Below are 70,245 nucleotides of genomic sequence, written 5' to 3' on the forward strand. Positions count from 1 at the left end.
ATGAAAGCACTAGAAGACTGAAATGACCCCTGAGCGGAGGCAGCATGGAGGCACATGGAAGCCACATGGGCTGGCTGGATGCTGGGGCTCAGGTCACCTGTTTCTCCAGCCCGGCTTCTTCCAGTATCCTTCTGCACAGTCCATGTGTCTGTGTGGTGGCCTACCCTCAGGCCATGGCTGCCACCAGGATGCTTCCGGGGTATTCCCTGGGCTGGGGATGGGCAGACACCCCCCCCCCCCCAACAGGATTCTCAGGGAAGGAGACGGAACTGCTGCTCCTAACACATCCTTGTTTGACAGACTCAAGTCTCCTAGTGCACACACTCATCCCTATGGCTTCTTAAAATGGGATTATTGCTTTGAAAACTTCCAGCATCGTTCTCTCTGGAAAGCCCTGCCACACCTTCTCCTCTCCACTCTTCCAGGGAAAGACACATCAGTGCGTCCTCTCGACCTGGCCCAAACACACCTCCTACACCAGCTCCACGAAGTCTTTCCTGTTGCAGCCCAGGTCCCCTCTCTGCATCTCAGTAGGGTTGAGGCACCAGAGTGAGGTAGACAACACAGCGGAGAGTCACATCCATGGCTGTCTCCCAGAGCCAGCTGCTGTTTTACAAGACCTCAGAAAAAGCCCTCCAGCTTGTTAAGCATGAAGAGGAAGCCGCAGGGCTGGGGAGCTGATGTTACAGCTGCTGGCTTCATCTCTACCATGACCTACTTTTCTCACAGTCTCCCAGGAGTCTTCTTTGGTTGACACCTGCTGAACCTGGCTGCAAAGGAGTCTGGGAATTGTAGTTTTCCTCTTTCTAACCTATTCACCGGGCTGCATAGCCCTAGGCAGATGAGTGCCCACTCCCAATGCTGACACTGCAGTAGAGAAGGCAAATCTATCAGTGTTGGACACTTCACTACAGAGTTCCCCCAGAGTAACATGTGACGCTGAGAGCTCTGGGACATGGCCAGATATGGTTTAGACATGGAAGGATTTTTTTTTAAAGATTTATTTATTTACTTGAAAGTCAGAGTTACACAGAGAGAGAAGGAGAAGCAAAGAGAAAGAGAGAGGTCTTCCATCCATTGGTTCACTCCCCTATTGGCCACATTGGCTGGAGCTGGCCAATCCGAAGCCAGGAGCCAGGAGCTTCTTCCGGGTCTCCCATGTGGGTGCAGGGACCTAAGGACTCTGGCCATCTTCTACTGCTTTCCCAGGCCATAGCAGAGAGCTGGATCAGAAGTGGAGCAGCCTGGACTTGAACCAGCACCCATATGGGATGCTGGCACTGCAGGTAGCGGCTTTACCTGCTATGCCACAGTGCCGGCGCCTATGGAAGGATTTTATCCAAGTCACCCATCCCTTCAGCTTCAGGCAATCTTGGTTCTTAACAAGGCAGCAACTTGGTCACGCAGGAATTCTCTCTCCTTTCCACTTGCTCAGTGGGCTAAACTATTGGAAGAGCTTAGCAGGAGTCATGGTGGGACCGCCTATCCTGGGTAATAAATAGCCCATGACCATTCATGCTGCCTGTCCCATGTAGATTGGTGAGGGGTTTTAGAGTGGCCAGGGACTCAGGCTGCCCAAGGCCCCACTTCCAATGGGCTCCTCTGTGCACACCGGGCTAGGTGCACACACGTTTCTGCACCATGTGCTGCTTTCCCTCCTATTTGTCCAGCCAGTCAGCCACACAGGCCTGGCCCGGGGGGCAGGACTGAGACATGGGGCACGGCACTCCCACCCTCGTGCTTCCCACTGTCCAGCTGGTGTAGCTGACCATCCTCCCGTACCATGTTGCTTTTCCTCTGGGCATGTCAAAGATACTGATAGAATTTGCACTTTTTGAAAATGCCCTGTGGAAAACTAGCATGGGCCCTAGAGGAAGAATTCTAAGCGTGCCTTTCCTCAGATACCTCAGTGGCTCCCAAGTCTGTCATGGCCTGATGGGTCATGAATGCTGTGTGCTCAGTTTTCTCTAAAACTTTGGCCAATCTTCCTTGCATTAGGGAGGGAAGAAGGTAGAGGTAGTGGCTGGAAGCCCTCAGGTACCCACCCTGACCCTAGGCTCTCCCTGACCCCATCTTCCCAGTCTGAAGCCATTTCTGATGCGCCTACATCAACTCCACCCCTGCTTTACGTTCCCTCGTGGCGTTCCCAAGGTTTGCACAAGTGCTCATTTTCTTGCCTAGCCTGAGAGCTCTCTGGTCTTCATGCAGTCCCTCTGCATGGCTCATGCAGTGGGCCTCAGTATTCCGAGAGCATTTTCCATAGGAAGTACTCTATGTGCTTTGAGTGAAGAGAGGATGGATGGATGAGTGGATGGAGGGGTAGATGGATGATGGATGGAAAAATGAAAGAACAAAGGGTTGGCCATGTGTGGAGGCCAAGAGGGAGGACAAAGAACCCTGTGCTCCTCCACAGGTGGCTCTGCTAATTCTGATGAGCTCTGGGAACACAGGGGACCAGACGGGTGTGGAGATGGCTCAGGGCCACCTCTCACCACTTCACAAACTGAGCCCTGTGTCCTGCGTGGCCAGCAGTGCCAGGTGCACATGCCTTGACTACCCTTTGGTCTTGGATCAGCTCTTTAGGGCCATGGCTAGCCTAACAGGGTTGGTAGTACAAGGTGCTGCTGTTTTTTCTTTGGTGGTCTCCAGGCTTGGCTGATTAGAGTGGGAGAGAGAGTGACAGGACAGGTGCTGCAGGTTCTTTCTGTGGGATGGCCCTGCTGTCTCTGTATTCCATGTACAAGGGATTCTGGGCAGACACAGGAGATCTCCCCAGGCCTCTGAAGTCCGGAAGGGATCAGCAGGCTAAGGCAGCTGGAGACAGTGACCTGCACCTGTCCCCTCCCCCTCGGGAGGAACCTCAGGCATCATTCCCTTTTCAGTGCACCAGGGACCGCCATGCCTCACAGATCCCCCTGGACGCAGTCTGCAAGATGAGGGAGAGAGCAGGGAAATGCTTCAGGGCAGGGATGCAGTGCACAAGTCCGTGTGGTGCTGGGGACAGCGCACTCACAGACATCCACCTTCCTTTTCTCCTTCAGCTCAAAGAAAGGTGTGGAGCAGAGAAGTGGCCCCTCTGCTGGGCTTGGCACTCTGGGTTTTCTCCAGAGAAGTGTGAGCTCTTTGCCTCCATCTTCCTTTCCTTTCAGTTCACGTGAGAGGACTGTGTACTTCCAGAAGGAAGCCAGAAGCTTGGGGACCAACCACACTCGAGAGAGGCAGAGAGCAATGGCCCCACCAGCCCGGCCTGTGTGGCCACCAGGCCCAGGGAGGCCTCAGGCCAGTGGGTGCTCCTTGTGGACCACGGCCTCTGGGTATCCCCAGTGGTTCTTCCTTTGGTGGAGGTGCTGCCAGGAACCCCATGTTGGAATCCAGCTCCTCCCCCTCAGCTTCCCATGCAATGGTGCTCATGGCCAAGGCGGGTACCAAAGGATTAAGTGTGCTGTATTATCATGAGTAAGGACAATGCACTGCAGTAGTAAGCACGTCATCGATACATAGAATATTCTATCGTCAGAACACAGGTACAAAATAAGTTATCCTTGCGTTGTTTCCCATCACAGGAGGAGCACAGCATACAAAGTGAGTGGACAGAGCGGCCAGGGAGCAAGCCAGGGGAGAGGCCGTGGAGGGGGCTGTAGGGCACTGAGTGTGGCGGGGATTTGCCCAGGACAGGTCAGAGTCCTTGGGGACGCCACAGGGAAGGAGACCCCAGACCTCTCCAGTTAGCCTGCTGTGAGTGAGCACAAAGTCCCACCTGATCCAAGAGTGGTGGCTGTGTGGGAGCTGGGCTGATGCAGGCTGCTGAGGGGGAGGCTGGGCAGGGGCAGGCTCAAACAGCCTCCAGCAGGCTGCCCATGCTCCTGCTGCTGCTGCTGCTGGCCTTGGGTGATGGCAGGAACATGGGGAGCACAGCCTGAAGGCACGGTTTTTCTCCTGTGACGTGACAGATGGTCGGAATGATGGCCCACCCAATGCTGGCGAGGCCACCTCCCCTTGCCAGCCTGCTGGGAGGGGTCCTGCAGGCCGGACTGTGGACTGTGCTCTGTGGTTTGTCATGGGGTAGCAGTGCTGGGATCCTGCATACATCCCAGCACAGGGGAGAGTCTGGGGGTCTGAGGGCCTGGCTGTGTATCCCCTCTGCATCGCAGTGACTTCTGTGACCTGGGCTCTACACAGTCTTGTGAGAGGCTCTGCTGTGCACAGCGAGGGTAGGCGCGGATGCATACTGAGCTGTGACATCAGTGACAGCCACTCAGGGTCACGCACACAGTGCAGGCTGGGTCAGTGTGGGTCAAGGACAAGCATCTCAACACCACGGGCCAGGTGGGATGAAGAACGGCCCTGCATTGGTGCCCTGGGGTGATTTTGAAGGAAAGGCTGCAGGACAGCACCCTCACTCTTTCCTACCATTACTGTCTCTCCTCTCTTCCACTCTGGGATCTTCGAAGTGAAGTTCAAAGCCAAGTTTACTGAGGAAGACAGTCTCAGATGAGGAGAGAACACTGGGGGCCCCAGTGCCCTGGAGGAGCTGCCCTTCCTCCATTCTCCTTGCCACTGCCCCCTTCCCTCATACCTCCTAGCCCCTGAGAACATTTCTTAGTAGGAAGCCGAAGAGGGAAGAATAAATGCACAGAAAGAAGTGAGTTGCCTGTTATGTGAGAAGCTGTCTGCATCTGCTCAAAGCCCGTGTATGGAGGCACTGAGGGGGGCGGATCTGGGCTGGGTGAGCCATCTCTGGGCGAGTGATTTGCCTTGGGTCTTTAGGGAGTGAGAGATAGGAGGGCCAGAGGAACGGAGGCACAGGCTCGAGCCCTGGGACCTGGAGTGCTTCCTCTTTCTAGAACTCCAAGAACTTGGTTATGTCCCAAGCAGGGTCAGCCTGGAGATGTGGGAATGGATCTGCTTCCCATGTGTGTGCATGTGTGTGAGCATGTGTGCACGTGTGTGGTCACCACTCCCATCTCCAACACCTGCCTGTCGAAGCCCCTCCCGCCACACCTCATCCCGTCAGTCAGCGACTTTCCTCTTGGAGGGGGGCAGGAGGTGGGCGGGCAGCTCGTTGGGCAGCTCGTGCCCCTCCAGCTTGACTTTGATGAGGTGGTTGGCCAGGGCGAACTCCTCGTCATCCAGCATGCCGTCCTTGTCAATGTCTGCCAGCTTCCAGATCTTGCCCAGCACACTGTTGGGCAGCTTGGAGCGCACCATCTCCTTCTTCGCATTAGCGCCTGTGATCTTGCCGTCCACCGGGGACAGGGTGTAGAAGATCTCGTCGTACATGGGCTTGTCCCTGGCCACCACCCACTCTGCATCGTCGATGCCCTCCCCAGCCCCTTCCCCGTAGCCATGCCCGAAGGGGCCGTGCAGGGTGCCCTCGAACGCTCCTCCCTTCACCATCTGGACGGGCCGCTGGGTCTCCTCCTGGCGCACCAGCACCATGAGCTGGGCAATGTCGTGTGCCAGCATGTCATCCACCACCTCCAGCAGCTTGCTCTTCAGCGGCTGGAATTTGCTGAAGTCCTGGGCCTGGAGCTGGTCCTGGGGAGAGGGAGGGAGGGAGGGAGACAGTGAAGACACAGGAAGGGAGGCAGCAGCCGCGTGCTGGCGGTGCGCTTCCAATAATGCCGGGACGTCCACAGCCCAGCTCCTATCCCCAGGGCTAAGTGGGTCACCTCGGAGAATCGTGGAAGACAGGAGAGAGGAACAGGAGAAAAGGCACAGTGGGCCAGGATGGAGTCTATGAGCAGTAGAAAGGTGGCAGGGACAGGGGACTTTAACAAGTATGGGTTTGGTCTCTTGTGATTGAGAGTAAACCATCGCGCTTCTCTTTATGCCAGCTCGGCTGTGGAATGGATTCTTCTTTCTCAGGCATGCGTGGTTGCTTATGGGAATTGGCTCATAAGAATATAGGATACACGTGGGGGAAGGGTGACTTGGGACTGGAGTCCGGGGGTCTCTGCTTTAATGAAGCTTGAAGACGCTTCATTATGAGTACTTTCACTGCGTCCCCTCGGTCACTGCCCCAAGGGGTTGAGAAGTCACACTCCACCCCCAGTGAGTGAGAGAAGCCGAGAGCAACTGGAATCAAACCCTACTGGCAGCCAAAGCCATCCTCACAACCTACAGATGTCCAGGAGGATGCTCATGGGAATGACCCGGAGAGAGTTCTCAGAACACTGGTTTCTCCCCTGTGCGTTTCAGCGGAGGGAGGGGCAGGAGCAGACTTTCCACGCTCCCTTCCTTGCCTCTGTGTGACGACCCACCCTCCACTCTGTATGGTTCTGTCACGTTCAAAGGCCCTAGTCTACCACAGCCAGCTTCTCCTTGGCCTCTAGGGGGTGACAAGGGGAGCACTTTGTGTTCTTGCCCTGGCTCTGGCCATAGCAACCCCAGAACGCTGGGAGGAAGCCAGCACACAGGGACAGGCGTGTTGGGTTCACTGCAGAGAAATTCAGAAACACCCTCAGCTACATTTCAAGAGCGAGTGTGAACCTGGATGCTTCTCACCTCCCTCCTAGGGGCAAGGCTAGGAGGCAGTGGGGGCTGATCGTGGTCTGGGAACCCAGCAGACATGCCTCTCCCTGTGTGTTTAACCCTAGAGGCTCCCAAGTAGGGCTCCTATTGTCACCTGTGGGGGCATGGTGGGTGTGCCCATCACCCCCACCACACACACACACACACACACACACACACACATGACAGCCGTTCACCCTGTTGATTTAGTAGAATCTACAGAGCAGACAGGACACCAGACAGGCAAACAAATGAGGAAGTGCAAAGCACTGATGCTGCACAAGGCTTCTTCATATTAAAAAGCAGGTGTGCGACCCCTTTCAGAGGCCATCTTCCCAAAGATTTGTCTACAGATCATTAAAGTCTGAACCGAAAGACAAAGAGCAGAAGTGCTCCAACCAAGCAGTTTTGAGATCGGTGCCTGGCTCCCAGTAGGCGGTTCTAGGGATGAATGACCAGGGGTACATGCCTCCTTGGGATGTGTGTGCGTGGGTCCTCTTAATTTCACTAGATGGGAAATGGCAGATGTCTCTCAGTGCCTGTGATCAGCTGAGAACCTGCTTCCCAACCTAAAGATGCCAATAACCACAAGAACAAAGTCTGTTACTCGTGCTTCTGTGGCTGCTAGCTTTTGGTTTTCCAATATTCTGATGAAAAAAAAATTAAAAATTTATTTATTTTTATTTCATTTGAGAGAGAGACAGAGAAATAGAAAAGTCTTCCACCTGCTGGTTCACTCCCCAAATGCCCACAACAGCTGGTCTCGGGCCAAAGCCAGGAGCCCAGAACTCAATCTTGGTCTCCCACGTGGGTGGTGACGACCCAAGTACTAGAGCCACCGCCTGCTGCCTGCCTCCCATAGTGTACATTAGCAGGGAGATGGAGTAAGAAACAGAGGTGGACTCAAACCAGACCCTCCAATTTGGATGCAGGCTTCCCACATGGCATCTCAGCCTCTGCACCAAGTGCCTGCCCCTTTAAAATACTTTTTTCTGAGATAATTATCGAATCACAGAAGTTGCAGAAATTATACAGAGGGTAGGGCCTTGGTGCTCACCCTCCAGTGCCCTCACTGGTGACATCACACCTGATGATGGCTATAGTGACTGAAGGGCCCTGGCTGTGGTGTAGTGGGTTCAGTCACCACCTGAGACGCCGACATCAAATGTGGGTGCTGGTTCAAATCCCGGCTGCTCCGCTTCCAATCCAGCTCCCTGCTAATGCACCTGGGAAAGTAGCAGAGCGTGGCTCAAGTCCTTGAGCCCCTGTACCCACGTCGGAGACCGGAAGAAACTCCTGGCTTCGGATTAGCCCAGCTCCAGCCGTTGTGGCCAGTTGGGGAGTGAGCCAGTGGGTGTAAGATTCTCTCTTTCTCTCTCTTACCCTGACTTTCAAATAAATAAGCAAATCTTTTAAAAAATGAAATAAAAATGAAGGGCACGGTCTGGGTGGGGCTCGACTCCGACGGCCCGGAGCTCACACCTGTGCGGGCCGGCTTTGGCAACTGGCAACCTCATTTTACAGAGGAGGCGGGTGCTGAGAGAGCCTGCAGTGGGTACGGCGTAGCGGCTTCCGGCTTGCCAGCTCCCAAGCCACCGCCCCTCATCCTGGAGCCCCTGAGCCTGCTCACCTGCATCCGCTTGAGGTTTGGGAAGTCTCCAGGCGAGATCTGATGCTCCCGCTCAATGCGGCCGTAAATCTCAGCCAGGTTGTTCACCAGCTCCTTCTTCTTGTTGTCCTTCCCGAACACCGAGGGCATCTCCTTCTTCAGGGAGCTGATGATGTAGGCGTGCACCTGGCAACAGGGCCACGCAGAGAGCCTCCCTTTAGGACCGCACCCTCCCCCTTCCTGCACGAACCCTCGCCCCTTCCTCCTCCACCTCCTCCCCCTGAGCCTGTCCCTGAAGTCCTTTCCCTCCCCAGCCTCTTGCTGCACACTGCTTGCAGAGCTGGGCCGGGCGAGTGAAGGTCAAGGCAGTGGTGGGGGTGGCAGGGCAGCCAGCACTCGCCGAGCGCTTCTTAAGGTGCCAGGTGCTGTGGCTGGGGCTTAGATGTGCCCTATCTCATGTCACCTCCAAGCACCCTTTCATTTTACAGATGTGTAGAGAGGCCCAGAGAGACTAAAACCCTGGGGCTCACACAGGCAATGAACAGTGGAGTCCAGCTCCAATCTGGCCACCTGAGCCCAGAGCCATAAGCACTGGACTCTCCTGTGTGCTGGGTGCCAGAGCTGGCATGCCTGGCTGATGCCTGTGATGCCGTGGTTACAGGACCCTGTCATCCCAGCAGCCAAGAGCCCAATCCCCAGAGGCAGCCAGCCAGGGCTCTCGCAGCAGATAACCCAGACTAGGCTCTGTCTACCTGGCCGCCCCTCAACCCCAGGCACCAGTCTCACCTTGGCCAGCCTGGCTCTCTTGATGAGGTCATTGAGCTTGCGCAGCGCAGCATTTCGGGGCAGACTCTGGATGTCCCTGAACAGGTCCTGCTCCTCAGCCTCGAAGAGCTTGCGGTTGTCGGGGATGAGCAGCGGGTGGGACCAGAAGGAGCCGATGTAGACCCGGATCACCTCGGGTGTGTTCACGATCTTGCCCAGTGACCACATGAGGGCGCCGTAGACGCGCATCAGCTGCTGCGTCTCGATCTGGTCCGCCTTGTTCAGCACCACCCGCATCTTGTCCTCATGGTTCTTGAGGGCCTTGATGACCTCCGAGAACTCGTCGGAGATGTCCAGCTTGTGGGCGTCGAAGAGCAGGATGATGCGGTCCACACGCTCGGCAAACCACTCGAGGACAGCTGCGAAGTCGTAGCCTGCCGGCACAAGCATCATCAGCCAAGATGTGGAATCAACCCAGATGCCCACCAGCTGCTGACTGGATAAAGGAAATGTGCTATACACACACTGTGGAATGCTACGCAGCCAGAAAAAAGGATAAAATCCTGTCTTTCACAACAGAACGGATACAAGTGGAGGCCATATGCTTGGTGAAATGAGCCAGTCCCCAAAAGACAAACATCATCAGTTTCCCCTGATTTGTGGTAACTGATACACAGAGTACAGAAAAATGTACACGAGCGACATGGACATTTTGAGATTTGATGACTGTTTACAGCCCATGTCTCTACTCTTGAGGAACAGTGCTTTCTTTCTACTTACTACTTATTGAAATCTTTACTTAGTGGAGGGTTAAGCTTGTGATTATAAAATTCACAGAGTATGTCATTGTAAAGATTAAAGAATAAGGAAGGAGAGAAGGTAGAGTGGGAAGCATCGCCACATGCCTAAATTTGTGTGTATGAGATACAGGAAATTTGTTCAGCTTATATAAATGAAAGCTGTTAAATGTCGAGTTGGCTGGAGCCTATGTTCCCAGCCAAGTCTCTGACTTGGTCAGGCTGGGTTGGGCATTTCTAACCAGCGCCCAGGAGGTGCTGATGCTGCTGGGCCACCTTAGGCCCTACTGGTTCTTCATCATCATCATCATCATCACCACCATAGCTAACAGCTCGTACAGCACTCATGGGGCGCCCAGCACTTCTCTCGTGACTAGGACCCTCTGAGATACACTAACATTGGCCCCATTTTTCAGATGAGCAACCAAAGCACGAGGAGGCAAGCGGTGGGCTCGGCTTGACTCTGGAGGGGGACCCAGGCCGGCACTTCATCCACACCCCCGACTGGCTCCCACAGGCGGCCGTTTCAGAGCAGGCTTCTGCTGCGGCAGGGCTTGGCGGGCACAGGAAGACCTGCTGCTGTGCCAGCATCTGTGAGGAGATCCCAACCAACAAATGGAGGCAGGAGCCTGTGGTGACTGCCAGCGTCCACACGTCTCTGCCTTCCACCCCTCCGCCTCCAGGCAGCATGTCCCCACGGGGCTTTCTCCAGGATCGGTGAGCAGCTCAAACGACTCCGGAGTCTGCGCTCCCGGCTCCTGTCAGGTGGACCCAGGAGGCCAAGAGCAGCTGAAGGATCCATGGTCCGACTCCCCAGCTTACAAAGAGGGAAACTGAGGCAGGCGAGGGCTGCAGCAGGCCCAATATCAATCCAGCAGCGCAGGAGGAACGTTCCTGCTTGGTGTGGACGCAGAGCCCGGTGCAGACCAGACTCCACCTTCTCCGCCAGGAGGCGAAGCCCAGGGGAGCGCGACTCCAGCAGGAGGACACCGGGGCTCTGTGGGTCCTGTCTCAGAGGTGGTGGGCAACCCAGCCGAGACCACCCTGCTCGTAGGCAGTAGCCAGTGGGGCACCACGACTCTTGTAGCTCCCTAAATCCAAGTTCAGTGCTTGCTCCAGCTGGGGAGCGTTCACATCATGACCTCATTTCACTCTGGCCAGCTGAGGAGGTCACTCCTTTCCAGAGAGGAAGCTGAGGCTGAGGAGGAGGAGGGGAGGGGGCAGCAGGGCTGGGGGGTGCACTGACCTGCAAGCCACTCTTCATCAGGACTCAAGCCTGCACAGCTCCCTGCCCCCACCTCCCCGCCATGGCTCTGGCCTATTTTTATCCTCCCTGCAGTACAGCTGTGGCAGAGCTGCTCCCACCTGCCAAAGGGGGAGGGCAGAAGGGGCTGGAGGGCTGGGAAAATCAGAGCCAGTTCTCCCCCTCCCCGCCCCCCCTTCCCCGCTCCCCTGCTCCAACCCCTACCCTGAAAAATAGGCCATGGCTTAGCGGCTGCACAGGTGCCCTGAGCAGCAAGCCTTGCCCTCCTCAGCAGGTGGAAAGGGCAGCACGAGGCCCCTGCACGCTGCTGATTCCCATGGATTTCAGCTGCAGCGGCGCAGGCCATGGGGAGCGGAAGAGCGGGCGGCTGCTCCCCACTCCACCTGCCGGCAAAGCTGGTTGCACAGTGGCTGCCCTATGAGCGAATGGGTACTCATCCAGGTGAGAGGGGCCCAGCCCCAGCACTGTACCCCATTCCCTGGGTTGGAGGCTCCAGCCCGGAGGACTTCATGTAAGAGGAGGCTGGGTCTGCAAAGGGCTGGGTGTGTGAGTGCAGCTCCCAGCAACCTGAACACTCCCTGTTCTGGGGGTTGGGGGCAGGGGGATGTCAGCCACTTGTCTGGGCTGCCAGTGCCTGTCCCCACCGGCTGGTGATGGTGACGGTGCCCTGGCTGGTCTGTGCACACTCACGCATGCGCCAGTTCCTCTGTGCTCATCCTGCTGGCAGGTTGGGTAGCAGGCATACTTGTGGGTTTCTTCTGTGCCTGGTGTGGTGCCTGGCACAGTGCAGGTGCAGCATTTGCTGAACAGAACCCACAGGGGAGCCCTGTTCTGTACTTCACGAATGGGAGATGGCAAACAAAGCATGTTTGGGCCTCAGTTTCCCGGTCTGTAAATTGGACACCACAGCAACTTAGCCACAGGGTTGCTGTGAGGATCAAATCAGAGAATGAAGGAGAAACTGTGTGGCTGTGACCTTGGCTGTTGACATGGCTCGTCCCCTTTATACAGAGCTCCTGAGTGCTGGCTGCAATGAGAGGGGGCATGCTGGACAGGGGTGACCAGAGGAGGAGGGGCTGAGCCCACTTCTGTGTCGGCCCAGCTACGAACTGGCTGTGTGTCCTTGGGCAAACAGCGTCCCCTCTCTGGTCCTTGGTGTCTTTGTCAAGCTGTGAGGTTGGGCTGGGCAGTCTCGGAGCGTCCTTTCGCAGCTCACAATTCTGGCTCCTGAGACGAGGTATGAGGTTGGGGAGTGCGGCAGGATGGACGGTGACGAGATGCCGGGAAGCTTCCGCGGGCACAGGGGGACAAGAAGGCTGCAGGCTACTGTCTTCATTAAGACGCCTCGGGACGCGCATGTGATGTCCGCGCCTGCCTGGGGCAGACAGGTGGCTGCTCGGAACCCTCGCTGTGATTTTACAAGCACCCCTCACCCCCCCCTTTTGCAAACGCTGTACACTCCGGCAAGCTGCTTTCAAATGACAGCCGTAGCCATGCCGGGGCTTTCTGCCCGGGTGAGGCTGTGAGGCCGTGGGAATCAAGCCGTGTCTCCCTGGGGCCCTCTGAAGCACAGCCTCCTTGTTCCTGGCTAAGCCAGAGAGGGTGGGGCCTTCAGAATGGAGCTCTGCTGTTTCCCTGAGCTGGGCTGAAGTGCATATCCAGGAATGGGCACAGATTGGACCCAGGAAGGAAAAGCGCTGTCCCATTAATTTTTCTGGGCAAGCCTGAACCTCAGCTTTCCCAGCTATAAAATGGGGGCAGGAATGACTGTAGGACAGGTCCTTGGGGAGCCATGGCAACAGGATGGGGCAGCAGAGGGAGGGCTGCACTCAGCCTGCAGACTTTGCCCCCCATGCAAGGTGACCTGAGAGCCCAGGCCAGGGCCCCTGCTCTCCCTGGCTGCAAGAACAGACCTGAGACCCATGATGGTAGCTCAGGAGCACCTGCGGCAGCCCAGGACGCACGGACATGGACTGGGGGCAGAGTGCAGAGTGCAGAGGCTGCGCTTCCTGGAATTCCTTCCGGCAAGTTTGCTGGGCTGTGAGATCAGGGGACAGACGGGGACAGACGCCAGCCGGAGCCTGTGCAGCCTGCAGCTCCGGGGCACTGGAAAGAAAGCGTCTCTGAGTAGCGGCCAGCAGAGGAAGTCAATGAGACAAATGCAGTCAGCAAGGCGACTCCTCCAGCACCGGCCAGCTGCCTTGCTCTGTGTTTTCAGCTGTGTGACCACATGGGATCCGGGTCACTCGGCATGGGCCGGGGGGGTGGACAGGGCAAACACCTCATACAGAGCAAGGATAGGGCACACAGGTGAAGGGGCTTACCAAGATCACACAGCCAGGTGGAGGCCAACTCAGATCCTGGCCTCCCACCCTCTTCTTAGCTGAGAGCTGAATGCAAGCAGAGCTCAGGGGCCTGAGCCCTCAACCCGGGTACTCCCCTCGGTGGCTACCAAAGTGCCATCTCTCTCAAAAACTCTTTGTTGAGATTTAAGGACATCTTCGCCAGAGAGGGCAAGGCATCGCTTTCCAAAACGGGAGCTGACCATGGGAACAGATGCTACCCCAGATGCCTCCTCCTGGAAGCTACTGAGGCGTGATCGGGCAGACTGGTCCTTTCCAGGGGTGTTGGCCTCAGTGCCCATGCGGGTGTATATGGGCAGCTGCAGGCCCAGCTCCAGTGCAGGTGCCAGGGACAAGAGAGGGGTGGGGGGCTGTGAGCATTAGCACAGACCCTCCAAGGTCTGGGCCCTGGAGACCCCCAGGGGAAGCGTGTAGGTTTGCCTTCTTTCCTGCTGCCTGGGTTCTTCCTGAGCATTCCTTCCCGCTGCAGCTCTGGGCCCTGGGCAAGACTCCTGTCAGGAAGGAAGGGGTCCATGGGGAGGAGCCCCCAGTGGTGCACCTGGGCCGTGAGCACAGAGCCCTGGCTAGGGGGACTTTTCTAGGGGTGCCAATGGGGCTTTCAGGCTGAGAAGCAGCCAGGAAATGCAGTTCCCAGGCGTGAGGATGCGCGGCTTCCCGGAGCCCACCCACTTCTGCCGCATCCTTGCTTCTTCCCAGTAATGAGCCTGGCCTGGCACATCCTGCCGCTTCCAGAAACTGCCTCCTTCCTGCCTCTCCTGCCCACCCCGCGCACCTTCATCCAGAGACAAGGGCTGGTCTGGAACGGCCCACACTCTGCTCCTCAGGTGCCCCTGGCTTCACCCCACAAGACACTCCCAAATCCCAGGCCCCTGTAGAGGAGCCACACCCACACTCTCGGCTGGGCCCTGGCCTTGGGAGTAGCTCGTTCTCCCGGAGGGGAAGTCCAGGGTGGTTGTGGATGCCCCTGACACCAGTGCCCCCTTTTTCCTGGTGAGTCAGCTCCGGGCCAGGCAGGAGGCTGGGTGAGAACATGGCTGGGTTTCAGGCTTGCTCGCAGGCCCTCACGCTGGACACAGTCTGCAGCCCCATCCATGGGTGCCTGGCCTGCCCTGCTCTGGCTGGAGGGAAGGAAGAAGAGGGAAATTGGCTCTGTGGCCAAACCCAGGCATCCAAGAGCCTAGACTAGAAGCCACGACAGAGCGCGCTCCACTCTGCATGCATGCTTGCCTGTGCGTGTGTGCACGTGTGCGTGCAGGAGGGGCTATGTGGGAGCGTTTAACCTGACAGTCCAGGTCCTACAGTGGACTGAGAGGATGGAGAAGAGATTTGCTCAAAGGGAACTTGTCTGGTCTGGGGACTCCTGGTAACTGACGGGGTCTGATGTCTCCCACTGACTTTCCTGGCTCTCCAGGGTGCTGAGACCAGCACTGCCCCAAGCTGGTCATGCAGTGCGGGTGGCCCAGCCCTCAGCTTGTTTGTGTCACAGGCTGCTTTTGCCAACAGCAGCATTTATGAATAGTCTGGACTCGAGAGGGCAGAGGACACACTGGCCTGCACAGCGCTCACTGGGCTATCACTTCTCCCAGGGATGGGTGGGACCGGTACTTGGTCAGTGTGGGTAGCATACCAACCACCCAGTTTGTGTAGGGAAGTCACTACTGGGGTCCAAAGACAAAGGCAGGAGAGAAGGAGGAGGAATGGGAAAATGAACTGGCAGTGGAGCTGAGGAAGGCAGGAGTCACTGGAGTCAGGGCTGCCACATACAGGTGCACAGGCTGTGCACTGTGCAAGTGCAGAGTCCACTTGTATAGATTACTCTGGGGTTGGATAATGGGTGGCCACGGCTGGAATGTAAGTGGGGGAGGAGAGAGCTCCCCGCGACGCAGACCCAGAGCTGAGATCTGTGTTTGCGTTATGGTCTATAGACCTCCAAAGGGGGCTCCGTGGTGCCTCACCCCTGGCTGCACACGGGGACCCTGAGGCTCAGGGGGAATGTGATCTGTTGAGCCTCACGCAGGTTTTAAAGCCTAGAACTCCAAACCCCTGCTCAGGTTGCACGGCTTTGTGGGTGCGCAGGCACCACCCCCTGCTCCTGGCCCTCCAGGTAGTGTGGCCTGGGGGGTGTTGGCTCTTGCAAGCTTCTCTTGAGGGGACCATGCTGAGCCGTCCCAGGTGGGACAAGGCATCCCCTGTATGCCTCAGCTCAGGGGGAGCCAGAAGAACCACGTGAGGCTGGGGCTGGGGCTGCCTGGGACAAACGGACGAGACTGAGAACCACCCAGATGGTGTCCACAGGGGCAGGGCCCAAGTGCTTCCCAGGGACAGTGGGCAGGAGGGAGCATGGGACGCCCCTCTCCTCCCTGGCCCAGGCTTCTCTAGCTTTAGACCGGTTCCCTTCGCCTTCAGCACCCAGCCTAGTGCCAGGCTCCCTGGACCCTTGCAGGGGGACACTGTGACCTCCAGGGCACACGGCCAGCCAATCACAGGAGCTGTGAACAGTTTCCCTAGTGCTCTCCCGGCTCTGCTGCTTCCTCCCCAGGCTTTCCCTCCTTGGGGTGGGGGCAACAGGGCTTCCCTGCACAGATTCTCAGCCTTCTCACCCTGCACCTGCCCCAGGGCAGAGACTCCAGGCCGAGGGTCCCTTAAGAACTGGCTGGGGAAACCTGCCAGCGCAGGCTTTGTCCACCTGCGCATCACATGGGATACCCCCAAAGAGCCCCACCTGGGCCTGTCCCCCACCACCTGCCCTGGTAGGAAGAGAGCCCCTGGCCTCAGAGGGGAAGCCAGGGCTGCCCGCAGGAGCTCTGGCCTAATTCCAGCTTGGGCACCAGCAGCCGGCTCCCAGCCAGGGGCTCGTGCCACTCGGGGCTCCTGGTACACAGCTGAGAGGCACTTGCCTGTTGCCCTGGGAATCTCTCCCAAGGGAATGGGGCGGCGGGTGCTGGCTGGGGAGGCCAGGCCCATGGGGATGGGGTTTCTGGGCCCCTTGCTGTGACGCCACAGCCATAGGCAGCACAGACCTGCACTTGCCGGGGCAGGAGACACACAGCAGAGGGCTGAGGCCCACACTGCCGGGAAGCAGTCTCGGCCGTTTCCCAGAGAAGGCCGGCGGCCCCAGCCTCCCTTCCCGGAGGCCGACCTCCAGGGGCCAGACTGGCTTGGCTGGAGTCCCAGCTCCCGGCACCAACACTGGCGGGGGAGGGGTCTGGCTTCATCTGATTTTTTTTCTTTTTGCCAGAGCTACAATATGCAGGACAGAGAGGGTGGGGGGCTAGCCAGGGCTCACAGCAAATTGTGGCAGGAGAGAGGCTGGGGTTGGGGGTGTGGAGCAGGTGTCTGTAGCTTTTTACAGCATCAGTCTGGTCTTGTAGGGGCCAGGAAAACCAAGGGAGAGCAGGATGAGGATGATCTGAGATTCTTCATGATGGGACATCTACTACGTGCAGGACCACTGGCAGCTTTACTTATATGTTTTCTTTTAGCCCTCAAACACCCCGGTAAGATGGGTAACACCATCTCCCCACTCTACAGATAACTAGCTGACATACAGAGATACCTGCCCAGGCTCACTTGGCTCAGAAGCGACAAGTCTGGCCCCAGAGTTCTGTCCCTGCTGGGAGACCTTGCTGAGTGAGCAGTGACACTCCGTGTGTCTGCAGTGAGCGGGTTCAGGGTGCTCCCACATGCCCCATCCTCCTCCCCTAGGAACCGAGCATGAGGCCACCTCTGCACGTACCCACTCCCTTGGGTTGCACGGTCCCAGGACAGGGACTGCAGGGACTTGAGAAGGACGTCAGGGTCTGGCCCACGGCAGGCTCCCTTTAGAGAATGAGGAAACTCACTGAGGTCAGTGACATCTCCATTATACAGATGAGAAGACTGAGGTTGGCTGTCTGTCGAGCTACATGGTTCCTGAAATCACCGAGGGGCGCTTGCCTGGCAGCGCCCTGCATAGCATGCAAGGTGTGGCAGCTCATCGAGGGACAGCAGGGCCCAGGGGCTTCCCTTCTGGGATGCAAGTGTGAAGACACTGGAACCTCCCGTGGAGTTGGAGTCCAGGGCTGGCACGCCGCCTGGCTTACCTCGGCTGATCCTCTGCTTCTCCCCGGACAGGATCCCCGGCGTGTCGATGACGCTGATGCTCTCCAGCACGGGATTGGGCAGCTGGGCACACACGAACCTGCACAGGCCAGAGGAACGCTGCTGTGAGCCTGGGGTCCCGGGGAGCTGATGCTCCCTGTAGAGTGACTGTGCGCCCTGCATGTGGCCTCGTCTGTCGGTGGGGCAGCATCTGACACTCCCTGATGCCCATGGGCAGGAATCAGCAGCTGGGCAGCCGGGGACACGGACTCCCAGGTGTGCCAGAGCAGACTGAGAGCCCTGGCGGTGGCCTCGGCATCTGTGCTCCAAGGAAGCCCCTGGGGCGAGGCCGAGGCAGCTGTGGTTTGTGCCCTACTGTTGGGGACGGTGGGATAGCCAGACCTCAGTCCCTGCCCCCACAGAGCACAGCCTGCCCCGAGATGAGATGAGGGGCAATGGGACCTGCGCCCCAGGGGAAGTCAGTGAAGGGTGTGGAAGATCCAAGGCAGACAAATCGCTCCTGGGGAGGACTTCCTGGAGGAGGCAGCATTGGCAATGGTCTTGAAAAACAAGCCACACCAGGAGGGACGGTTATTCAGGCATCTCTGCAGCTCTGTGAATGCCAAGCACAGCTCTTGTGGTGGCAGTCAGCCTCATTCAGGAGTGGCGGGGGCAGGGCTCTGAAATGGGACCGCCCAGCAGCACGCAGACGGGAAGCCAGAAGCCCTGCGATGCCCTAGTGCAGGCTGCAGCGAAGCTGGTGGCTGATGGCAGAGGCCCCCTGCCCCCACCCCTGCAGTCCTCCTAGCGCACATGCCTGGCAGACTCCAGTCCAGCTAAACCTTCAGGTTCTCAGCGGTGAGTGCTCCCCGGGGCTCGTGCGCCGAGTGCATCCTCCCGTTGCCTCCCTTCCTCCGGTTTATCTGTAGGGGATGCCCCCTTGCACCCTTTCAGCGTCGTCATGCTCATCAGCGTCTGCTTGGCCACAAAGGCCTCGCCAGCCCCCGTGCCTCTGGCCAGTGCTGTCGCCGCATGCTGGAGTCAGCCTCACCCTTCCCCCACCCCCCGCCACTGCTGCTAGAACTGGGGCTTGGTGTGTCTGTTGCCAGAGGAGCTGAACTCTACCTTAGCAAGGCCCTGGGAGGGAGAGCGCCCCCAGCGTTCTACACAGCCACATTCCTTTCCTCTAGGCTGATGGCAGGGTCAGGCGCAGGATCTCCCCGGAGTTGGTTTCCCCCTGCTACACATTCATTCACGGAGATCACAGACTTAATCAGGGATCCCAGACCCCATAACGGCAGCACTGCCCAAGTGTCCCTTATTCTTTTCCCGACACCTTCATACTTGTTGTCTTTATAAATTATTTTTGGGAAAAGAAATGCACATGGTAAACGCTCAACAGTTCTGGAAGGTCTCCCTCCCTCTTTCCCTCCCCCCTCCCCAGTTCCACGCTCTGCACACAACCGCCATCAACAGTCCAGGTCGCCACACTGCACATTTCTTTTCCTTTCTCTCAGATTTTCCTTACCCACCTGCAGGAATAGATAGGGTGCAAAGGACTTGCAGTTTGCATTTTCATCCTTTGATTGACAAAGATGATGATCCATGTGGTGGATATTTTACCCCACATAGACCACCCAGATCCCACCCCCACACTCGGCCCCGGGCTCTCAGGAGCGCACCAGCCTGGGATGGCCACGCCGTGACTTCTGATGCCAGGGCAGACTACATACCACCACGTCTGACCCCACAGGCTATCATCGCTACAGGCATGGCTGTCCCCAAGTGGGGTTAACCACTAACCCTGTGTCCTCTCTTCCAATGAGGCCAGTTACCCCTGTGTGCCCCGGCTGTCCTCTCCTCTCCTCTGCTCACCCCTCTCATCCTCTGCCAGGGTGGTCAGCCACGCCAGGCTCTCCTGCATTTCACATCCTGGTGTCACAACCTCCTCACTGCCCCTCCACGCTGCTGCCACCTTCGTGCCCTGACACTGAGCTCACAGCTTCCTTCCCTCCTTAACCCAAGCCGGACTCTACCTGCCAGGCCATTTTCTCAGTTCCCCGTCCCCCGCGTCCCTCCTGTGGGAGCACTCCCCCTGCCTGTTTGCAATGCCACATTTTAATCACATGGTCCCCTCCCTGCCCCAGTCTCAGAGTTATCAGGGACTCCTGTCATCTCTGGAAAGGTCAGGGTCAAGTTCAGAGTTTCATAAAAATACTGCTCAGGAGAAGAGACGTCAGGGATCTACTGGGCCATGAGCCTCAACTTGCACAGCTGGAAAATGGCCCAGTGGACGGCTGCTTCACAGGCAAGAAGACGTGGCCATGGCATTGCTATGCTCTGACCCTTCTTGCTTGTTTCCACGTGCCAGGTGCTTAGTGCGTTATCTCCTTCACCCCTTGCAAGAAGGTCTCATGGTTATCTACCTTACAACAGAAAAGTTTGGTAACTTGCTCAAGATCAATGAGACTAGGCAGGATCTGGACTTAGGCCAAAGCCAATATTCTTTATCCATTTACAAAATTAGTTGCAAGCAGGGAGAGACAGAGCTCCCATCTACTGTTTCCCAAATGCCCACAACAGCCAGGTGTGGGCCAAAGCCAGGCGCCAGGATCCAGGAAGTCAATCCAGGTCTCCCGTGGGGGCGGCAGGGACCCAATACCACTGGAGCCAGTACTGCTACTTGCCAGGCTCTGCATTAGCAGGGAGTGGCTGGAGTCAGCAGCCGGGGTACAGAACCCAGGTACCCCCACTACGTGACACGAGCATCTAAACTAACCGGCTAAACACCCACCACCAAATTCTTCTGTACTCTATCTCCACTCAGAAAAGGCAGTTTTAAGAGTGCCAAGTGCAATGCACATGTAAAATTAGATTTATAAGAAAAACAAGCGCAATGAGGATCTGCCAAACAATAACTCAGTGGCCCAGTGAGCTTGCCAAGCACTCCCTCACACTGTGCAAGTCCTCACAATCTTGGTGTCTGTTGGCCTGAACTTGTCCCGGGCGGGGGAGGTGTCCTGTGGAAGGTTGCACAGTAGGAGACTCAGCGCTCAAACCCAAAGCTTCCCCTGCAAGTCCAGGGCTCTGTGCACCAAAGAATATCCAGGAACAGGGGAGAAATCCCAGGCATTATTCGGGCAAGCGTGGGGAACTCTGCCGAGAGCAGCTTTCCTGGGAGGCGGTGGAGATTGGGGGACTGGGGTCTAAGTCACTGTTGATCCCTTTCTGCTTCCCGGTCAGTAGGGATCGGCCCAGCGATGGCAGCTCCCACATCTCCCAGTGGCGACTGACTCAGCCAGCAAGGGACACCCAGGAGACTCCAGGTACGGAAAAGGCCCTGCCCCTGGCCCTCACTTGCCAAACTCCTAGGAGCAGCGAACAGCACACCCCTGCCACACTCACCTGTTCAGGAAGGCGTTGCCGAAGGCGTTGAGTTTCCGGAAGGGTTTCTTGGGGTCCACCACCAGGGCGTTGCCCGGGATGATGCCCTCCACATCGCCCTGCATCACCGCGATGAAGGAGTCAGTGGTCGGCTCGGGACCGATCCTCATGCCGGGGAAATCCTGTTCCAGCAGGTACCTGGATGAAGGGAACACACTCCTAAGGCAGGGACTGTGCTGGGAGACAGCGTGTGGACAACTAGGGAGGCCTGGGAGAGGGCCAGCTCTGAGGAACTGGGCCGGGGAGGTGGGACTTCAGTCACTTCAAGCACCCCGCTGGTCCTTTGGCTTTCCCATGCCTCAGTCAGCGGTGTGGGGAGGGGGAGCGGGACCTGCTGAAGAGCCTGCACCAAGGCACAGCCAGAATCAGACCACCCACAGACTGCTGGCTTGGCACAGGCCATTCTTCAGTCAGCTGGTTATTAAACATAAAAATCAAACTGTACATGATACAACACGCAAACAGTGTCAGGGGAACATTGGGAAAAGTGAATCTGCATCCTGCCCTAGACTTTGGGTATCTGTGCTTTGTATCGCAGATCCTTCTAGGAGTATTCTAGGCACACACGTACTGTGTGTTACCTGTTCACACACAGCCACGCACAGGATCTTAGAGCCCAATATGCTAAGCACCATTGCTTGCTGCACAGCTCTCCCCCTCTCCCCTGCTCCTGTCGTTACCCATTTAATTCAAACTTCCCAAGCCAAGATGATATTCAAGACGCACTACAGCACCTGGCACAAAATCGATACTCAATAAACGAGTTCCCTGCCTTTAGCCTTTGGGAACCAGGCAATTGCGATATACAGCGGTAGGATGTGGCAGGACGCGTTGGCAGGGATGATATTTCTGGTTTGGTTTCAATCTGTTTTCTTACCTGCACCCTCTAACCTAGAGAGGTGTCAAAGTGCCCTTGTAACTGCTGATGCTTTCTGACTGCACCCAGCGCCCCCCACCCCATACAACCGCCTGTTCCCTGGGCATGCACAGCTCGCAACCACAGAGGATGCCGTGTGCTACATGGCCAGGGGTTACAGATCCTGCGGTCATTCTGTGATAATGCCATGTGCACGCATCCTTTTCTGCATACAGTGTTTTGGAGGTAGCAGCATAAGTCTGGTTTTTTCCTCTTCAGGACAAGGTGGAGTTCTGGTATATGGATTCTTAGGAGCCATTGCTGGGAGAAATTTTACGGGTAAAATTAGAGCGGCTTCCATGGGCTGGAAGGAAGAAGGCCAGGGGAGCAGGTTGTATGCAAGATCTCAGCCGAGAGGTGAAGCAGTGCATGAGGGCTTGGTTATTTTCATGATGTGGTTTTTATGGGTGGGACGTCCAAGGTCTAGTCCCACTTGCTGTCTGTGGGGCATCAGGCTGTCTCTCCCTTCCCAGGGCCTCTGCTCTTCATAGGGGTCTGGACAAGGTGGTCCCTAGGGGACCTTCTGTTCCACCAGTCTGTGTTCTTTGCCCTGCTGCACATGGGACCCATCCCGCCCAGGCTGTAGCACATCCACGCTGCTCCAGCCCCTGTTATGGGCACTCTGGAGAAGGCAGGCAGCCTTTTGGGGGGCAGATTGAGCCCCAAACTTCTGGCTATGGCTGTGGTGGGAGGGCTCTCTCCATCCTCTTTTCTTGGCCTGGGCAGTGTGAGCCCAAGGTCACCCGCCTGTCTCCACTCCTCTGGAATCCAAGGGCAAGGGCACAGAGAAACAAGGGGATGGCCTCTAAGGACCTCTGAGCCCCTTGGGAGCTCAGCACAACTTTGAGCCCAAACAGCAGGAGGCCAGGCTGCAGGGGAGGGGGCCCAGTACTGCCTTGGGTTGTGAGCAGCCTATGCAGAGTCCCGCGGGAGTGCTCTAAGAGCAGGATGGGTGAGCCCTAAGGGCTGCTGCCCATGAACCACAGCCTCATGGGTGAACCCTGCCAGGCCTGGGGGCCTCTCGCAGGACAAGAGCTGTTAAGCTGGGAAAGGAGCTCCGAACTGCCCTGTCCTGGGGCCTTTGCCCTTGCTCCACTGGCAGGCTCCCTCTGAGCCTCAGCTGACGGTGCCAGGGCCCCACCCCTCAGCTGACGGTGCCAGGGACTGATTCACACGTGCAGCCAGGGCTCAGAACTGCTCCCGACCAGCCTTAGCTTTACTGCGAGCCCCCCGACACTCACTGCATTTCCACACTCCATACATTGTTCTAAATACCCTGGCAGCATTCTCTCCTCTGGGGGAAACTGAGGCATAGGAGGGCGATTTACTGTCTCCAAGTTCAACAGTAGTAGTGTAGCTGGAACCCAAATCCTGCACCCTGCAGCTTTCCTGAGGAAATCGCTGCCCAGGCAGCCGGTCAGTGTCCCGGAGCGGTCAGAGCAGAGCTGGCCCACAAACCCAGGAAGGGCTCAGCTTTATGCGTAATCTCAGCACGCGGGGTCACAGCTCAGCCTCAGCACCTGGGGTGCTGCTATCAGGTGGCCAGCTGGGGCCAGGGGCCAGGGCTCGGGGCTCCAACCTGAGAGCTCTCTGCCAATCCCAGGCCTTCCCAGGGTGGGTCAGCACCAGGGAGGCTCTCGGGGTCCCTGGTTCATGGACATCCCACCCATGCCCGACGGAAACATCAGGAGCTGCTGACTGCAACTCCAGGGGCAATTAAGCTAGGTTGCTATGGGCTCCCTCCCCAGGGAGCTGGCGGAAGAGCACCGAGCACGGTGGCCCAGGAGGCCACCCCCCCCCCACCACCACCACCACACGTGGCCGCAGGGGCTTCTCGGCTGCCTTGGGGAAGGCCCTTGTCTTTCCAGGGAAGGCAGGATTCCCTCGGGTCACATGGTGGTTTTGAAGGCTGGCACTGCAGTCGGGATGAGAAGAAACCCCAACAGCTGCACACCCGGGCTGCACTTCTTGCTTTCGCGGGTGCCCGCTCCTTTGGGGCCTGGTGAGGAGGCGGGGATTCTGGTTTCTCTACTCCTATGCCCTTAGGAAAGCACTCACCTGATGCTTAGCCCCTCCCTCCAGGGCAGGGGGTGACAGTGCGGACCTAGGCAGCTCCTGTGATGTGCCAGGCACTGTTCTAACTTTCCCAGAGAGCCTCGTACGTCAGTGTCACACCTACTCTATGTGAGCCCTCTACGCCTCCCCACGGGGTGTGCTGAGGTCTCATCAACCCCACTGTAACACTTGGCGCCCGAGCTAGCGTCTCATTGTTAGGGGGAGGAGTTAAAGAGCCAGTCCCAGGTGACGCACCAGTAATTACAGCCAGGAGTGAACCGGCTCTTGGAGGCGAGGATGCATGCTCCTGGCCTGCTAACACTCGGTCTCCCACTCGGCCTCAGATCTCACCGTGGCCGGCTCTAAGGGCTGAGTCCCCCACCCCACCCTGGAATTAGAAGGAGGGGCGGGATAAGAAAAGCCGGGAAGGGACAGTTTGGCAGGAGGCTGACTGGGCAAGCCGTGAGGTGCTGGGACCCACAGCCCAGCAATATCCTCCTCTCTGTAAATATCCATGCTGGGATGCACAGCGCAGTGTCTGGGGTGTGGGAGGCAAAATCTGAAGCTGACCAAAGCAGGACCCAGGCTTGTGAGCTTGAAAAGGGTCTTTTAGAGGAGGGCCAGGTTCCTCATGCAAACCAGGGCTGTGATCTGGGAGGGACTGCTTGGAGGAGAAGCCCTAAGCAGGGCCTGGCAGAGGCCTCGCTGGGCACAGCTGAAATAGAAAGGGGTGGAAAGAACCACTGGGAGGCAGCCTCCAAGATGCTCAGAACCAACAGGGCCAAAGAGCAGGGACGAGTGGCTTCTTCATGGACTTGTCTCACATCCTGTCCCCGTGGGAGGTGTGGTGCACTGCGCAGGTGAACAGAGGGGGACCCACTGCTTCCTGGGGGAGTTACAGAGCCCTGGGCTGGGCCTGTTGTTTGCCTCAACTCCCAGGACCCCATGCTTGCCACCTACATGTGGGGCCCCAGAAACCTGGCCAGGGGGCAAGTGGGGCTGAGCAGAGGGCCTGAGGCTGGGTAAATTCTCAGGGACATTTGGGTATGGCTTGCAGCACTGGGTGCCCGTGACACAAAGACACCACTGTGTCCCAGAAGGGAAATCTATTGAGGAATCTCACGCCTGGCTGCTCTATGGGCAGCCATACAGACGGGCTTCTGTTGTGGGTGCAAGCATTCCCACAGCAGGCTGAAAAAGAAAAGTTAATTCCGGCCTAGGTGGGAACAGCTGGGAGGGGGCCGCCCAAGAGCAAGGAGGGGCAGGAGCCTGCTGTGTCCCGGGGGCAGTTCCAGGCCCTCCCCTTGGGTCTTTCCAGGTCACGGAGCCTCCCAGTTCTATGGGATGGCAGCAACACTGCAGTGTGAAGTTGAGTAAATGCGAGTAGGGGCTACCCAAGTTCAGGGCCAACTTAAAATGCGAAGCGGTCCTAAGAGTTGAAAAGACTCACCCCCACCCCCCACCCCCTTGCCATCCAGTGTAAACTTAGCAAATGCTAACCCCTGAGCAAGTGCAGGGAAGTCCAAAGCACTATGTTTCTTCATGTTTTCTGAAGGAAAGGATTTCGGAACATTTCACTCATTTTTCTGTGCCCTGCTTGGCTGGCAGGCTAAGCACGTGGTCCGCTTTCCTGGTGATCTAAGTACTCAGGGTAAGGCCTCGGAGCCAAGAATCTGAACCCAGTCTGCCCTCCAAGGACTCATGTCTGCAACACTGGGGCCCAGCCCAGGGGCTCAGGAACCCTGCCCAGGGGCTCAAGAACCCTGCCGCTGGAGGCTTGGGGCTGGGGCAGGTGGCTCAGCTCAATGGAAGAGCTGGTGGGTAGTGATCCCATTGCCGGTATGACTGTGCACAAGTCATCCAATGGCCTCAGTCGTCTGCTTTATGAAATGGGAACAGGACTTGGCTTCAGATGACCTCAGAAAGTGGGAGTCTGGGACACCACACGAGCGTTTCCAAAAAGCAAGGGCTACACTGGATATTTGCCCATTTTTGGCACAGACAATAATTAGAGGAAATGAACAGCCTGGCATTGCCTGTCCCCAGATCTGGTTCAGGCACCTCCTCCCTGAAGGCTCCCTGATTTATTCCTACCTTACCCCCAAAGCTGACTGTGCCTCTCTTCCCTGCAAGTCTCATACCTCTGAATCCATATACCTTTTAGATACACTCCCAAAGTATGTAGCACTTTCCACAGGAATTCACTGTCTGTATCTGCATAGTAGCTAAATTGGTCCTTAAGCCAGAGTTCTTAGCTTTAAGCCCAAGGTCAGGAAATTAATCCTTGCTCTGCTGACCACGCAGGGTTTTGGGGAGGCCGTGAAGCGTCCCCGCAGACAGAGCGAGGCAGTGAGTAGGAAACTCTGAACAGCCAAGTTGAGGTAGAGCAGAGTCTATCAGGCGATCCCAGCATGCAGGAGAATGCAGGGGCCAGGCTGCCCAGCCTCCTGATAGCCTCCCCTGGCCTGACCACACCTTGGGAGAGTCCAGCCTGCCCAGGACACCATGTGGCTCTGTCCACAGAGCTCGGCCTCACGTCCCTCCTCCAGCCCTGGGAGGTGTGGAGACGAGAACGTCCCTCTCCCTCATCCCAACCACGCAGAGCTGGACCAGGCTGCCTCCCACCTGCTGGAGGTCAGACTCAAGCTAGAAAGAGGGAAGTAGAGGAGGACGACCCCATGCAGGGTCCTAGAACATGACTGCTGTCCCCGCATCACCCCATGGGTGATACAGATAGGGAACCGGGGCACAGAAGGGCTGGGTGGCATGACCTCAGGTCACCTTCCTAACCCGAATCCATGGCTTGGAAGTGGTGGCGCCTGGGTTCTGATGAATTAGCCCGGGTGCCGTGGCCCTGGTTCCACTGCCATGGCCTTGGACAGAAGTCATTTTTCCTCCCAACATGTGCAAAACCTCATAACTTCCACACACCTGACTTTTAAGGCAGCTCCTGAGCCAGGCCTGGGGCAGGCAGACACGGGGCCTCTGGCCCAGGGGTGGCTCCTCCCTCTGGAAATCCAGCCCCACAGAGCAGGCAGAGCAGAGCCCTGGCAAGAACTGGGCAGCCACTGACCTCAGAGGCTGCAGAGAGACAGGGGTGTTGCCGGGAACGTGGCTGGCAGCAAGCAGTTGGCAGAGGCCCGTGTTCTCTCTGCAACAGCGGCCTGGTTCTCGAATCCTCTGGCTTCCCAGAGGCACCCCCTTCCTCACAGCGGGGAGGCCTGAGTGATGCCGAGAGACAGGGCAGCCACGAGCAAATGCCCTGACACTTTTGAGCCAGGCCAGAACACAAAGTGTTCCCCGAGTGAGGGGAGGCCAAGAGGGCCAGCAGAGTGGTCCTCACAGCCCATAGGGAGCTGGACCTCAGCGTCCAAGCCCCCACCAGAGAAAGCCCCAGGGACCTGCCCAGCCACATTCAACCCCCCTAGGCCCATCCTTGGGCTGTGGTCTGGTTGTGCCTCCCGTACTCAGCCCCTAGAGCAGCTGGTGATCCCTTGCTCCCCGCAGAGGAGAGGAGGGCCCTGGGCAGGGAAGCACTGGGGGCTGTGTGCCAGCACGAGAAACAGCAAGGGAGAGCAAGGGCGGAGGCAGGAGGGACAGTGCGCTACTGTACTGCAAAGAGCCGCTCTGTGTGGCAGGGAGCAGCCACGAGCCCATTTACTGTTTATTTGATTACTCAGGGTTGCCGGGCCTTAAGCCAGGGAAGTTATTTCAGGCAGAGATCAGAGCGCATTAATTAGTCATTAGAAGAATGTCCTTTTCTGTGTGTTCTTCCTGAGACGAGAAATGGTCCCCGTGGCGGGCACACAAAACTGCCAGTGGATGGGCACTCAGGAGGCACAGCGCCAGGTGCCGGGGGACCGAGGGCCAAGGCTGTGCTTTCAGAAGTCGAGGTCTGGGACCCAGAGCAGATGAGCCGAGCAACGATGGAGGATGGAGGCAGGGCAGGAGCAGGGCGGGAGCTGGGGCACTCGCCCCCCCCCCCCCCCCAAGCTGCCTTCACTTGGGGCACCCTCTTGGAAAGCAGCTGCGAAATAAGACTCTTAGACAAAAGTTTGGAAATCAAGAATTGGAGCACAGAAACAGTGCCGTACAACCTTTGGCCTGACAGTTCTGCCTCTGGGACCTGCTGAGTCCCCTTGTGGCCTGAGTGGCTCGGTGCTGTGACACTGGCCAAAAAATAAACCATGACCAACAATCTTAAACATTCTAAAGTAGCTGGTTAAATGAATAATCTCACGTACACACACACACACACAGAGCTGCTTCAAAAGCCCATAAGAGAATCAAGAGATAAATTTTATTTGGGGGCAAAATGTTTAGAAATCCATGAATCTTTTTCTAATATGCGTTTCTCGTGACCTTCCAAAGCCCCTGTGCATATGCAGGGAGCTCTTCTGTAGCTGTTAAAAAATCATGCTTATGTGAAAAATACCCATGCTACAAACTTAAAAAAAAAATCCAGCATCTGAAATTATACAAATGGCATGATCTCAGCTGTGTTATAAAAGAGCTAACATTGCTAGAAAGATAAATATATAATATTTCAAATGTTTTCCCTCTGAGTCATAGGATTATGGATGATTTTTTTTTCTTTTTTCAAATTCATTCTTTTCCACAATTAAAAAAAATACTGTTTATTGGATTTACCGAGAGGGAAGAAAAACATGTAATTTGGTTTGGGAGGGGTCCCTGGGTGCAGCCCTCCTAGCCGTGCTGGCTGAGTCTTGAGGGGAAAGAGATCTTGACGCTTAGCAAAATCAGCAAGGAACCTGAGCGGGCAGGGAGCAGTCTTGTACTCGGAGGATAAGAACGCTTTGGGATCTGCCTCTGCCGGCCTTCCTGCCTCCCTCAGATAAGGAAGAACCTATGGCCATTCGCCTCTGCCACTTTCTGAGACTAGGGACCAGCCAGCAGGGACGCAGACAAAGCCAGGGCAGTGGCTCTTGCAGAATGCACTGAAACCTGTCTGCTGTGCAGGGATCCTGTCCCTAGGGACACTCGCCTGTCCTGTCCTCCCCTCCAGTCTGCAATATGACTGTCGGGAAGCTGCTGGAGGTGAGGCCCCAGATGCTGCCTGTAAGTGCCTGTGCTCTGGGCAGGAGACGCTCCCGACAGTGAGCTCAGAGTTACAACCAAGCTACGAGCAGATAGCCGGGGAGGCCAGGCAAGGTCAGGAGCCATCGGCAAATGGTCTGCGCTTCCTGTGAGGCACAGACCACAGCAGGCAAGGGCAGAGGCCACAAAGGAAACTCGGAAGGGCCTTTGGCAGCCAGGGCATTTAACAAAATAAAGGTATGCATCAGGTCAGGGGTTCTCATCCTGATGAAAATACTATATGAAAATTTGAAATTTGGGGTGGATGGCATTGTCCTAAAGATAGGTCCACAGCTTCCATCAGATTTTCAAAGGAGATGCTGATGTTTTAAAAGGAGCAAAGGATTATTGTCCAAGGGCTCTTGCCTATTCTAACAATAGAAAACAGGCAGGCTCCAACAAGCCCATCATCACCACAGGCTCCATACTTCTTCAGAAATCACCTGGTCTCCCAGAGCCGCTACGTGCAAGGCCATCCACTCCACAGGGCCAAAATCTGACCAGGCGTGACACGTTAGCATGGTGCACGTCCAGCTCCCAGAAGGCTGTGCGACAAGCTTAATGTTAGAGAAAATTAGTACCTCGACAACTAGGAACCACATTCAGCTTTTCCACTCTCCTCGCTCAGGCACAGTGCTCCAACAGCCACTGAGTGGAAACACAAGGGTCCCTGCTTTCAGACGCTCTGCAGAAGATGAGCACCTTGGCTCTGGGGTGGGGTGGGGTCACTGCACCCCATCCCACACGGTAGGGGACTGATGCTCGGTGCTCTGTACAGTTTGGAATGGTTCTCAGTGGCCTGGCCTTGCATTTGCATGGATGGAGGACCACAGTAAAGCCTGTTTTCCAAGGAAAAGGAGGGTTGTCCTCACTCAGGGGACAATTTATGGGTGTCCGTGAAGGCAGGGTGGACAAGCAGAGCTTTCAGAGGCTCTGTCCAGCTCAGCCATCTGTGATTCAAGGGCATGGCTGACTCACCCTCCAAGCCACAGGCCCCTAGCCAACCATCTTTTCATGCACACCTAGAACCCGTGCCCCAGGCCTGCCACGCACCCCTTGACCCCCCCACACCTCAGTCTGCTCACCTGCAAAGTCCAGGCCCTGGATGAGACAATGCCAATGTCCCTTCTGCTACGAGTGCTTAATATTAGGATTGAGTCATTCAGACCCAAACGAGAGAAAAAAGGGCATTCTGCCTCGGGACCCTGCTCTTGTCCAGGCACCCACAGGAGCTCTGCCTCAGAGGAGGACAAGGTGGAGAGGTCAGCAGGCCACCTCCATTCCCCGGGGCCTGTTCCCTGCACACCTCCTCAGCTGCAACTGCCAGGGCCCCCGCAGGAGGGGGCAGCCTTGGAAAGGGAGGAGGTGGTCCTGGCCACCAAGGACAGGTCCCTCCGAGGGCGAAAGGTGCTGGGCAGACCAGGAGCTCTCCCGCCTACGCCTCTGGGGCCTCCCCTCCTCCTCCATGGAGAAGCACAGGGATGGCTCTGAACTTGAGCAGTGCAAACGGACCACCGGGGCCAAGGGGTCAGGGCAGAGGAGAGGCGCCGGGCAGCACGCGGAGGGGGCCCGGCAATGCACCTGTGGGGTGGGCCTCCGACGCCGAGCCGGCTGCTCACCTGATGAAGGTGGTCTTCCCGGTGGAGTACTGGCCCACCAGCAGGACCATGGGCTTGTTGTCGAAGTCGGCGTCCTCCAGGGCCGGCGAGTGGAACTCATGGAAGCGGTAATGCTCTTCCAGGGGCAACAGCTTGGTCTTGTAGAGTTTCTTGAGCCCCTCGCTCACCGTCTGGAAGACCTCAGGGTCCTTCCTCCGGCGATCGTCGGTCCCCAGCCAGCTGAACATCGCGACGGCCGCGCGCCCCGCCGCCCAGGCGCAGCAGGCTCTCGGGGAAGGCGCTGCTCACCGGGAGAGCTCGGAGCTCAGCCGCACCATGGCCCACGCGCCGCCGCTGGCCCCCGGCTTCATTCGGCGGCAGCCCAGGCCGGGGCTCGGCTCGACTCGGCGCCGCGGCGCAGGAGGGCTGCGCTCTTGGAAATAAACGAACGTCGAGGCTGCGAGGAAACTGCCAGATGCCGGGGTCCCCGGCCCCCCTTGCCAGCCCTCGCCCTGGCTCGCGTCGCGCTCGCCGCCGGCTAAGAGATGCTCGGGCTCCGCGGCTGCGCGGTTCGCGGACAGCTCCGCAGCCGCAGCGGCATCCCGCGGCCCCGGCGCCGTTTAAATGCCAGCCTCGCAGGAAGCCGGCGCGCGGAGGAAGTCCCCGAGTGCTGGCAAGGCCGGGCCGGCCGCGCGGTGCCAGCGACGCGAAGCCGGGCAGGGCGCCGCCATGTCTGAGGGCAGCGCTCTGAGGAGAGCCGGGGCCGACCGCGTCCCGTGGGGCAGGCGCGGGCGGCTGGGCCCTGGCCTTGGGAACAGCGCCCTCTCAGGGACGGCTGCGAAGACAGAATCGAGATGCCCTGCTTGGAGGCTGGCGTTTCCTTCCAGCCACTGCGCTCAGAACGCAGGTACTCTAGTATTTGGCAGTATTTTTTCTTGCGGGCGCGTGGGAAGGATGGTCCAATGTCAGGTTCAATGAAACCACTCGAGGGGCCGCCTCCTGAACTGTTTGCCAGGCTTGGGGTGAGCTCAACGCTGTTGGCATTCCTTCCCTCATTTTGTTTGTTCCTTCCTGCCCACCAGACACGCCTGGCTCCGCTAGTGCTGTGTTCTTATCAGCGGGCAGGCACCTTGTGGTGACTTGAGGTTAACTGGAGCGCTTATATAGGCTGAGGTCCCGCAGTGGCGGCCGAGGCCAGCCGTGCAAGGGGGACACGCTGGCAGGGGGCCTTGGGAGCCCAGGGAAGGGGAGCCTCACTCACGCAGGCGCTGGGTCCAGTCAACCATGGATGGACGTTCCAGGCGGAGCAAGCGGCCCTTGCGAAGGCCTGAGGAACGTGGAGGAATGTGTTGAGTCCAAGACAGAGCAAGCAGCTTGGCAGAACTGGAGTGGACTCCAAGAAGGTGGAGCAGGTGACTGAAGTCAGGCAAAGGAGGCTGAGGCTGTGAAGGCCGGGACACACAGCGACTGGGAACTAAAACGGTACTCTTCCTAGTCACTGTTGCGCTAACACATTGCTCCCCAGGGTTATGGTCTCTGCCAGCAGTGTTTCCTCTAACCTTCCTAGCTGTTGTAGCTTGAGTAAGATATGGCTCCTGACCTCGTGCAGAAGTCCTAAATTGCTGTATTAAGAGCATAGAAAGGGGTGATCCAATTGAGGTGTTTAGGAGGTAGGTCCTTAGGTCACTGGACACATGCCCTTGGGAGGTGTTCTCCCCAGAGGGTTGCTTACAAAGGCTCAGCTGATTGTGGTCACTCTCTGCTTCCTGGTTCACCATGGGCTCACTCATTTTGCCAACTTCATCAGAGGGTCCAACCAATGGGGCCAGTCTTGCACCCCAAAACTGTTAGCCCAGAGAAACCCTCTTCCTTTGCAAGTAGCCTGGGTGAGGTGTTTAGCCCTAGTGGCCAAAAGCTGAGGAATACAGCAGCTCTGTGAGGCAGACGTTATTACCTCCAGCAGCATACCCAGGAGAGCAGATGGGAACATGGGCCAGGTATGGGCAAAAAGGGGTGCATTGTCTGTAGGGGATTTAAACATAAGAGTAAACCAACTCAGGATTGATCTGCTTTGTATTAGCACTGTTGTGAACAACGTGGTGAGCAAATGCTCCTCCTAAGGTAGATGGCTTCCCCTGCCTCTGTTCCACAGGTGAGGAAGCCAGGTAGGCTAAAGCACCAGGTGGGGACTGACGATGCTGGGGGCCAGGATGGACAGGGAGCAGAGGAACGACAGAGGCTGGAGGCCAGGAGATGGTTCAGGAGGCTGGGAGGCATCAGCAGTAGGAGCAGAGAAGATGTCTGAGCCAAGAGATTTTCCTTCAGGGTAGAACTCACAGGTCTTGGTGAGAAGGAAAGAAGGGTGAGATCGCGTCTAAGCTGATTCTGGATTTTCTACTATAGACGCTTGCAGAAGCTCCTCCACTAACTAGGAGGCAAGAAGAAAGAGGATGGAGCAGATAGGGCCGATGCGTTTGGTCTGACACATGGTGCATTTGAAGTGCCTGTGGAAGCTTTGGGTAGAGGATGACAGTGAAGCCATGGGGCTTTGCTACGCTAAGCGGAGGCGGGTGCTGAATAGAACCTCCTCAGTGACAGCTCTGATCTCCTGGATCCTTAAACTCCAAAGCTGATTACCTCTCCCTGCATTCTCTGTACCCCTGATAGAGAAACCACTTAGATGAATATTTCATCCTTGGCAATTAGGCTCCAGCTTGTCCACTGAAGTAGTATCACAAACATTGGACAACTCACATGTACAATCAGAGCAAATGCCGAGGGTGTGTGGAGCTTGGAGAGGTCTGGGCCCATCTTGGGAGAGAGGTCAGGACAGCCGGGGTGGCGGGGGGACATTGAGTGCCCCATTAAGAACATATTTCAAGACTTTTGTGACCAGTTAGGCATTCTGTTGTGTGCCACTAAATGCCCAGTGTGAATATCTAATTTGCCATGTGCCTATTGACACAGCTACTCTGGCCTAAACCCTGAATACATGGAAATCTACCTTTCTCCCCCTAAAAGAACCAAGTAATAGTGCGTATTTTTATATCCTAGCATTGTTATAAAACACAATGTTAAAATATATACCATTTACAAAACAGCAAATACCTCAGAAATAGATCTGACAAGACATGCAAGACTTTTCTATGGACTTGAGAAAAACATGGTGGAAATGTGCGAAAGGAGTTCTAAATCTGTGGAAGAAATACACATATTCCATCAGGAGAGAGTTCATGTCACCAAGCTGTGAATTCTTTACAGCATATGAGGGGGCTTCAGAGAGTTCAGGGGAAAGTGGAAAAACAAGGCATGTGTTCCATGAAGCCCCTCAGAACTGACAGAGTGACTAACTGATAGAGCTCATTTAAATCACAGTCTGAACAGTACTGTCCATGGGAATTAACACGACGATTCTAAAATGTCTATAGAACAATGGTCTAAGAATAGCGAAGTGATCCCAGAAGAGGAGAGAAGACAAGGAGAGAGAGGAAGAGGAGGAGGAGGAGGAGGGGACCATGTGAAGACAGCAACAGCAACGACCAAGTGAAAGGAAGCTGCCCTAGTGGACGTTATGATAAAGTTGCAGTGGTTAAATTTGTGTGGTTTTGGCACAGAGATAGACCAGTAGAACAATGACACAGTAAAATAGCCAGCAAATGTAGACTCAGAACACAGCAGGTGCAATAGAGAGCACGTGTATATGGTGGTAAGGTCAGGAAGAATTCCTTCAACAAAACACCGGAAGTACAAATTGCAAGTGAAAAAGATTAGTAAGTTTGGCGATAGTAAATCTAAGAGCTTTTGTTTAACTAAAGATACAAAAGACAAGATATTTACATTACAGTAAGCCAACAAAAGCACATCCAACATATATAATCAGTGCCTGTGTGTCCATAAGACAGAGATTCCAATAGAAAAAAATAGCTGATGAAAAACATAAAAATGTCTTTTACAAAAGAAGCTATGCAAATATCCTATAATCTGTCATAAGTAAAGATGTCAAAATGGCAAAAACATAAAGTTGGATGATGCCAAGTGTACCTGAGGCTGTAGAACAGGAGTGGGGAACATGTTGCCCATGAAATCATTTGCTCTGGCCCTGCCACGGCAAATACAGGTAGGACTTTCAGTATGTCTAGAGCAGGCTAATTTTTAAGTTGCTAACTTTGTGTAGCCTACAGATGATGTCCAAATGGCCCTTGGCAGCAAAAAGGTTCTCTACTCCTGTTGTATTGTAGAGCAAAGGGGGCTCTCTGAGAAGGCTGGTATGTGTGCAGATGGACACAACCTCTTGTGAAGCAATTTGACATTGAGTGATGAAGCTGCAGATTCGCAGATTCTACCACTTACGTCCAGCAAGGCCACCCCAAAGCCTTATCTGGAGAAACACTTGTTCTTGTGCATAGGGAGATAAGTATGAGAAAGTCAGTGATGACATACTTTGTAGCAGCAAAAAAATTATAAACAACCAAATGGCCCTCACCAAGTGTATGGATTGAACAAACCCACGCATGTGTTGAAAACTCAAAGGCTTTTATTTACAGTTAGTTAATTAGTTAATGGTTTAATACTAATGATTGATAGATTATGGTAGAGACATGATCTAATTTTGGCAGCAAGAAGGTGGGACCAGTGGGAGAGCACCAAGTCTTTGGAGATTTGCTTTGGGAAGGTAGTTCTTGCAAAAGGACTGGTCCCCAAAGTGGAGGCCGGCCTGCTTGCTTTCTCTGCTTTCTGGCTCTCTGTGTGATCATTACTCCACACCTGTTCCTCCACACCAGGTGCCAAACTGGCGGGGCCACCTGATCTTGGACTGTGAATCACCACACTTGAAGATAAAATACACCTTCTCCTGTCTTCTCGTATGGTTTTAGTTAAAGTCACAGAAAGCTGACTAATACGCCAAGAAGGGCGCATGGATCATGTTGATTTGATAAAGAAGAGTATGTAACTATGGAGGAAGAAATGAAGGAATGGAACCACCAATACCAAAATGTAGTACTGAGCTGGGTGAATACGGATAGCCTGAGGTAGGGTATTACGCATAGCATAATCCCATATCTTTACCATTTGAAGCATGCAGAACCCACTGTCTTGCTTACGGGCACACTTATATATAGAGAGAAGGTTTTAGAAAGAGAAGAAGGGAATAACACCAGTCATCATATTGTCTTCTGTCAACGAAGAAAGTGAATGGAACCGAGGATGGGTACAAAGGGGCCTTCAACTATCTTTGTGATATTTTATGCTTAAATTTGATAATAAATACTGGGCTGTTCCTTTCTTATTCTGTCTTTCTTTCTTTAAAAATCTCATCCCCAGATATAGAAGATAGATTTTTTTTTCATAATCATCTTCAAGACAAGCTCTTTATACCTGCCTCTCTTAGCTCTTAAAAATAAAATTATGTACCCCTGATAAACCCATCATCCAGTTCAAGGACTTGAAAACTTGGCAATGATTTTCATCTCCCCACATGTTCTTCCCCCATCCTGTCCCCTCCCTCTTCTCCACCCTTAAAGAGAACCCCCATGCTGAATTTCGTGCATCTTATTCCCTTGCTTTTTAAATTAATGCTGTTACATACAAAGGCACGTCCAATGAACATATTGTTGGAGGTTTTCTGTGTTTTGGGATGTAGCTCCCTGGAAACTTGGCTTTGCTCCCAGGCAACATTTTGTCTGCGGCACTTGTGTTCAGGCCCCTCTGGCTGTTCAGGGCCTCCAGCGAGTGCATCTCCCCCATCCAGCACATGGCTTCCTTTTCTCTGTCACCCAGCAGTGCCTGCGGGTTCTCAGCCAGACAACCTGCATGGTGTAGACTCCTGGTCCGTCTGTATCTTCTTTGTGTGATCTCAGGGAAAGTGGCTTCAGTCATGCCCCAGCTAAAAGCATTTTCTTGGGATTAAAGGAGACAATGCATGTGGAGTGCTTAGTGCACGCTATACTGTTAATGTTTAAGGTTATAATTGCTATTACTTGTGTTTACTATGAGGCACTGCTTTGTATGCCATTTAATAAGCTATCTAATAAGCTATTGAATGTGCTTAATGCTTAGTAGCTTTGGTATTTAATAAGCTATTTAATAAGCCACCATCTAATAAGTTAGTAGTTCCTTTTGGTTCATTTGTATTTTAATTGAAGATGGCTCATTGACTCTAAGGAATATAATTGCTAACAGTGGAATCTGGCACTTGCCACAGGCTCTTGGAGTTGACACTGTGAAACAGAGGCCTTCCTTATCTCTTGCCTTGCTTACCAAGACCCCTGCCCGCCATGGTGTGGCCAGGAGTGAAGGGAGGCGATGGGCAGTGGTGACCTGGAACACAAGGATGAACCCTGATGAGAGTTGCAGGGCAGGGAATTAGCAGAGTCAGGAAGCGCAGTTAAGGACAGCCAGCCATGCACAAGCCTGGGAATCCAAGGCCTCTCAACCTGGCCCAGCTCACTAGTGCAGCCTTGTGAGTCTCCCGTGGCCTCGTGTGCGCACATGGAGCTGGCACAGCAGTGCTCCTGCAGGGCAGGGCTCTTTGTACTCTCTGGTCCCAGTGCCTCAGTCTTCCTTCTCCTGCCCCCTGCTGGTGGATGCCCACTTCTCCTTTGTGGCTCAGTCCAGTGCTCTCCACTCTTTCCCTATGAGCTGTCCCCTACCTGAATGTGTTATCTCATTTGTCACACTTCAACATAATTATGTGTTTAAATGATTTGCCTCCATATTGTGTTTGGCTAGGGTTGCTGTCCTTAGTGGAGGGGAAGGTGTGTCAGCTCTGCATGTTCCCACTGTTGAGAATCAGGTTAGGTTGCTGTGTTCCACTTTGTGTCGCTGTCACTGGATCCCTGAGACTGGGCCACTGATAATCGACAGTTACTAGCTCATAGTTCTGGAGGCCAGGAGGTCCGGTAAGGGCCTTCTTGCTGTGTCATCCCACAGGGAAAGGGCGAAGAGAAGCTGAGAGGGAGCAGGAGATGGAACTCCCAGCTGCAGCCCTTTTGTAGTCAGCTTTGTTCAGTTCACCAGGATGGGGCCCCCATGACCTGAACACCTGCCAACAGGCCCCACCGCCCAGCTCTGGCACTGGGGATCAAGTCACCCACACAGGGTGTTTGGGTGACGCCTTCTAACCACAGGAGTTCCATAACCTTTCTCTGTGATAGCACTGTCATCTGTGGAGCCAGGCCCAGTCACCACACTTTACAAGGTTGTTATGGGGCTACATCAAACTGTGTAGATGGAGGATCTAATACGTGTGTGTGTATCTAGAGAAAGCACGCAGTAAATGGTTGAAACAACTGAATGTGATAATACTGAATGTACAAAAGGGAAGGGACATCTGGATTAAATAGAAAAAGATGAGGAACTTGTACTCAGGAAATTCATAAACCAAGAAGGAGATGACGAGAGAAGGTCAGGCTGGTTCCAGCCATGTGAGAGTGACACTCCCCATTCCATTCCCAGCACTGTTGTGGCATCTTCTGAATTGCTGGGACAGTGTTCTCTCATCCATGGCAGCTCTTGTGGGCAGAAGGATGGCTTCATCGCTCAGTGTAGCTGGAGCCGGGACATGCAACATTACAGAGAGGAAAGCCTGCCCCATGGGAGGCAGCAGTCTCTGCTTTATTCAAGTATCAGTTTGATGTGCCTCCAGTGGCGCGCTCTTCTAAGACCCTCTGGTCCCCAAGGCAGGGTCTTTGGAACCTGTAAGCCATGAACTGTCATCAGAGAACCTCCTGCTCCTCGCCTCCCATCCTGTCCCTGCTTTGGGACACATGTCTTTCCAAGGCTGGGCAATGCCACTGTCGCTTCCACACTGCCACCATGAAGGCGAGGCTGGGGATGATTTCGGGAGGAAGCTCAAACACGGAGGTGACAGCTCTGCCCACGGAGGCCTCTTTCACTGAGCTATCTCTCGTGCCACCTGCTTCCCCCTCCATCCACAGAAGATATGCGGAGCTTACTCAGATCCCTGGCTTTCCTGAAAAATGAAAGAACCCCTGAGGCAGCAGCGTGAGGGGCCGAGCAGGTGGGTGGCGCAGGAGTAATGTCGGGGATGGGGCGGGCAGGGTGACGAGCGTGTGAGTCTCCCGCAGGGGTGAGCCAGCCTCACACTGGGCTCTGACCGACAGAAACAAGCTCTCGGTTCCCAGCCCAGCCAGATCAGTCTGTCCCTGCAGGCAGGATCTCTGTGGCACAAGCTGCTAAACAAGCTCATTTGGATAAGAGAAATATCAAGGGAAGAAACCTAGAGCCGAAGGAGCCCTGGGCCAGACCAGGTCCGGGCATTTTGCGGGGTTGTCTGTGTGCTTTCTGCTTCTGTCTTCCTCTGCGGGAGCTGACAGCAAGCGCCTCGGAGAGGAAAGCTCCACTCAGTGCTCAGGGGCTCTGGGTGAGCAAGCTGAAAGATGAGACATGTGAATCGCCTGGGGTTGGCTTATGATTCTAAAATTGTAAGGCTCTGATCACGACAGAAACATCTGGAAGCACAAAGAATCTGACAAGGCACAAGTCATGAGCACGGGTTATTTGAAAATACTTGTACAGGGGCTGGTACTGCAGCATAGTGGGTCAAATAGCTGCCTGCAGTGCTAGCATCCCCTGTGGGCGCCAGTTCGAGTCCCTGCTGCTCCACTTCCAGTCTAGCTCCCCACTGATGGCCTGGGAAAGCAACGGAGGGTGGCCCAAGTCCTTGGGCCCCTGTACCCACGTGGAAGACTAGGAGGAGGTTCCTGGCTCTTGGCTTTGGACCAGCCCAGCTCCAGCTGTTGTGGCCATTTGTGGAGTGAACCAGAGGATAGAAGATCTCTCTCTGTGTCTCTCCCTCTCTCTGAGTAACTCTTCCTTTCAAATAAATAAATAAATACAGTGAAAGAAAGAAAGGAAAAGAAGGGAAAAGAAAGGAGAAATAAAGAAAAAAAATACATGTACGGGGTCTACACTGTGGTGCAGTGGATCAAGCTGCCACCTACAACATTGGCATCCTGTATGGGCACTGGTTCAAGTCCTGGCTGCTCCCCTTCCAATCCAGTTCCCTGCCAATGCACCTGGGAAAGCAGCAAAAGATGGCTCAGGTGTTTGGTCCCCTGCCACCCATGTGGGAGACCTAGGTGGGGTTCCAGACTCCTGGCTTTGGCCTGGCCCAAGCCCTGGCCATTACAGCCATTTGGGGAGTGAACCAGTGGAGGGAAAGCCAGATCTTTCCCTCTCTCTCTAACTGTACCTTTAAAATAAATAAGTCAATATACAAGTCTTAGAACAAACCTTGTACAAAAGCAGACAAAAATCTTCCTCCTCAGCAGCCATCTCTTGCTTTTTATGTTAAATTTGTATTTATTTTTCTCTCATTTGTATTTTGCTTTTGTTGTTTATTAAGTTTAAAATTATTTTAGAGAAAAACTCATATTATTTTTTATGTGTTTTCCTACTGTGATAAACCTGGAGTTTTCCTGTTTGAATACTAGAGATTTTCTTTTTTCCTGGTTTTCTGAAAAGTGTGATTTTAAATTTCTGTATGTAATGCAATTCATTATCCTTTTTTTTTTTTTTTGACAGGCCGAGTTAGACCGTGAGAGAGAGAGAGAGACAGAGAGAAAGGTCTTCCTTCCATTGGTTCACCCCCGAAATGGCCACTACGGCCGGCGCATTGCGCCGATCCAAAGCCAGGAGCCAGGTGCTTCCTCCTGGTCTCCCATGCGGGTGCAGGGTCCAAGCACTTGGGCCATCCTCCACTGCCTTCCCGGGCCACAGCAGAGAGCTGGACTGGAAGAGGAGCAATCGGGACAGAACCGGCACCCCAACCGGGACTAGAACCCGGGGTGTCAGCACCGCAGGTGGAGGATTAGCCAAGTGAGCCGCAGCGCAGGCCTCATTATCTCTTTTTGATGAAAAGTTAAGGAGTAATCATCTGTTTGAAATGATTCCTTGTGAATGCTTTCAGTTGTATCATCTTCCGTTCTCTTGTGATATATCAAACTTTCGAAAAACATTATCATAACTTTCTGAGTAATTTAAGCCCTATTTTAGTATTATTTATTTTGGTTCAGTGAGCTATTTGTCTTTTAGTAACATGCATTTAAATTACCTGCCATTATGGCATGTATGATACATTTAATATCTGGTATGAATAACACCCTCTCTCTTACCAATATATTCAAAAAACCTCCTGGATTGTCTCCCTTTCTACTTATCTCCTCCCTCCTTCTCTTTCTCAGTCTTTCACTTTCTTCTAATTGAAAAGCAGTGATGAAAATTGGGAGTCATTTTGCTTCAGTCTCTGTACCATCTACCATGTATGTATTTACCAACTGCTGTTTTTTCCCAGTTGACTTCATGCCAGGAGTATTTTTACATCTCCTGCAAAACATCCAGATAATTAAATTGGAGTGAATGCTAATATTCCGCTGTATGGAAATCCTATAATTTAATCAAGCATGCTTAATGTCGGACACACAAGTCATTTGCACAATTGTCAGTAATAATGAGAGCTCTGTTTCAGAGTTATCGATTCTGTTTCTCTGATCTGCGTTGAAGGATGAACACATTTGTACATAAATCTTCAGCCATGGTTTTACTTACTTAGTATGAATTTATAAATGGAATTACTGAGAATATTTTTATTGCCTTTGATCCTTATCACAAAATTGCTTTCCAAAAGAAAAGGCATCAGTTTATGATGATATCAGGGCTCCTAGGGTCTTTCCCTTTGGTACCATATGTTATCACTCAGAAGTTATTTTGGAATATTTTTATTTTATAAAAAATTATTTTTAAATTCAAATAACCTAAAATATTATTTTTAAAGTAGTCACCAGCTTGAGAAGTGAGAAATGATAAATTATTATACATTGTGTATTATTTCATAATAGAAAAACATAACTTTTCACTTGCTTATTATAATTTATGTTTCTTCTGGTTGTTTTCCCCCTCATTTTCCTAAAAACATTTTGTCTTTTTCTGATTGTTTTGAAGGAGCTCATTATCTCTACAGTGAGAACATTGTCTTGTCTCTGCCTAATCCAGGTTAATTTTAAGGAAGTTTTCTCCATTTCCTTCTCCTCCTCCCTTCTCTCCCCTACAAGCCAAGATTATTTGTATTTATTTTTTACATCAGAATCTCATGAAAACCATTAAGTTAGCTTTAGGAGGAGTGACAAGTTTTTAATACTTAATCTTTTCCTTGAGGAATATGGCAAGACTACTCAGGCATCTTGCACATCTCTATAAAATGTTTGTAGTTCCCCTCATAGTTCAACACTCTTTTCTTCATGATGGTTCCCAATTGTTTTATATTTTATTTTATTTATGTCATAGTAACTTCTGTTTATTACTATATATAGGAGTGGCATTTATTTTAAAATTATTTATTTTGCATATAGTTATTTTACTTACTCATAATTTAACAAACGCCTTTTAGTTTATTCTCAGGTTTTCTAGTTACAGGAGAGTTGTCCACCAGTGTTTTTCCCTTTTACTAAAACTACTTTTGTTCGTGACCCTTATTTCATATTTTAGTCTGAAATTTCAACATGACATTGACAATTTAAAAGGAGAGAGCATTATTGAAGGATAGAGAGACATATCTCCCCTGTAGAGAGAACTGTTGTCTACTGGTTCTCTCCCCAAATGCCTGCAAGAGCTGGGACAGGGCTGAAGCTGGGGAGCAGGAACTCAGTCCAGGTCTCCCATGTGGATGGCGGGAACCCAATTACATGAGCCATCACTGCTGCCTCCCAGGGTCTGCACTAGCAGGAAGCGGGAGTCAGGAGCTGGAGCAGAGGCTCCAACCCAGTGCTCTGGTGTGGAACACGGGTGTCTGAACTAGTGTCTTAGCCCTGGGCCCTGGCATTCTTCTTTTGTTCCCTGATTTGAGTATTCTGATAATGATCTGGGTTCTCTTTTCTTTTGCCTGCCTTGTCTTGGGAGTTATGATGGCTTTCAACATTTTTCCTTTTGACCAAATTTTTAAAAATTTACTAAGTCAATGCATCTAGTGTGCAGCATCTTCTCAAACGTAACAGGCATGCATGCATATGTGTGTGCATGCTTGTGTGAGTGTGTGTGTGTGTGTGTGTGTGTGTAGACTCCTACACTTGTGCATAAGCTCATGCACAAGTGGATGTGATGGTCTCCTGAGTGTTCTTTCTCAGAAGGCTGGGTGGACAGGGCTATCACTCCTGGAAACCGAGGCCAGAGGAGGGGCGGTAGGTGTGAGACACTGAGTCAGAACACAGAAGCACCGTCCCGTCATCTTTCCAAAGGGGTTGTCCTTTGCAGGGTGGGCCAGAAGTCATGTGCTACAGAAACAGGGTTAAGTATGACGAAGGCACGGTACAGCAGCACTGAGAGGTGGCTGCCAAAGTGACTGCAAGCTTCTGGCTGCATGAGCACAAACAGAAGAAGTCACGACTGTCAGCCTCGACACAGAGCCTGTGCTGTGGCAGGCAGGCATCGGCGCCGGGTGTTCTCACCCAGGGTCCTTGGTGGCATTTTCATGGTGACAGCTGCTCTCCCAGACAGAAAAATGGAAGCATGGGACCCAGAAGGGGGCATAGCGGGGGCATTCCCCGGGTTTTTTGAAGTGTCTGGTTTTGAACTGGCTTTGCTGCACCACATCTGGTCTACTGTGGCATGCTTGACAGTGAGGGGATGGCTGCACACCAGGTGCAGTCATTTAAGGAGCTAAAAATTAAAAAGTGATATTTAAAGGGGAAGGCAAAAGCTGCGGATGGAGAGTGAGCCTTAAAACAGGCATGCTGCTGCTCTGTTGTTATTGCAACAAGTTACTGCTTGCATGCTGATAATTAAAGGTCCCCGTCTTCTTCTAAGGTCCCCTTTGCCTCAGCCAGTTCAGGTGCCGTAGACCAGAGGATTTGAAAGCAGGAGATGTTTACGCCAGCATTGTGGGGTTCTGGCGAGGGCCGGTCTCTGCATCGCAGACTCCCAGCTTCTGGCTGCCTCCTTCCCTGGTGGGAAGCTGAGCTCTCTGGAGCCGCTTCTGTAAAGGCACTGATCTCACTCGTGAGGGTTTCATCTCTGGATCTAGTGACCTCCCAGAGCCTCTGCTCCTGACACCCTCACATCGAGTTAGGGCTCCTACACAGAGATTGCGAGAGTCAGAGGACACTAACGTTCCGTCTGTCACACCTTTGAACTCCAGATCTGTTTCTGATGGTTCCATCTGAATGTCCCATAGGCAAATCACACTCAGTTCCAGGGGTTCAGAGTTTCCCCAAACCTTCTCAGTAAACACCCAATCCAGTCCTTAGGCAATAATCCTACTTACTAGCCAGCAAAATGTATTGAGTTGTTATTATGTGTCAGCCCCTGGACTCAAGGTTTTATATCTATTATGAAATGAATAATCAAAACTTTCCACTAATCATGCAGTTCTTTCCATTCTTTAGACCAGAGGTGAGTCAGTGTCTTGAGGCTATCCCACTAGTGAGGGGTAGCTCTGGTGTCAAATCCGGGGCTGATCTGTCTGAGCACCAGCTCTTTCTGGGCTGTGCACTGTGCAGCTTTGGAGAGGGCTGGCCAAGGGGAGGGCCGGGTGCGAGGGCAACAGGGTGGCTGTTGTTCTCAGAGCCACTTCCCAAACTCAAAGGCTTGCCAGACATCATGCTTTTCAGTTACAGGGACTCTCGGATATTTTCTGCTTTGAAAGGCACAGGCAGCCCTAGCCCTGGAGCTATAGGAAGAAAGCATCTTTGAGCAGGATCCTGCCATGCTCCTGTCACAGAGTTTATCCTGGAAAACCCCATGAACATGTGCTGTTTTCTGCAGAGAGAAAACTGTCATTTTGAGATAATGTGAGGATTGAAGGGCTAGTGGGCATGGTTGGAAAGGTGGGAGTTCGTCTGATATGGATCCAGAATGTTCCATGCTAGACAATCACTTGAAATGGTTACGTGTGACAGCACTCTGGATTAGGACTGCTGTGTGGGCAGCTCTTGCCTGGGCCGGCAGTCCAGATGGGGGCCATGGACTTCAGACTCTTTGCACCTCCTTTCTGGCGTCTTCTTGGCATCAGGCGCATTGTCCTCCTCAGTTTTGAACCCTTGAGATCACTAAGGGTTTATTCACTTGGAGTTAGAGGCTTCTTTCCTAACTCTACCTCCGTTGACATGAGAAACACTGTACTGCTGCCCCATGGAAAGGAAACCTGGGAACTCTGCCTTCTCCCTGGCAATCAATTTTCCCTGTCATAAGCATCATCCTGGAAAATTTTGAGCTGAGAAAGGCAAGCCAGGCCACAAGTTAAAAAGAAAACAAGAGTCTGGTGCTGTGGCATAGTATGTAAAGCCACTATCTGCAGTGCCAGCGTCCCATGGGGTACTGGTTCAAGTCTCAGCTGCTCCACTTCCGATCCAGTAGAAGTAAAATGCAAGACAACTTGGGGAAGGGATCTCAGGATTACGAAGGGGTCAGGAAGAAGAATATTTAGAGGCAGTTCTTTAGCAGTGTACTGCTGTGGACATGTTTAACAACGTTAAGGACACAGTTCAGAGCAGAGATAGAAAATAACATTACACTGTGAGCCTTTGAGAAAGTAAGTTTAGGGGCTGGCTCCATGGCTCACTGGGTTAATCCTCCGCCTGTGGTGCCAGCATCCCATATGGGTGCCGGGTTCTAGTCCTAGTTGCTCCTCTTCCAGTCCAGCTCTCTGCTGTGGCCCGGGAAGGCAGTAGAGGATTGCCCAAGTGCTTGGGTGCCTGCACCCACATGGGAGACCAGGAGGAGGCACCTGGCTCCTGGCTTCGGATCGGCATAGTTCTGGCCGTGGTGGCCATTTGGGGAGTAAACCAACAGAAAAGGAAGACCTTTATCTCTGTCTCTCTCTCTCACTCACTGTCTGTAACTCTACCTGTCAAATAAATAAATAAAATCTTTTAAAAAAAAAAGAAGAAAGTAAGTTTAGACAACATTTTAACATTTTAATCTGTTTTTCTCTCTTGGGCAGCCTTTTTTTTTGGAAAATGGTCTATCACCTCATGACTGTGTGGTTTCTGGGTGTACCAGGAAGTCCCATCTTGATGAAGGATTTCCCCCCATCCCACCCCAGTGATTTACTGTTGATGGATAAAGTTCTTTCTTACTTTTTTATTTTATTTTTTTAAAGATTTACCTATTTACTTGAGAGGCCGAGCCATAGACAGGGAGAGGGGGAGACAGAGAGAGAGGTCCTCCATCCACTGGTTCACTCCCCAATGGCCACACGGCTGGAGCTGGGCTGATCCGAAGCCAGGGGCCAGGAGCTTCTTCTAGGTCTTCCACATGGGTGCAGGGGCCTAAGCACTTGGGCCATCCTCCACCACCTTCCCAGGTGCCCTAGCAGGGAGCTTGATCAGAAGTGGAGCAGCCGGGACTCAAACCTGCACCCGCATGAGATGTCGGCATCGCAGATGGAGGCTTAAACCACAATGGCACAGCACCGGCCCTGATAGATAAAGTTCTAAGCATTGAGGTCTGTGTCTTTGAACTGAACTTCACTATTCCTAACCCTTGACCATTAAACTGTTACCAATCATGAGACTGGGTTATCATGTTCTTTCTAGTGGTCCTGAGAGAAAGCGTGTTAAAATAAGGAAGGCCAAGAGGATTCATGCATCCATCTCAAGCTTGCTAGAGATGTGCTAAAATGTATTACCTAACGAAAATGTTATGGACTTTTTTTAAAAAGATTTATTTATTTATTTGAAAGAGTTACACAGAGAGAGAAGGAAAGGAAGAGAGAGAGAGAGAGAGAGGTCTTCCATCTGCTGGTTCACTCCCCCAATTGGCTGCAATGGCCGGAGCTGATCTGAAGCCAGGAGCTTGGAGCTTCTTCAGGTATCCCATGCAGGTGCAGGGGCCCAAGGACTTGTGCCATCTTCCACTGCTTTCCCAGGCCGCAGCAGAGAACTGGATCGCAAGTGGAGCAGCTGGGACTCAAACCAGCGGCCATATGGGATGCTGGCACTGCAGGCGGTGGCTTTACCCACTACACCACAGTTCTGGCCCCATGGACCTGTCTTAAATGTGTGTACTGTCCCAGTCTGACTCCAAGTGCTATACAGACCCACTCCCTGGACCAATACCAGATCATAGAGAGTAAAGCAGAGAAGACAATAACCCAAATAGAGGGTGAGGGAGGGAGGCCCCTGCCTCCGCTTCATTCAACCTCAGTTCTGGCCCCAAACTGAGGAAATATATATACAGCCTACTTTGGATATGTTGTAGGCCCTTGAAGCCTTGTTTTGAAACTGCTTTTATCTTGTTTGATTTTCTGTGATCAAGCCTGAATGCTGATAGTGCTAAGGACTTTGTGTGCAGAACCTCTTTTCCAGTAATACCAAGGGCACACCAAGGTCAGCCTTGGCTCTGCCTCCTTTCTGGGAATCCAGTAGTGCTCTGTGGCCAGGTCACCACAGCAGATTTGGACCATTCCTGCTGGTACCTGCCTGCGTGGACCTTGAACTTGGTGTGTTTGTACATCCTCTTGCACCCACCTACTGGAGACCCTCCTGACAACTGCCTGGTGCTCGGATTGCGCCATCTGTCCTCCTTGCCTCCCCCATCGGTGTGGCTCTCCGTCCCCAAGCCCTCCCCATGCAGAGTGTATCTGGTCACTTTGAGGTCACTCAGGTTGTGGGTTATAAAGAAATGTCTTTGAAATTCTAATTAGCTACTGATGACTTAGGAAGACACCCTTCTGTTTAGAAAATATCTCATCTGTTTTTATTTCCAGACTTCATGGTGAGTTGCTTATGGAATATTTTCCTAGGACGTTGTGAAAATATTGTGAGTGTGAAGGAATTAATAACTTAGGGCTTGGAATTTACTTTGGCACCTTGGAGATGACTTTTCATTTGTGAACCAGCCCACAAAACCTCTTTATTATTTCGGGTATTGAATAGATTTCTAATGCTTGAAAGTTTTAGGGGAGGGATAACCAATTTTTTCCTTTCCTTCTTCTGAATTTGCTACTGTCCTTTCTCCTAATCATAACTCAGAGCACTTCTCTTTCTTTTGTTGGATCCTGGTTTTGAATACATATAACCAAATGAATAAAAATGGAACGAAAACAAAATTGAGGGATAGTACAACCTGTTGACTTGAAGTGTTGGTGTTACCATAACCATCAGAGCCTTATGCCACTGTTCCTAGGGCTGTGAAGAGTAACTGGCCAGAGCATTGGTTCCCATGTATATTTCAGTAATTTTTCCCATTTACAGTTGTGTTGACACAATTTACTTTTTATTTTTAATGTGAGTCTAATAAAATAACGTAGATGACTCGTGTGAGCATGAGTGGCCACTTTTGAGCAGTCATTAGTTACTAAGCTAGAGATCTTTATTTTTTTATTTTTTATTTTTTTGGAGGCAGAGTGGACAGTGAGACAGAGAGACAGAGAGACAGAGAGAAAGGTCTTTCTTTGCCATTGGTTCACCCTCCAATGGCCGCCGCGACCAGCGCGCTGCGGCCAGTGTACCGCGCTGATCCGATGGCAGGAGCCAGGTACTTATCCTGGTCTCCCATGGGGTGCAGGGCCCAAGCACTTGGGCCATCCTCCACTGCACTCCCTGGCCACAGCAGAGAGCTGGCCTGGAAGAGGGGCAACCGGGACAGAATCCGGCGCTCCGACCGTGACTAGAACCCGGTGTGCCGGCGCCGCAAGGCGGAGGATTAGCCTAGTGAGCCGTGGTGCCGGCCTAAGCTAGAGATCTTAATTTATTCCTCATTGACTATTTCAGTACCTATCTCATTGCCCCAAAGAGATTCATCTGGATAAGGCGTTTTCTGCTGTTTTTTAAAAACTGCAATATTTAACATTAAGTATAAGGACTAGTGAACCACTCACCCTTTAGTGAGAACTAGTACAATCAGATTGTTTTCCAGTGCCCTGGAAGGGTAAGAGTTTTGGCTGGAGAAGAAGGAAGCAGCAACTTCAGAGAGTGCACTGGGGTTTGTGGCAAGGTCGGGGTGTTTAGGGCACCTGGGGTCTTCTGTAAGAGAGTGCCAGGATGTGGGAAATAGAGGGTCAGAAGTGCCGCAGGCAAATTTGACATCCTCTGATGCTGGTTCAAGATGGCCCCAAGGAGTCATAGAATGCCGTGACAGGGCACAGCGTCCCTGCTTCATGAAAGTCGCTGGGTTCCAGAGACAGGAGGTGGCTGGCCCAGCTCCACGTGGTCAGTGGACCTGCACCCGTGTTTGTTGAGTCTTGAACAGTGCTCCTTCTCCAGTGCTCTGCTGTGGCCTCCAGACTGAGGATACACTTCTTTTTCCCTCCTCCCTGCCTCTAGGACCCAGAGCTCTGGCATGTGCTTAGATTCTGCTGCCCTGGAGCTTGAGTAGGCCCCCAAAGTCCTCCTGGGAACTTCACCACTCCCAAGGCCTTCTTTTCAAGGAAAATGAATACTGGTCATATCACAAACTTCCCAACTCACTTTTGGTCTACGGCCCCTGCTGGGTCAGGGTCTGCCTGTGCCACGCAGACAGAAGGTGCATCTGCCCATGCACTTGGGTTCACTCCTTTTTCTCATGTCCCCTGGAGAGGGAACCTGTGACCTCTGTATGCCATAAGGTCCCATGGCTGGAGTGAGACCAGTGGGTTCTCCAGCCATCTGTTTCTTACCACCCAGGGTTTTCATGAGAGGATATGCCCTTGGGTCTCACTCCTGCATCTGGATGGGTCAGCTGATCCTTGGTACTGTTTAGCACAAGCCCAGTAATGACCATGCAGAGCATGAGCCCAGCCCTGTGCTAGGTACAGGGTGGTATCCTGAAAGACGATATGCATCCCCTAGGCTGGAGTTCCTAATCCATGATGAATTTAAGAGGGGGATGAGTCAGTGTTGGGATGAGGAGATGAAATCACCATAGTTGTGTCTGGGAGGCAGAAATCAACAAAAATGATGAGTTTGCTTAGCTAATTGAAATTTTATCCCTGGATTTTTCTTTAAGGTTTTATTTATTTATTTGAGAGGTTGAGTTACAGAGAGAGGAAGAGACAGAGATAAAGGTCTTCCATCTGCTGGTTCATTCCCCAAATGGCTGCAAAGGCCTGAGCTGAGCTTATCCGAAGCCAGGAGCCAGGAGATTTTTTTGGGTCTCCCGTGCAGGTTCAGGGGCTCAAGGACTTGGACCATCTTCCACTGCTTTCCCAGGCCATAGCATAGAGCTGGATCGGAAGAGGAGCAGCCGGGATTCAAACCAGCATCTATATGGGATGCTGGTGCCACAGTGGAAGCTTAGCTCATCAAATTACAGCCCCCAACCCTTGCTTTTTGATTTCTAAATCTACTGCCCCTGCAGCACCTTCAGACCAAACAGTGCAAGGGGGAGTGGCTGTTTGGCATGTGATGTGAGGGACAAGATCCCAAGGATGAAAGCTTTGAACTTGATTTAATAGTGACAGGGAAACAGTTTCTGGACCAAGATGATGCAGCATTAGTGGACTGTGACATGACTGTGGGTTAGTTCCATGCATGTTCTTTATTAGCTGGCCTGGGAGGAGAGCTGACTTTAAGAGAAGGTGGGTGGCATTTCTAAAGGGAAAACATTTAATAGTTAATATACAGTTCTGCCTGCAGTCCAACCAGTTTTCTTAAAAGGTGTTTCTGATGGTCTTAGTTTTGCAGCGTTTTTCCAGGGATCCTAGGGCACAGGTTGATGTTTGGAGTAGTGAGGATCATAGGCTGAGATGAACAACCCTCAGCTTGTCCAGGACTGCGCTTTGGAGAGGGCATAGTATTATCCAGCATCCTCCTGTCCAGTTCACAAGCCTGAGTGGAGGGCAGAACTGGCTATGAGGGATTCAGCATTCTTCCTTCATGGTGGTTCCTCAGCTGTCACGTGAGCTACGTGTCCTTCAAATACCTTTTCTAAGATGAAAACATCTGTGTGATGGAGTTGCTGCTTGGGGTGCCCAAGTCAGGGTGCCAGCCAGAGTGTCTGATTTGACTCCCACCCCTCTACTTTTTTTTTTTTTTTTTTGACAGGCAAAATTAGACAGTGAGAGAGAGAGAGAGAGAAAGGTCTTCCTTCCGTTGGTTCACTCCCCCAATGGCTGCAACGGCCAGTGTGCTGTGCTGATCCGAAGCTGGGAGCCAGCTGCTTCCTCCTGGTCTCCCATGCGGGTGCAGGGCCCAAGCACTTGGGCCATCCTCTGCTGCCTTCCCGGGCCACAGCAGAGAGCTGGACTGGAAGAGGAGCAACCAGGACAGAACCAGCGCCCCAACCAGGACTAGAACCTGAAGTACTGGCGCCGCAGGCGGAGGATTAGCCTAGTGAGCTGTGGTGCTGGCTGACTGCCCCTCTACTTCTTTTTTTTTTTTTTTTTTTGGACAGGTAGGGTGGACAGTGAGAGAGAGAGACAGAGAGAAAGGTCTTCCTTTTCCGTTGGTTCACTACCCCAATGGCCGCTGCAGCTGGCACGCTGCCGCTGGCGCACTGCGCTGATCTGAAGCCAGGAGCCAGGTGCTTCTCCTGGTCTCCCATGCGGGTGCAGGGCCCAAGCACTTGGGCCATCCTCCACTGCACTCTCGGGCCACAGCAGAGAGATGGGCTGGAAGAGGAGCAACCGGGACAGAGTCTGGCACCCCGACCGGGACTAGAACCCGGGGTGCCAGTGCCACAGGCGGAGGATTAACCTATTGAGCTGCGGCGCCAGCCTGCCCCTCTACTTCTGACCCAGCTTCCCACCAATGCCCATGGGAGGCAGCAGATGATGGCTCAGGTACTAGGGTCCTACTACCTGGGTGAGGCCCAGATGAGAACTGAGCTTCTGGCTTTGGCCTGACCTAGCTCTGGCTGTTGCAAGCATTTCTGGGGGAGTAAACCAGCAGATGGAAGATCTTTGTCTGTCTCTCTGCCTTTCAAATAAAATGAAAGATAAATCAGTACAAATTGAAGTAAAAGTATAGAAGGTGATGGGGAAATGCGAGTAGGGAATAAGTTTCCTTGCTGGGCAGTGTCAGACCAGAGCAGGCTGCAGCAGGAGAGTCACCCAACTGAGGTGGCTGAGGAGGAGGTTGTATGGAAGTTGACAGTCAGGCTGAGCAGGTCTTAGGCCCCCTGGCGGTGCTGAGGGGTCTTACCTCTACACGGGGCTGCTGAGTAAGCTGATCACCAAGGTGATCCTAGTCTGGTCTGGCTGTTACACAGTCCGATGGAGGCTCTAGTGCCCAGGGACAGATGTCTGCCTGACCTGGCAACTCCGGCTGCACCCACACTCGGGGCATCTGCATTTCTGTGAAGGTTTGTGTTTGTGCAGCGTCTCACAGAGGCAGATGCAAGATTGGGCAGATGGAAGAGGGCCACGAGGGAGCTCTCCCAGCCAAGTTCTTAGCTTTCACAGAGGAGAGGTGTGCGATCAGCCCATGGACTCCTGTGCAGCACCAGCGAAGGGGGCTTCCTGCCTCTGTTTCTGTTTATCTCCATGGTGCTTGTTCCCTTTGGAGACTCCTTTGTGCCTTTAAGGCTGACCTTGCTGACTGTGCTTTCTCAGGGTGCTTTATCCTCAATCACACAGACAGTTTTGGAAGAGAATGCAGTGTTGTGTGTTAGTGGGGATGACAAGGTGTTACGGAGGCCCCCTCAGCCTAAATAAGGTTGTTGAGTTTAGGATCAGACTGCCAGGGGAGCCCCCAGTGGTTGGCAGTTCACACAGAGTTCTCAGATCCTCTGTTTCATTTCAATTTCATGGCGGGGGGCATTATTCTTTACATCAGCAAATGAGACAGCATCCATCCATCTATCCATCCATCCACTCACCCATCCATCCATCCATCCATCCAGGTAGTGAACATCTGTCATGAGTCTGTTTCATCAAAATACAAAGCTGAGTTCTGTGAGTCCGCCAAACTAAATACTGTTCTTGTTTGTAAGAGCTCACTGTCTGGCTCTGTTCTTCACTGTTTCCTGAAAGACAAATATGTGGTATAAAAATGAGGGATCGGGACCAGTGCAGTGGCTCAGTGGGTTAAAGCCCTGGCCTGAAGCGCTGGTATCCCATATGGGCACCGGTTCTAGTCCCAGCTGCTTCACTTCTGATCCAGCTCTCTACTATGGCCTGGGAAAGCAGCAGAAGATGGCCCAAGTCCTTGGGCCCCTGCACCCATGTGGGAGACCCGGAAAAAACTCCTGGCTCCTGGCTTTGGATTGGTGCAGCTCTGGCTGTTGTGGCCATCTGGGGAGTGAACCAGCAGATGGAACACTTCTCTCTCTCTGTCTCTACCTCTCTCTGTAACTCTTTCAAATAAATAAAATAAAAATCTTTTTTTTTAAAAAAATGAGGGATCATGCTTGGGGCCTGCCAATAGTGACTCAATTTAAATGTGGGCAGATATCTAAATAGTAAAAATATCTAAAGCCTTTCAAACTATTGCTACAAAATCATTCCCCCTTATGTGAACAGGTCATGAAATGCACAAAAAGATGTACGTTTTTCTGTTCTGAATAAGCAACCTCAGAACAACTAGAAAACCAACCAGGAATGCCTATTGTCTCCATGCCTAAAACATGGATCAGAGACAAAACTTTCAGCAGAGAGAAATGGAGACTACATCTTCAGGTGTTTGGAGGCACAGCTGTAACAGTAAATGTTAAGAGTCCATAAGAAGTATCAATTAGAGACACAATTTTAAGGTAAATTCTTGATGGTGGATGCAGTCCACCACATTTTGTTCTGTGAGCTCCCCTTTGGAGCTTGGCCCTGTGACCAGCAGAGCACAACAGGTAAGACCTGACAGTGCTTTAGGGCAGGACTTGCCAAATTTGGTCTGATGCAGTTGTTTAAACTCCGTTGTCTTAATGTTAATGCTCTATGGATTCAGGCTGGAGACATGAGCTAATGATGGCATCAGAGAGGTGGCACTAGTGGAAGATATTTAGGTCACTAGGGGCATGCCCTGGAGGGTGGCTGTCACAAAAGGGTTGGCTAGTATCTGAGTTCAAGTTTGGCCCAGATTCTGTCCGTGTGTTTCCTGCCTCATGCATGTGATTGTTCCTCTGCACCCACCATGACCAGCTCCACAGATACCAGACCATGCACTGCCTGATCCTGAACTGTAACCTTCAGCCTGTAGGCTGAACCAAACCTTTGCTCTTCCAAGAAGCTCGTGTGTGTCTTGGTTAAGATAATGAAAAGCAGACTAATAATACAGTAGATATTTTAGGTTTGTGGGTCTCAAGAACTCTGTGGCAACTACCTACTCTGTGTTGAAATACAAAAGCAACCATACATAGTATTGATCAAGTATGTGTGGCTGTGTTTCAATAAAACTTTATTTACAAAAATTAATGTTGGCAGCTGGCACTGTGGCATAGCAGGTTAGGCTGCCACTTTGACATGGGCATCTCATATTGGAGTGCTGGTTCAGGTCGTGGCCACTCTGCTTCCTGCTAATGCGCCTGAGAAGACAGTGGAAGATGGCCCAAGTGCTTGGGTCCCTGCCACCCATGCGGGAGATTAGTTTCAGGTTCCTGGCTTTGGCCTGGCCCAGACATGGCTGTTGCAGCCATTTGGGGAGTGAACCAGTAGATGGAAGATTCTCTCTCTCTCTCTCTCTCTCTCTCTCTCTCTCTCTGTGTGTGTGTGTGTGTGTGTGTGTGTGATCCCCTCTCTGTCTTTCCCCCTTCTCTGTTGCTCTCCTTTTCAAATAAATAAATAAGTGTTTTTAATAAAAAACAAAAATAGACAATAAGCAAATATTGGGTCAGATTTGGCCCACAGGCTGTAAATCGCCAATTCACACTTTGGAGGTTTTTCAACTTCTTCACCTGGTCAGGTCTTCTGAGTTCTGGCATTAAGCATGGTTTGTGTCATTCGCTATGACAGGTGAGGACCCCAGCTGAAACAGTGTGAGGCATCTGCTCATGGTCAGAGGCTGCGGGGAAAGGTGGCGCACCGGCTCCTTCCTGGGTTTTCTGATTCCAAACTTCACACTTCATGATCACACTTCATGACTAGTGTCCACTGCCAATTACACCAAGGAGATACATCTGTCAGGGCTCATGGGCAGTCTCGTGCTGTTGTTCCAACTGTCATGGGATTTGTCATTTTGTCCATCAGATGCTTTTCATCATGCAGACAGAGCCATTGTGCAAGAAGCCTAGGTGACCACAACCTGGGGGGTGATGCCACCCTGCCAGAGTGCCCTGGAGTCCATCACTCTCTGGAAGGTTCCATGGGTCCATGGCAGCTGCAAGTGAGGACTTGCACCTACTTCCTTTGCCTCCTTTCTGGAGACCTGACTTAGCTCTCCTAGGTCAAAGAGCCAGGTGTGTGTGTCCAGGTCAGCGCACAGTGTTTAGAACATAGTAGGTGTTCAGCCAACATCTGAATGAACTGAACCTCAGGGCAGCAACTTGAGACAAGGAAACAACCCCCTGGGAAGTAGTTCCTAATTGTGTACTCTGTTGAGATTCCTAGGACATTAATTTCTATTTCTTGAAGTCTCTGTTTTTCCAGCTTTAAAATGGAGCCCACTAATGAGAGCCAGTAGTGTGACAGGTGTTACTCTTCCAAATCAAGGCAATGATGTCATTAGGACACAAGTCAAATTGATCCATTGATTTTCCTGCATTGTCTTTTAAAGATTTAGTTTGAGGGGCCGGTGCCGTGGCTCACTTGGTTAATCCTCCCAGGCCCATTTGCTGGGAGCTGGGTTGGAAACAGAGCAACTGGACTTGAACTGGTACTCAGATATGGCATGCTGGCATTGCAGGCATGGGCTTAACCTGCTGTACCACAATGATGGCCCCAGCTTACTGAGTTTTAATACACACATATGCCTGTGTGTGCACCACCACAATCTGTATAGACCACGTCCATCACCCTGAAAATTTCCCTTTGCTCCTTCCCCGTCAGTTGCCCATGCTGGCCCCGGGTAGCAGCTGACTTGTTTTTCTAAGTTCGGCACATTATTTTTTTCATGATGAAAGTAGTATGTGCTAATTGTGGAGTTCAGAAAATATAAAAAAGTACAATGAAGACAAAAGTCTGGGGCAGTCACGTTATTTGGAGACAGTGTTCTTATTTATATGCATCGTCTTCCCAGAAGTTATGTGGGGTGCATGTATATGTTTAAGATACTGGGTCATGGAGCCGGCGCCGTGGCTCAATAGGCTAATCCTCCACCTTGCAGCGCCGGCACACCGGGTTCTAGTCCCGGTTGGGGCGCCGGATTCTGTCCCGGTTGCCCCTCTTCCAGGCCAGCTCTCTGCTATGGCCAGGGAGTGCAGTGGAGGATGGCCCAGGTGCTTGGGCCCTGCACCCCATGGGAGACCAGGAAAAGCACCTGGCTCCTGGCTCCTGCCAGGATCAGCGCGGTGCGCCGGCTGCAGCGGCGGCCATTGGAGGGTGAACCAACGGCAAAGGAAGACCTTTCTCTCTCTGTCTCTCTCTCACTGTCCACTCTGCCTGTCAAAAAAAAAAAAAAAAAAGATACTGGGTCATGGTCTCTACACAGCTTCCTTGATGACTGTATATGTTTCTGTGACACTTGTGTCTGAAATCGTATTTTTGCCCGTGGAATCACTAACCAACTCCTAGATCTTGATTAATGGAACCAAGTTACTGATACCAGTAACACGGGTTGCTATTAAGGGTAGAAATTTTCTAGATATTTGTTGCTATTGTAAAAGAACACCATTGAATTTTTGTGCAGTGTGGTTACCTTGTGTTCAATGTTCTTGGGTACTTTCCTATATACTTTTCTTCCTATATACTTTTCTTTTTAACGTTTCCTTGTATATCTTCTATGAATAGCAATCATTTGTCTTTTGCTTTCTGATTTTAGCCTGGCTCTATTTTCCTTTGCAACAAACACTAGCACGTTAACTGGACTGAGGATTATCAGGAGGCTGGGAAACCCCTGACCTCAGGGGTTGGGGGCTGGAGTGCGTCCTGCTGGCTGAGTGTGGCCTTGGCTGTCTCACCTGGTGCTGCTCCCTGGTGTTCACAGGCCTCCAGTGGGTTGAGGAACTTAGGGTACCTGGGCCCAGGAATATCCTACACCAACATAACACTCTTCTGACTCCCAACGTTTATGGTTGAAGTCAGCATAGCCAAGATAGGAACAGTAAAGATTGTGACTCTGTTCACCCAAAGGCAAGAATGATTGGGTCCTGACCTGGAGGGCTATGGCAGAAGTCTTGGGCCCAGAGAGGATGCCTTTACTGCACATCTGATACCTTGTGTCCCAGGACTTTCCCCTACCCATTGGCATAGCCTGATTTTGTGGGCTTGCTCTAAAACTGAACACCTACAGTAGTGAAAATGAATTTCCGATGTAACCGTAACCTTTCTGGCTCTTTGCAGAGAGGTCCATCTGGAAGGGAGCTAGTTTCATCCACAGCCTGTGACTTGCAAGGATTACTCTCCACCCACATTTGGGCCTTGATGCTCATTAAGCTGACTTAGGCATACTTACTTAAATACAAGGTTTTTGTCCAAGTGTGGCCTCATTCTGAAAATCTGGAGACCTGAGTGTATCCTGTGACAGGCATTTTGTCCTCTGAGCCCATGAAACACTGTGCTTGTCGTGAGATGACATTTCCAGACTTGGGAGCACATGAGTCTGGGTCGGTTCTGACACCATGAGACCCTCCATACAAGCAGTAAAGGACTGATATTATTCAGGCTGCAGGGACAGTGACATAAGACCTTGCCTTTGTGTGGCTTCAGGTTAGTTTACAAGTGTACATGGAGTAGAAGAAACCTGTTGGGAAGAAAATGGGTTTAGGCTGGAGGGAGCTTTGCCTACTCTTCCATATTAGGAAGAAAAACTCAGGGGAATACCTAAGACCTGAGTAACAGCTTTGGAGTCTCTGTGAACTGGATGAGAAGTGCTGGGTCTTCCCTGGATGCGTGCATGTAACTGTGACAAATAAGAATAGCCAGACACTCCAGGAAGAGTTCCTAGGGGAAGGGCTCAATTTGGATGTTGGAAGATGGGCAAGGGCTTGATAAATGGAGAGGACCCCTACTCACTGCTGCAGCTATGAAAGGAGGACTCCCACATGTCACAGACACATTTGAAGGCTGCTTTGAGTGCATATGCATTCTGCTTCAAGCACTGCACTGGGTGCGAGAGGCAGTTGCTGGCACTCAGGGACTCAGGGTTCTGGATATGGCTCTGATAAAGTCTTGCTGTGGGTACTGGCTCTGTGGCATAGTGGGTAAAGCTGCCATCTGCAGTGCCAGCATCCCATATGGGTGCTAGTTCAAGTCCTGGCTGCTCCATTTCCGATCCAGCTCCCTGCTAATGTGCTTGGGAAAGTAGCAGAGGATGACCCAAGTGCTTGGGCCCCTGCACCCATGTGGGAGACCTAGAAGAAGCTTCTGGCTCTTGTCTTTGGAATGGTCTGGCTCCAACCATTGTGGTGCTTTGAGGAGTGAACCAGCGATGGAAAATATCTTTCTGTGGGTTATCCCTACCCCACCTCCACCTGCAAGTAATCTGTAAGAACTATGGTGTCAGGGACTTCTCTTACCTAGCTCTAGCTTAGTGGATAGTAAGCTTCTAATAAAAATTTTTGGTCAATAAGTGGATAGGTGGGATTCAGTTTTAACACCTGAAATACGAGGGGGGCTAGAATTGATGGGTGGTTTTTCAAAGCCATAAAGGAAGAAAAGATGCATGCTGATCCAGCCTGCAAACACAAGCCTCTGCCCTTCAGTTTCTCTAGGATTTCATTTAAAGAAGGAATTCTGCTGCATTTTTTTAAAATGGTGAACTAGATGATTGCTAAGGCCTCTTCTGACTCTGTTATTTTTAATTCTAAATGGATAAGAGGAACAGAAGCCGCAGAACCCTTGGCTTAACAAATCACAGCTGCACAAAAGTAAGTGCTGGAGATCTGAGGGCATGCAAGAGCACTGGGGTTGGTGGGGCCTGGATGGCTTGCAGAGCTCCTAATGGGAAGCTCAGGGGCTTCAGACAAGGGACCACTGCCCTCAAAACGGTATGTAAGATTTTACCTGTTGCTGTGCACCAGTTGAGAGCACTGTGTGCAGTGGACACCCACAGAGGGACTGCCATAAAGATAAGGAGAAGGGAGAATGAATAGGTATAGGCCGCTGTGTTTGCCACAATGTGTGTGTGAGGTTTTGTTTTTGATTTAAATTGTCAAACAGTCTTTAAGGAAGGAATCCGTTTTGATCCCTTAATCATTTGAAGAGAATGTACAAGGAGGTGTTACAAGGAAGAGAGGGAAGACATTGGGGCAGGAGGGACGGCATGGGCCCCCACACCGGGCCACCACTGCTGCCTACTCCCCTGGCAGGCACGAGAACCTCAAGGCCGAGGGGCCCACTTCCCCTTCCTGCCCCTCTTCCCGCTGCTGTTCTGCAGGCTCCAAGTGCCCTGTGACTTTGGTGTAGTCAGGACCCAGGAGCATGCCTGGGGCTGCACAGTCCCTTCTCTGTTTCAGCCTCTGCAGTGGGATCCGAGATCTCCCACCAGGACCCCCCAGCCCTGGAACAGCTGCTCAAGACCCCCTGCTCTCTGGGACAAGAACTGTGCCCACTGCCTCAGTCTCTTTCTCCCTGGCTCATTTCTCCTCTCACACTCTCTCCATCTCTCTCAGGAAGGGAGAAAACTGTCTGCTCTCCATGCCAGGAGCAGCAGGGGGCACCAGGAAGGACTGCGCCCACTGCCGCCATGTCTCTGGGGTCATCTTTCCCACACAGGTGGAAGGACTGTGAGGCTCTGTGGGGCAGCTGCCTGCATGGCCTCTGCCTCTTCAAAGCCAGCAGCTTCCCTCCCACTCTGAGCTCCGTCAGCAGCCGATTCCTGCCGTGGAAGGAGCCCCAGGAAGCGCCCCAGAAGGGGCTTCCAAACAATACACACGCATGAACGGCAGCAAAGCAACCCTCCCGCCAGGGCTCAGGGTTCTTGTTCTTCAGGTCTGAGATATCTAAGGGGAAAACAGGAGTGTTTTCTCTACTCCCCAGTCTCTGCGCAACACAGCCACTTGTGGCAACAGGTGAAGGGTAGGTTTCCCCACACAGTTCTCCGGTGGGCCCCAGCTGCTGTCCTGCATCCCCCTCCAGTTCTGATGCTCTGGGAGCACAGGGACTGATGGGTCAGTGTGCACAGACCTGACACACACACCAGGCCACTGTCAGCCTGGCCCAGCCAAGGCACAGGGGATGATAAAGTGGGGAATCCAGAGATTCCTGGCTGGGGAGGGAGTAGGCCACCCATGGTTGCTCGGTGGCAAATCCTACCCTCCAGCTTGACTCAAGTGCTCTGTCCTTCACTGGTAATGTTATAACAGCTGGCTGGCTAAGAGTGCGTCCCCTCGCCTGGGCCCCTGGACGGTCCTTGGCACCAGTTTTCAGGTCTGAAGTTTGTTTTGCTTGCTCCCATGCAGGACCTCTGTCCTTAATGTGTTGTACTATGAGAATTAATGGTAAAACTAGTCTTCAAACAGTTAAATAAATAAATAAATAAATAAAGTTTGTTTTGGGAAAATGCTCACTGCCCACAGTGAGTCTTACTTGGAACACCAGTCATTAGACTCTCCAGAATAGGGTCCTAGTGGATCAATCATCAATGCACCTTTTGTTTTTAGAGTAAATGCAAATAACTCTTGGCCATCGGGAAAGGCACAAGTATAGAGGAATTCATCTCATAGACAGGGAAATAAGATCCTGAAGGGAGGAAGCTTTCCAGGAAGGACATCAATCAGTGTCAGATGCTGAATAGAGGGGAAAAAAGGATTGTGTTTGGGTCCAAATTCTTTTTTTTTTTTTTAAGATTTATTTATTTGAACGTCAGAGTTACACAGAGAGAGAGGAGAGAGAGAGAGAGAGAGAGGAAGAGATCTTCCATCCAATGGTTCACTCCCCAATTGGCCACGACGGCTGGACCTGCGCCAATCCGAAGCCAGGAGCCAGGAGCTTCTTCCTGGTCTCCCACGTGGGTGCAGGGGCCCAAGGAATTGGGCCATTTTGTACTGCTTTCCCAGCCCATAGCAGAGAGCTGGATTGGAAGAGGAGCAGCTGGGACTCGAACTTGTGCCCATATTGGATGCTGGCGCTTCAGGCCAGGGCGTTAACCTGCTGTGCCACAGTAACAGCCCCCTCCAAATTCTTGAGTATGGAGAATTCAGGAAGCTAAACGCTGGTCCAGGGATGCAGCTCGCTCGTTGGGATCAAGTTTGGATTCCAGCTAACGTTGCCTAGCCTCCGCTCTGCTCCATCACCGTCCTCCTGAGCATGTCATTCCCGTCAGCTCAGAGCGGATAGCCCCTGGGACCATGCATTTCTGGTGTGTGGGAAATCCTCAGTAGGGCCATGCGGGTGTTTGTAGAATGTGCATGCGTGCTGGCAGGTGCAGAGAGGTTAGGAAATCAGCTCTATTCTCACAGTTGGTAAGTACAAAGCAGCAGAGGCCCTTGCTCATTTAACCACCCTCTCCAGGTCTCTGATTTTCCATTACAAGTGTTCAGTTGCAGGTTTGAGTCTCACCCAGACAGCTGGGGGCTTACACTCAGCCCAGCTACCAAACTGTTTCTCAATTTGTGCAGTTGGCCTGCAAATCTGGCCCTGAATATTTGCTGTGGAACTCCTTGGGGATAGAGGGGGAGGGAAACTAGTGTGAAAGGTGACCTCCAGGACCATCTGGACACAGTGGTAGGGGAGAGGGGATAGTGGGGCAAGTGAAGGCTGCAGAAGGGGGCTCCCTGGTGGGATCAGAAGCTTGTGGTCTGTAGGGCTCCACCCCTCACATTGATAAGGCTCCTGGCGGTATGTTGACTGCTTTCTCCCTCACTCAGTATGATAATCAGAGCTCATGTTTGCCCAGGGCTTGTTTGCCAGCGCTGGACTAAACCCTTTGAATTTTTATGATCTCCTTTGATCCCCTCAACAATGCTAATACAAGGTATCTAGTTTTAGCCTCACCTTACCCATGGAGAAACAAATGCTGAGATTGAGTGAACTGCCCAGGGCCACAGTCTTTGGTGTCCCTAGCACAGTGCTCTTTCTCCGGCAGGGTTCTGTGCATCCTCGGACTTACTGGTCAAAGGCAGGTACAGCTGGGTTGGTGCCTGCACCCTGGTTACATTTAGTGGCCTGTGACACTCTGTGTCTCAACCAGTGTCTCAACCACTCTGCTGAAAGCCCACCCTTCCCTTAATAATTTTTTTTAAGATTTTTATTTATTTATTTGAGAGGTAGAGTTACAGACAGCAAGAGAGAGAGACTGAGAGAAAGGTCTTCCTTCCATTGGTTCACTTCCCAAATGTCCACAATGGCTGGAGCCACGCTGATCGGAAGCCAGGAGCCAGGTGCTTCCTCCTGGTCTTCCATGGGGGTGCAGGGCCCAAGCACTTGGGCCATCCTCCACTGCACTCCTGGGCCACAGCATAAAGCTGGACTGGAAGAGGAGCAGCCAGGACTAGAACTGGCACCCATATGGGATGCCGGCGCCGCAGGCGGAGGATTAACCAAGTGAGCCATGGTGCAGGCCCCCACTTAATCCTTTTTATAGGTAAGAAGATAAAGGGTCAGAAAAACAAGCTGAATGTTCCTCCTGATAAAATGTATTGCATTATGTGTTTTATATGTTAGTAAACTGTTGTCAGAGGAACTGAATCTTTGTGGGAAAATGTTCTTCCAAGAAATCTTTATATTTTAGACTGTTACAGAAATGTAAAATTGTATTATTGTTGGTGGTGTTTTGTGTCATAGGAGAACAAGTACTGTTAGTGATTGAGGGTGATAAAATGATAGTTATTTCCTAGTGGTATGATAGTCAGCAAGCTTCTTAATTTCTGTGAGGCAAAAGTGTGGTGAAGATGAAATAAAATGGATTTTTAATCCACAGTATCTTACCTGCTGTTAATCCCAGGCAGTTTCTTTTTCACTTGACGTGTCTTTTCAATTTTAGAATTTTCTCACGCGATTATCTTCCATTTCTTCCCTCAGTCTATCCATATTTCTCTGAGACTATGCAGCATATTTGTAAGAGCTGTTTTCGCAGTCTTACCTGCACCTCCTCCCGGCCCTGGCTGGCATGGTGCTAGGAGGCCAGGGCCTGTTCTCCACCTGCTACGTTCTGCTGGCCTCTGGAGGCCTGAGGAGCGCGCTGGTGTATCTGCCCCAGAAGCTGCCCCTTGCCTCCATCTTGGGGGCTGGCGGGCCTCTAGGAGTGCAGGCATGAGGCTGACGTGGGTATCTCCACCAGTCATCAGTTCTTCCTGATTGCTGTGCTCCACACAGCATCTCCCCGTCCACAGCCCTGCGTTCACATCTTGGCTCTGCGCTTGGGCACACGTCACCTCCTCACCCTTGGCCATGGGTTTCTTCATCTTTGCCCCAGGGACCGTGATATTTACAGAGGTAGAACGCAAGATCCTGTGGCCATGCTCTCCATTGTTCCTGGCATGCTGTTGGTCCAATCAGCATTGACCTTGTCCCGCCCCGAGAAGCCAGGTGTCCCCCCCCCTCCGCCCCGCACCTTTCGGTGGCATTCCCAGTGGTGGATTCCACCTTCAACAGCAGGTGGCAGGTCTTGGGGTGGCCGAGGGGATCCTCCAGTAGTCTACCCATCAACTGCCCCTGGGGCCTGGCCTTGTGAAAGCAGACTCCCTACCTCTCAGAGCGCGTCGTCTCACACTTGGTCCCATGAGACAGCGCTGCTGTGAGGTTGGGTGAGTGGGCGGCAGCCTTGCGGAAGGAGCTGTGGGTGTGTCTGCCAGTACTGCTAGCTGCCGTGGGTGCAGGTCATGAGCATCCACTGTTCTTTTTATCTAAGGAGCCCATGGATCTGTAGGGAGGCCTCTGAGGCTGGTGCAGAACCGATGGATTTTAGAATTTATTAACTCCCGAGGTAAATACCCAGGGCTCATGCTGAAGGCAACCAGAGGATGAGAGAGCTCACCTTTCCTGAGTTACCCAGCTTGTCATAAAATAGACCTAAAACATATGGGGCATCAGGAGACCGCGGGGCCCACCTCTGCGGGAGAAGGTTCGGAATCTCAGGAGATGGGCTAGGAGCACAGGCAGAGGGACAGGACCAACTGCGTGTTGCAGCTGCAGCAGCAGCCCAGAGCAGTCTGGGAAAAAGGCCAGAGGTATCCCAGCTGCTTACGGTGGCAGCTGTAATTTTGTTTCCCATAGAAAATAGGAATGAAAAACCTAATTTCTGTAGTTGGATTGAATCAAGTAAAAGGACCTTTATGAGGAGATGATTTTGCAGCGGGTCATTTTTGTTTGTGAAATTTCCCCTCGTGCACAAATACTGGGTACCCCTGAACTTGCCTATTCAAAAGAAAAAAAGTTTTTTAGATCATGCCAAAGGGAATTTGGGTCAATCTATAATAAGAGGTGTAAGCAAAAGAAAACTGAAAACTATTTATAAAATTAATAAGACAGAAAAAAAAAGTCATAAACGGGTGAGGTCCAGGTAGGTAGTTGATCCTACCAAGAAAGCTAAACCTAGGACAGCTACAGCTGATTGTGAAATTTAGTTGTGAGATGCCTAGCAGCCAAGGCAAAGAGGGTACCAGGAGGAATCTCTAGTTTTCATTGTCTGAAAAAGAAATCATGTGTCCTCAGGAGATGCAGTTGGCTTCCCTAAGCCGGAATAGAATTTTCTAATTGCATCTTTATGTGACTGGGCAATGGTTTCATCAGCCAGAGGACCGTGGTTTGGATCTCCCTCCTCTGTGTAGCCCTGGGTGAGAATAAAGGGAAGAGAAAGCAAGAGAGAAAAACAGGGGGAGATGGAGAAATAAAGGAGGAGGAGTCAGAGGGAAGGAAGAAGAGAAGGAGAGGGGGAGAGAGAGAAAGAGAAAAAAACACATGCCCACGCGATGTCAGACCAGATTCAGGCTTCTGAGCTCAGTTCTGGGTCTTTCTCCCCTTGTTGAAGCTATTTTCATGGAGTTGGCATGAACTGTCCAGTTTATCTGGATGTATCTGCTATGATGTGGGCAGGGAGAGGGCGCTGGTCTGTTGTTTCTGCGATCACAACTCATGTCACAATCAACCCTGAAGTGTACAAATGTGGGCACCGGAGCTTGGCTGCCCTGGCGCTCAGCCTCGGCCCGGACGTGGAGCAGCTGGGCGGCTTTGGCCAGATGACCTGCCTTGTCTGGGCCTCAGACCCCTCACCTGTCAAGTGGAGACTGTAGCCACAGGGACCTTTCTCACACCAGTTTGCATCTGTGTTGTTTTCACTGTGTTCAATCACTTGACACATGGTTATTCAGTTCCTGTTCCCACCAGGGCGACCCTGGGGCATGTCCCCTTCTCCTCACCTCTCCTATCCTCCATTGTGGTGTACTGAATCTGGCCAACAAGAGGCCGCCTTGGCCCTGGTTTCTAGCAAAGTGTCCAAAGACAAGTGGGCAGGCCCACGTGGCACCTCAGCTAAAGAACGTGGCAGGTAGGCTTTCAGAGGAGGGAGAACAGTGGGAAAAAAATTTTCCCAAGATGATTCCCAGGGAGACACTCTGGATTTCTTTTTCTCTCCCAGTGAAATTGGCGATGATTCCAGTGTTGTCATCTGGAAGGTGAATGATCAGAATTCTGTCTGGATGGGGCTATTTTCAAAGCAGAATGGTGGGCTTCTGCCACCTTGTTATGGGGTTGGGAAGGAGGCACAGAGGCCCGTGCAACTCCTGCTCTGTGGCAAGCCTTCCGCACATGCTGCTGTGCCACAGGAGCACCCATGGCCTGCTGGTCCTGCAGCAAGAAAGGACAGAGCACTGCCCTCTGCGCAGAGCCTCATCACTGAGTGTGCAAAGCCTCAGGGGCATAAGTGGCACCTGTGTCTGCCTCTGCCTCTCTCCGCCTGCTGTGTCTTTCAGCCATTTCTCAGAGAGAGTTGGAGAACTGCGGTATCCTGTGACTGCTTTGCTGGAACATCTACGACAACGGAAGGCCACACTCAGAGGCGTGGGGGCCAGGAGACATTAGTGTTGGCACGAGAGTCCACATGGATGAATGATTCCGTCTCTCTTTGTGTCATCTCCCATAGGAGATTGTAGACCAAAGAGAAGGGCGGGGTGAATTCTTCATCCAGCTCTTTGAAAAGGTGGGTTGACGGGCTGGCAGGAGGGCTGGCAGGACAGGCCACAAAGTGGAGCCCGTAGTTTTAGGAAGGGTGGGTTGTTTGTGCTTGATGCTGTGTACGAACTGGTTTAAGGCTCCTACACCCAAAACTGCCTTAAAGTCCTCATGTTTTGAGACACGTGTGTACAGCGGTTGTCTCCAAAAAGCTCCTTAAAATGATTATGTTTGTGGAAGCTGCACTGATGAGTTGCAAGAGAAGCAACTTTGATCTTTAATCCCTGAGAAAATGGAACGTAGCTGAGTTGAGAGTCAGTGTTGGGAAGAGGAGAGGGGGAAATGTGACAATGACAGCACTGAGAGCTGAGGGTTGGGACCTGATGGAAGCCCCGAGGGAAAGGTGGCCTGAAGGAGGGTTGTGATGGTAAGAAGGCTTTGGGGAGGGCGGGCGGAGCCACACCCCAGGCCCCTCAGGTTCTTCCCTTGCGCTGCCCCAGGTCTGGGCCCAGCAGGCGGCCAGCTGTGGGGCTAGTGTGGGGCTCTGGAGGTCCCTGTCCCTACCCTGTAAGGCGCAGAGGGCTCAGGCAAGAAGCAGGCACGGATTCTGGGGACTGACGTTTGAGTGATGTCATTACAGTGGGACACACGGGCTCATCCTGTTAGTGACACTCTTGGTCTAAATTCACGACTTACCTGCCTTCTCTAGCTGGCATTTAGCTGGATATAGCCAGAGAGAATACATCAGAATGTTACCTACACGTACATAAAGGCTTTTCCTCCATACAGGTAAATTCTAAACATTTTATGCTGCTGTTCTTTTATCAGCTGACGTCTACAGAGAGTCCCCATGCATATAAAACAGGTGGAAATGATATGTTCTGAATCCAACAGTGTTTCAAAAGGAAAATAGAATTAAAAATAAGTTTATTATGGTACAAATTTTTTTTAAATCCATGGATAGTTTTTTTCATAATATACATTTTCTATGAACTTTTTGAAGGTCCATTGTATTTATCAGTTTTGTAAATTTAAATGTATGATGCTAGTATTTCATTGATATATATTTTAAAAGATTTATTTATTTGAAAGGCAGAGTTACAGAGAGGTAGAGGCAGAGAAAAAAGGTCCTCCATCCACTGGTTCACTCCCCAAATGGCCTCAATGGCTGGAGCTGGGCCAATCTAAAGCCAGCAGCCAGAAGCTTCTTCTGGGTTTCCCACGTGGGTACAGGGGCCTAAGGACTTGGTCCATCTTCTACTGCTTTCCCAGGCTATAGCAGAGAGCTGGATCAGTAGTGGAACAATTGGGACTCGAACGGGCACCCATATGGGATGCCAGTACTGCAGGTGGCGGCTTCACCCACTACACCACAGCGCTGGTCCCACATTGATATATTTTAAAGTCAAATGTTAACAAAGGTACTTTGGGTAAAGGTAAATTCCAATTAAAATATGGAGTTTTGATTGATGACATTAAAATTTTATTCATTCATTCATTTGAAATACAGAGAGAGAGAGAGAGAAAGAGAGAGAGAATCTCATTCGCTCATTCACTCAAGTCCTTATAAGGTCTGGAGCTGGGTCAGGTCAAAGCCAGGAACCAGGAACTCAATGCGGGTCTCCCACATGGGTGGTGGTGACCCAGATACCTGAGGCATCATCTGCAGCCCCCCAGGCTAAGTGTTAGCAGGATGCTGGGATTGGGAGCAGGGTCGGGATGTTAATCTAGTTGGTTTTCCTTTGTGTGTAACTTGACATTTTTATTGTCTTTAGGATTTTCTCGTTGGGTTTGACAATTTTATGACAATATGCCTTGGAGAAGGTCTTTTTAGTTGAGTCTGCTTGGGGTTCTTTGAGCTTCTTGTATCTGATTGGCCATGTCTCTTGTAAGACATGGGAAATTTTCAACTATTATTTCATTTAGCAGGTTCTCAATGCCTTCTCCCTTTTCTTCAGGAATGCCTGTAATACAAATGTTTGGTCATTTAATGCTAGCCCATATTTCACATATACTTTCTTCATTCTTTTAAATTCTTTTCTCTTTATTTTTGTCTGATTGGGTTTTGTCAAAATTCTTGTCATCAAGGTCAGAAATTCTTTCCTCCACTTGGTCTATTCTGCTATCAGTCATATTTTTTTACTTTACTGATTGAAGATTTCATCCCCAAAATTTCTGTTAAGTTCTTCTTAATGAGTTCTGTCTCCTTAGTAATGTTTTCATTCATATCACTCATTGATTTCCTTATTTCTTTAATCTGTCTATTCTCTTCCACCTCATTGAGTTTCCTTACAGTCATTACTTTAACCCCATATTTGTCATTTCATAGATTTCCTTTAGTTTGGGATCTAATTCTGGAGGATTATCTTGTTCTTTTGGAGGTGTCTTGCTATCTTGCTTCTTCATATCCCCTGTGTCCCTACATTGATGTCTGTGCATCTGATGTAAAACTCCGGAAAAGTGTTTGGATGTCTAGGTGGGAGGGGAGAAGTCAGAGAAGGGGCATGGGCTGACTTGTGCTTCTCTTGAGGCAGAGCGAGGCCACGGGGTGAATTCTGCAGGAGTCCCTTTGGACCTAAGAGGCGTCTCCGCTCCGTCCATGTGGAAGAGTGAGCCCCAGCTAACTGGCAGATCCCTGTCAAGAAACCCAAGGGCAGAGCCACCGGGGTGGGTAGCAGCTTGAACCGTGGGCCTCTCAGCCTGGGGAGTCCTGGACCTCCGTGAGCGTGCTGCCTCTGGTAACTCAGCCCACTGCGGATGGGCTGTGTGCTCCTCGGGGTTTCAGCAGGCTCTGTGGGTGTACAAATCACCCGAGGGCCCTCTGTAAACCCACATTCAGAGTACTCACTAGAACCTCTGGCTGCCCTGGGTGCTGCTGCTTCCCCTGTGCAGGAAATGGGCTGCCGTCCTGGCCCAGTTGTCCATGCAGACTCCTGCTTTCTTCCAGATCTGCTGAACACACAGCCCTGCCTTTGCCTTGGTCCCTGCCCTGGGACCCTGGCCCTCCTACATGGATCCTTTTGGATATGTGTGCCACCAGTTGAGAGTGTGGCTCTGGAGCCAGGCCATCTGGGTTTGAATCCTGGCCCCAGGCCTGACTAGCTGTGTGATCTTGGGCAGGTCACTCAACCCCATTGGGCCTCCACGTTCCCATCTGAAGCAGGGAGAGGGCGTTGAAACCTGCTCCTCAGGACTGGTGCAGGAATGCGGGTGGATGTCACAGGTAAAGCACTTAGGACACAGTAGAAAAAACACAATCAAGATCAATGTCACGTGCAGTGCTCTGATTTCCTGAGAGCCAGCGTGAGGCGGTGGCAGTGTCATGGTCAGCAACTCTTCCCCAGGCTCAAAGTGGCCATTACAAGAGTGTCACTTGCTAGCACTATGTTTTCCACTTGCTAACAGGAGTGGTGGCTGCACATTTATAGATCAGGAAACCAGAGCTCAGGGCAGCTACACAACATGCCGTGAACTCAGCTCCCCTCCTGGTTCTCAGCCCTGTGATTTTTCTGGCAAATGGGCAGCTTTTCTAGGTGGACAGTTTAATCCGAGCTTGATGAAGCTACAGAGAGGCACACAGAGTGGGCAGTCTGAGGGAGGTTGTAAAAATGCAAAGTGGACATTGCGGAAGCTCAGAGAGCATGAGATGATGGTTAGGTGCATGGTATTGGATGAACTTGGACTTGAGTGTTCATTTCATCATAGAACGTGGTGGAGCTAGTGCTTGCCTTACCTTCTAGTTGTAAATGAAGTGAAATGAGGTGAAAGGTGTAACTCAGCGTTAGAAGCATGCGAGGGCTCAAACGAGATGACACGTGGTGGTATTCTGACCCAATCTGTCTGATATCAGGGGTCTTCAGACGTGGTTTACAAGGGCAGCAATTAAGCTTTTAACTTGTCAAAGAGGCACCCTTTGTTACGCTGTGCCTGACTCCTACCACAACTAGGTTTTAACAATAATGAGAAAAAGCTGCTTTTTTAAAATTGCAATCACATCACAGTGGCAATGTCAATATACTGTGCTGCACTAAGCAGTAACCATCATCACTATCACCCCCTCCATCATCAGCTCCTCTCCCAGGGCTGCTGTGTTCTGACTCACTGTGTATTTTCCCAGTAAGTACAAGGAAGATTCGCTGGTTCATTTGGAAGTTCAGCGGGGCTGTCCACTGGTTGTGGGTAGAACCCTCCCCCTCAGCTCTTATCTTCGCTTGCTATCACTGAAGGCTGTGTCAGGGCTGTGAGAGGCCAGGGGTTCGGGGACCTGTGGAGCAGCTGGTGCTCTGTCGGGTAAGCAAGCCTTCGCCATGTCCCTGTGGAGGATGGGAGAGAAATGGTGATTCTGCAGAGCTACCCTCGTGGAAGATGGTTTTCTCCCCTCCGGCCCTTCATGCCTGGCCTCCTGCCAAATCTCCTCTACCTCCCTTCAGCAAGTCTTCCTCCTCCTCATCTCTCCCAATCCCAGAAAGCCCATTGCAGTGGTCTCCCGAGTTTCTTAAACACGTCTGATCATGTCACTTCCCTACAAAATGCTTTCCAAGACTTCCCTTTAGCTTCAGAGAAAGTCCAAACTCCCTAGCACGCTCGGTATCTACTGTCTTCCTAAGTGGGTTCTTTCCTCTCTGTACTTATCACAGTTCTCCCACTTGTCTCTTGAATCATAAAGTGGGGTGCATTGAAAGTGGGGATCACGTGCTGAAATGGAGCCCATTTACTTGCAGCCAGATAGCCTATACTCC

At 52.2% G+C, this 70,245-nt stretch overlaps 1 protein-coding gene and 1 long non-coding RNA gene across 2 annotated transcripts; one reads left to right on the forward strand and one right to left on the reverse strand.

Moving 5' to 3' along the window:
* Positions 1-3,423: 3,423 nt before the first annotated feature.
* EHD3 (EH domain containing 3) lies at positions 3,424-31,231 on the reverse strand. The gene is made up of 6 exons (XM_002709932.5): positions 30,523-31,231; positions 20,797-20,973; positions 17,394-17,491; positions 8,909-9,321; positions 8,144-8,308; positions 3,424-5,538 (listed from the first exon to the last, which is right to left on the reverse strand). Exons 1-6 carry the CDS (start codon positions 30,747-30,749, stop codon positions 5,011-5,013), a joined length of 1,608 nt encoding a protein of 535 aa, XP_002709978.1. The 5' UTR covers positions 30,750-31,231; the 3' UTR covers positions 3,424-5,010.
* Positions 31,232-31,418: 187 nt separating this feature from the next.
* On the forward strand, positions 31,419-35,788 carry LOC103347710 (uncharacterized). The gene is made up of 2 exons (XR_516297.4): positions 31,419-31,983; positions 35,283-35,788. It is a non-coding gene; the product is annotated as an uncharacterized lncRNA (long non-coding RNA).
* Positions 35,789-70,245: the final 34,457 nt, after the last annotated feature.

The sequence above is a fragment of the Oryctolagus cuniculus genome, chromosome 2, assembly GCF_964237555.1.
Source record: "Oryctolagus cuniculus chromosome 2, mOryCun1.1, whole genome shotgun sequence".
NCBI classification, from domain to species: Eukaryota; Metazoa; Chordata; class Mammalia; order Lagomorpha; family Leporidae; genus Oryctolagus; species Oryctolagus cuniculus.

What these genes read in the sequence shown, in the direction of transcription:
- EHD3 (XM_002709932.5), bottom strand. Translation starts at nt 30,749, where the DNA reads ATGTTCAGCTGGCTGGGGACCGACGATCGCCGGAGGAAGGACCCTGAG. An exon ending in GGCAACGCCTTCCTGAACAG is followed by an intron (nt 17,492 to 20,796) that starts GTGAGTGTGGCA and finishes TGGCCTGTGCAG; the next exon opens with GTTCGTGTGTGCCCAGCTGC. An exon ending in AGAGAGCCAGGCTGGCCAAG is followed by an intron (nt 8,309 to 8,908) that starts GTGAGACTGGTG and finishes CCCTGTTGCCAG; the next exon opens with GTGCACGCCTACATCATCAG.